At 43.8% G+C, this 72,089-nt stretch overlaps 1 protein-coding gene across 4 annotated transcripts; it reads right to left on the bottom strand.

Annotated features, from left to right (window-relative positions):
* Positions 1 to 16,106: 16,106 nt before the first annotated feature.
* LOC147418685 (uncharacterized) lies at positions 16,107 to 69,420 on the bottom strand. Of its 4 annotated transcripts, none has more exons than XM_086506327.1 (17): positions 69,281 to 69,420; positions 68,903 to 69,209; positions 66,084 to 68,752; positions 65,880 to 66,008; positions 65,587 to 65,778; positions 65,355 to 65,404; positions 63,200 to 64,044; positions 63,032 to 63,100; positions 62,798 to 62,893; positions 62,564 to 62,724; positions 18,046 to 18,261; positions 17,682 to 17,960; positions 17,416 to 17,563; positions 17,195 to 17,328; positions 17,017 to 17,103; positions 16,847 to 16,932; positions 16,107 to 16,756 (listed from the first exon to the last, which is right to left on the bottom strand). In XM_086506327.1, exons 2-17 carry the CDS (start codon positions 69,039 to 69,041, stop codon positions 16,675 to 16,677), a joined length of 5,382 nt encoding a protein of 1,793 aa, XP_086362453.1. In that variant the 5' UTR covers positions 69,042 to 69,209; positions 69,281 to 69,420; the 3' UTR covers positions 16,107 to 16,674. The 4 variants fall into 4 exon arrangements, with proteins under 4 accessions (XP_086362453.1, XP_086362456.1, XP_086362454.1 ...); XM_086506330.1 differs by having other exon boundaries at positions 66,084 to 66,605; positions 66,693 to 68,752; positions 68,903 to 69,382; XM_086506328.1 differs by having other exon boundaries at positions 62,564 to 62,712; positions 68,903 to 69,382.
* Positions 69,421 to 72,089: the final 2,669 nt, after the last annotated feature.

Below are 72,089 nucleotides of genomic sequence, written 5' to 3'. Positions count from 1 at the left end.
TATAAGACAAAAACTTTGTTCATTTTAAACATTTGTACATTTTCTTACTCTAGGGAAGCATTGTAAGCATTGACAAGGTTTAGGTTATCCTTTAATTGTATGCCTTGCATCCATCTAGCATATTCAAAAGGATAACTCTTAAACTTAATAAGATATCGTCAGATAGTCTTATCGCCTCTTAATACCTTGTCTTCATGTTGGAGAATGGACTCGGGCTGCAGCACCTCTTCTTGGTCCTCAATCTCCGGTGGGACTTCAATAGTTGGTTCTTGAGTTGGCTCTCCCTTGTAAGGCTTTAGTAGGCTCACATGAAAAGCATTGTGTATGAGCCAATGGCTGGGCAACTTGAGTTGATAGGCCATCTCATTGATTGGCCTAAGAATCTGGAAGGGACCATAGTACCTTTTTGCTAACTTAGCATAGTACTTTTGGTGTCCCATAGGATTCTTGCCCGTGGTGTGCCTTAATCGAGCCTTGGGAAATTTAAGCAAGACGAAATTATTTTGTTTAAATGCTTGGGCTCTTATGTGCTTATCAGCAGCAACCTTTTGCCTCTGTTGTGAAATAGAGATAGCATCCTTAATCTTTTGGAAATATTCTTGTAGGTCTCGGCTATTCTCATCTGCAAGCGAAGATCTTCCTATGTACCTTAAGCAGCAGAGGACAATCTTGCCTCAATTACCTTGAAAGGTGCTTTTCTCGTGGAAGTATGTATAGTGTTATTGTAGGCATACTCCACTAAGGGTAAGTACTTCTCCCACTGGGACCTTTGATCTACTTTCGTTACATAGGCTTTTAGTAGATCAAGAATTGTTAGGTTAACTATTTCACTTTGGCCATCCGTTTGCAGGTGATAGGCCGAAGAGAAGTTTAGCCGTGTCCCTAAATTCTCAAAGAGACCCTTCCAAAATGGTCATTAGAGGATCTCTATCCGACACTATGGACATTGGCAAGCCATGGTACTTGAAGATTTGTGAAATGAAGAGGTTTTCCATTTGATGAGCTTTGATAGTCTTTTTGACAGGTATAAAATGAGCTTGTTTGCAGAACATGTCTACTATCGTCCATATTCCCGTATTCCCATGGATAGACTTAGGCAATCCAAAGATAAAATCCATGGATATGCTCTCCCATGGTGAATTAGGTATTGGCAAAGGTTGAATCAATCAAGGTTGCTTCCCTCTATCAAACTTTGTCTTTTGGCATACCACACATTCAGAAACATACTCTTGTATGTTTGTTTTCATGGTAGGCCAATAGAAATATGTTTCAATCCCTTTTAAGGGTAGACTGAATCACTCTATGCCCCGCATAAGGAGGAGCATGAGATTCATACATTACTTTCTCACGTAGTGAGTTAGTAACGCATAGTCTATTGCCATAGAGAAGATAATCATCTTGTAAAGTAAATGGTTCCTCTTTCTTCCCTAGTGCAAGGGCTGAAATCACATCTCTAAATTTGGGATCAATAGCATACTCATCTATCATAGAAGATAGATCATTGTGAGTTGCTATGGAAACCACATTCACTCTCGGTCATCTTGAGAGTGCATCTGCTACTTGATTATGCTTGCCAGCAATGTGAGCAATATGAAGATGAAATTGCAAAAGGAAATTTGCCCACCTCATTTGTTTGTCGGAGATCTTGGTCTGCGTCATGAAGTACTTAAGGCTTTGGTGATCCGTCCGTAGAATGAAAGGAGTCCCCAATAGATAGTGCTTCCATGAGTCTAAGGCATGTAGAACTGCGAGGATTTCCTTTTCATATATGCCTAGAGCTTGTTCAACCTGGTCGAGCCTTTGACTTTCATAGGTTATGGCGTGCCCTTCTTGGATCAAAACAGCTCCAAGGCAATCACCACAAGCGTCACATTAGACCTCAAATGGCTTTGAGAGATCCGGCAGTGTAAGCACGGGCTGAAAGATAAGCTTTTCAAAAGCATTGTTCTCCTTGGTAGAATATGTATACCTAACGTTTTTCTTTGTTAGGTCATGTAATGGTCCTGCTATTAGTGAGAACTTTTCTATGAAGCGTCTATAGTATGCACACATACATATAAAGCTTCTTAGCTCATGAAGATTTCTTGGTTTAGGCCATCCTTTTATTACCTCTAACTTTGATGGGTCCATTTGGATACCATCTTGAGAGATAATGTGACCTAAATACTAAATCTCTTGTAAGAAAAATTCACTTTTGTTTTGGTTAATATAAAGTTTATTCTCTCGTAGAACTTGAAATATTACCTGGAGGTGTTGCTTGTGTTCGTCTATTGATTAGAGTAGATGATAATATCATCAAAGAACACTCCAGTAAAGGTTCAGTGAGGCCTGAATAGCTTCTCCATCAAGCGGTTGAATGTGGTTGGTGCATTGCTCAAGCCAAAAGGCATGACAATGTATTCGTAAAGACCAAACGTAGTGCGAATTGCGGCCTTTACAATGTCTTGATCAACTATCCTTATTGGATGGTAGCCACTTTTTAGGTCAATCCTACTCAAGTAGGTGCACCCTTGTAGCTTATCAAATAGGTCTTCTACCCGTGGAACGGGAAACCTATTTTTGATAGTGATCCTATTTAGTGCTCTATAGTCGACACATATGATATGTGTCGTCTTTGTTTTGCACTATAATAACACGGGTGAGCAAAATGGAGATCGGCTAGGCTTAACCATGCCCTTCTCAACTAATTCATGTGCTTGCCGCATAATCTCCTCTTGTTGAGCTTGAAAAACTCTATAAGGAGGTTTTTAAGGCGGTGAACTTCCTGGAAGAAGTTCGATTGCATGGTCATCATTGCCTTGTTTAGGAGGTAGGGATGTCGTCAATAAAAACATCTTGAAACCCCTTGAGAAAATTGGATAACTCTAATTGCTTGTGATTGTTTATATTTTCTTTTGCTAAAGCATTAGGTTTATTTTGAGAATCTTTAACAAAAATCATGTACACGGTAATAGAGCTCTTTATTGACTTATTGAAAGCTTGCGTATGTACAATGGGTTTGGTGTTACCCAACTCCTTAGCATCTATGTACATATCTTTTTTCCTATACTTAAGTAAATTTTCCTTTCAGGGAATTTAACATTGGCAGCCATGAGATCAAACCATGGTGCCCCTAGGATTACATCCTCATGCTTGAGAGGAGAGATAAAGAAGTCCTCTTTGTCTACATAGCTTTGGATATGGAGCCTCAATTTCCCAATTAAGGGAGTGACTGAAGCTTCTTGCCCCTTGAAAGCACCATCTGCGGGTAGGACATCTACCATCTCGTAAGCTTGTATGCCTAGCTTGGTGGCCAACTTTGTGGATATGAAATTGTGAGTAGAACCAGGGTCAAAGAGAATAAAGGCATCATGTTCTCTTAGCTTTTCCCAAGCATGGCAAGAGGAGATCCTTTGTGGTGAGCTTCCTCTTCTTGGATTTCAACCAAGGTAGCTCTACGAGGCTTATGGCAGGTGTTCTTTTGGGGACAAGCGCGGTACGCATGCCCTAGCTTTCCACACTTGAAACAATGGTTATCCTTGCGATAACGCTCAAGCTCTTCAGGAGAAAGTTTGTTTTTGCCTTTGTAAACTCCCTTCTCCATAGCTTTGTGGTTATTGGAATAGCCCTTAAGAGACTTTTGGACATTGTCCTTCCCTTAGGCTCATTAGAACCCTTGTTTCCGTGGGCTTAGGATTTCTCTTAGCCACTGTTTTGAAATTGATTCGTGAAGCCACCATAGTATGGTGTATGACCGCAGATATAGTGTGTGGACATACTCCGCCATTTATTCAATTAAGCCACACAAAATTGTTGTTTTTGCTCTCCAAAATCCATCTTTCTGAAGACAGTGGCTTTGAGATGTAAATCCCAAACCTTGTCTACATATTTGTGAATGGACTCGTAGGGAGAGAGCTTCAAGCTTCGCCATTCGGTGAGTACTTTGTCTTTGGAGTCGGTGGCTAAAAACTGCTTCATAATGTAAGCTCTTAAAGCTTTCCATGTTTGTGGAGCCTCCCCGTTGGCCCGTAGGCTAGACCACCATTGGCTGGCGGACTTTTGAAAGTGCATAGCTACATGGTGTAGCTTAGAGGACTCCATGTAGCCCTCATCTCCAAACGCCGCATCGAATTGTTGGATAAAGGCCAAGACTTTGTTCGTATCACCAAAGGTGCCATCGTAGGTAAGGAAAGAGATGCTCTTTCCTCCCTCTTTGAACTTCTTGAGCTTGGACGACCTCTTCCATGCGGCATAGGATTTCCTATGGCCTCTTCTTTTTGATGGTTCAAAAGTTGCACCATCGCTTTCTTCAAAAGATGAAGAATTTGAGGAAGATGGAGAAGAGAGTGACCTCTTTCTCGCCTTTTTCTTGCCTTGGTTCTCTTTGTCTGCACCATCACTTTCTTTATAAGAGGAAGATGATGAAGAAGATGGAGAAGAGGGTGACCTCTTTCTCGCCTTTGTCTTCTCTTGCTTTTTGTCATCCCTCTTTGAATTATGATGTGGAGAGGTGTGCGATGGTCTTATCCATTTAGGAGGTGATGGAGAGCATCTTTCCCACCGTCTTCGTGGAGCCATCTCCATCGAGGTGGCAGAAGACTCACTTCTTTCTCGTTCCTTTGGTGGGGGCTCTTGAATTCTCCTTTAGGAAGGAGATGCGTCATCAAGAAGCAAATTTTTTAGCCTTCTTATGGATCCTCTTCTTCTTCCCGAATCGGAGAGAGGCCTCTTTTGGAAGTCTCACAAGGAGGCTTCCTAGGTACTCTCTCGTCATGGTGGGGAATTTGGAGAATCCCATGAGCACGAAGCTGTCGTTGCACTTCACTTTGGAGGGATGGATTGCCCATGGCGTGTTGAAGCCCACAAACAAGGTAGTTAACAAGCATAGGGGCATCATTAGTAGCCTGCTCATTAGCAAAATCAAAGCTATCAACATTAATTTCACTCTCTTTACTAGTGTCATCCATTCTAACAATTTTTTTAGGTGTAATATTTTTAGGTGTACTTTGGCACTTCAAGCCCTAGTTGCTACTCCTCTTTACCCCTTTAGAAAAAGCACTCAAGCTAATGTACCCGTGGCTCGAATACCATTAATTGCAAGGAATAGCAGAGAGGGTTTTTCAACACCAAAACGACAGCGGCTCCTGTCAAGCTTCTAATAGCTCAATAGTGGTTAAGCCGTAGGCCGTAGGCAAGCCCCGTAGGACTTCACTATTAAGACCATAGCTCTCGACGGTGATGTCCCGTTATCTGCACAAAGGCAGGCACACTATAAGGCTGACAAATCCCTATTCTACTTACTCAATTGCAATTAATAATACCAACCATTTATAGCTAGCTTGAGGACCTCCCTTCTTGAGCAAGAAAAGAGAAACCTTGTGCTATAATACCAATGTAACATTTAATGGCCTAGTAACTTGTGTGTAGCGGAAAATAGCATGATCATAGTGAGAATTTCATTAGAATAGATTCCTAATGAGCATAACAAGAGTGCTTGGGTGGGGAGAGCAACAAAAATCATAACACCTACTTAGATAGGCATGAACAATACTTGAAAAGAGAGAGAAATTAAGCTATTGACAAAAGTTGAGGACCGGATTTATATGGAGCCGGTCCCCCATCCAAAAGGCTTTGTATTATAGTTTTCCCCCATCAAGGGAGACATTTTACAATAAAATTCTTCGTGTTCCTTCAATAACTAGCTAGTGCAAAGAAGATGGAAGCTTCGAGCACTAGCAAACACTTTAAAACACAACATCGATTCCCTCATGGTCTCAAACCCAACACCTCACACACCTTCAAAGATGGTGAGAGCTAGCGGGGTGTGAGAGTATATTGAGAGGAAGAAAGAGTAGTTACCAGAAAGATGTACATCTCCTCACATAATCACTCATATTAGCATAGCATAGCTTAGTAATTAGCATGGTAGAGGAGATGAGCATGCATTGAAGCTTGGCTCTTGGTGGGATTTGCATCAAAAAGCCAAGAGTTGTTGGTGTAGGCCTCCCTTCTCACAAGCTTGGAGTAGGTGATAAGCTTTCCATTAGAGCTTGAGAAGGGGAGAGAGAGAGTCTTCTTGCTTCACACATGAGCTAGTGTGAGTGTGTGTGCAATAATGCCTTGAGAAATTCAGCCCCCTCTCTCTCTTGGTCGACCCCTCATGCAATTTATTCATGCTGACACCCCATTGGACCTCTCTAGGCTTAGCCAATAGGATTTAAGGAGCATAAGTGATAGACTTCTAACATGTGTCCCCCTTTCCCCTTTTGTGAGAGATTTAGGTAATTAAATAATGCAACAAAACTCTCATTCGACCCTTTTGTCTTCTGGCCAATAGAAATCATGCAAGCCATTGGGCTGCTGACTGCTCATGGGCTGTTGACTACTCATTGAACCCCTTGGGAGACTGTCCAATAGTCTTCTAGAGAGCTTAATTCTTATTTGATCTTTTATTAAGTCTTTTTGAATGAATTAAACTAGATTTACTCTAGCCTGATTCTCATTGGTCCATCTCCATGGCCATCCAATAGGATTTGAGTGCACCTTGTGGGCATCTGGGCTAGGGAGCTAACATGTGTCCCTCGTTCCCTTTGTGTAAAGGGATCTTGTGTGTGTGTGTGTGTGTGTGTGTGTGTGTGTGTGTGTGTGTGTGTGTGTGTGTGTGTGTGTGTGTGTGTGTGTGTGTGTGTGTGTGTGTGTGTGTGTGTGTGTGTAGCAGCTCTAAATCTATATATATACGCAAACAAACACCAACTCTTCACAGAACAACAATTCTAGAAAAGTACAATGGATTTGTACAATAATCTCTTTGCTGTTAAAATAAATTATGTACAAGGTAATGAAGATAACAGAATATAGCTCAAAAATCCTCAAACCCAAAGTCTGGGAAATTTTGCATCATAATAAGAGATCCACCATTTGTTAAGAACAGAACGTTTTAATCAAGGAAGGTAGCCCTCACCTGCACCCATAGCCACAAGAAAACAATTCGTTAGCACGTGATTGTACGCAGGTGATGCTGGGCATCCCGGTTGTTATCCATGTCACCATTAAAAAAACACACAGTTCTTAACTTGTATTTTGTTGTTTTTTTAGAAAAAAAAGTTCCTTGGCTTTTTTGCCAAACTAAAAAAGGAGAGTAAAAAACCCCTTAGAGCAGTTATATATCAGGTTATATATATATAATATATATAAAACTTTCTTTGTCAAACCTAAGATTATAGGAGATTTTTTAGGTAGATTAATGAAAAAAATTTACTTTAATCAGAGTGGAGAAAAAAAATTATAGAGGTAGGCCAGATTTTAGTTAATTAAGGACCACCTCTTCCATATAGTTTGAAGCATATAAAAAAACTATCTTTTGGAACAAATCTTCCTTTAAGAACCCTTATATAAACAAGCTGGGATATTCCAAAAAACTCAGAATTTACCAATTTACAAACCAGAGCTCCCCTATTTTTTTAAAACCATTTTATACTCACTTCCTTTTCTAAAGAAATATCTATGTTATTATGTCAAGTCTAACATACTGTAGCTCAAGCCACTTATACCATGTCTTTTATACCATAATCACCATAGACAACTTAGTACCTAGAGCCAGCTCAGCCCTCGTTTGAGAGTGACAAGACATAAGAGTAACAGCCCGGACCAGCTAAAAAGGAAAAAAAAATTACTTTCCTCATAGTATCGAGAACATTTTACACCAACTAATTAGAAGCTTTTAGTTGTATGTACTGCTAGATGCTAGGAAAAAGACCAGCTCTTATGTACTTTGAGTGATACTAAGAAGCGAGCAGATGATGGCAAGCATAATTCATCAAATATCCGAGGTTCAAGCTAACCAAGGCCATCAAAAATTCGTCACATGTTGAATTAGTGACCATCTACCCGAATCTTTCACTAAACATCCTAGTATGTGATGTAACAAAAAAAATCAAGTAAAAAAGATACCAGCATATTACTACCACAGTCCGATCCGAGATGCAACTCACTTTCTACAGAATATCTAAAGGCAGGGCAACATATCCATAGCCGGTTTTTTTTTACTTCAATATAACAATTTGCCTATACAGTAAGATATGTATCTGCACTAGAAAAAATCTATCTCACTAGTATGTACCTACAATTTTGAGAAATAAAACTATGGAGAATCTTTTGCAGATTCTATGGCCAATTTCAGTTGCAGCTAATACGGTAAGAAAGGTCGAGTCCATTTGCACAAACCAATATTTACTCCCACATTAGGATATGTAATGTCACATACTACATATAGAGTATCAAAAGAGAGGGCACCAATTTTCGAAATCAGTACATAATGACCTCTTTAGCCGATTCAAAAATATGCACCATATCTAGAACCCAAAACAGTCCGGGGTCTTATCCACTTACCCATGGTACCAAGCCCTGTAGTCTTACAGCTGCCCAAACAATTTTCATACCAATCTTATACACCCAATACAGCACACCTTTTTTAAAATTGAATTTCTGATTTTATTTCAAAAGCCAACAGTATCTTTTTCATTACACCTACTGTGTAGCAGTTCCACAAAAGATCGCATCATCAGCCATATACAAACCACTTTGCCTTTAAATTCCACACCATCCAAAAAAATCCATTAAGTAGAGAAAACCTGCTACAGCTAGAACTTTTGGCAATACACCAATTCAAAAAGAGCAGAATAGATTTTAAGTTAACCTGTAGAATAGGAGCCGAGGGAACCTCCACAATCGATTTTTCAGATTTTTTCGGCATGATGCGACCACAGCTTCAGCAGACACTCTCTCACACACAGTAATGACCTCACACACGCAGAGAAGTGAACCGAAAACGATGTTGCTAAGTGAGTATGAGTACTCACCATTATTTATACAAGTTGAGGTCATCTGCAGAAGACGCGGCCCACAGTAGTACCAACCCCTCCCATCGAGGTCACATTATGCAGGCAAGTCTTTAGGGATTAAATCAAGCACGAGATCCGACAGAATCAGGCACCTTACGCGTTAATCCTGCATACACTAATCAGCTGTGGACACCCCCCTCTCAGTACTGGCGGTAGCGTGTAGTAGGAGGCCCGCTCACTCAGAGTACATGTTGTATTTCCCAATTTTACCCTAATACAAGGTAAAGATTTAAGCTACATGCAAGGACTAGCAGTGCCTGCCACATTATGGCCCCCCAAATAAGTAGGCATTTCCATAGTCTCCACCCAGTCGGAGTGATTGCGACCGGCCTCAGGTCTATAATCATATAATTCCCCCAAACCATATGATAGGCTCTTGGTATACTAAAAGGTGAGAGATAAACCACCCTTCAGGTAGTTTTATTTAGCTTTTCCCTTTTGGTCTCGGGGTCGTGCAGTGTGTTTAAAAGAGAAAGTGTTATTTTTTCAAAACAAACAAGTCCAGATTCAATTTTCCAAAGCCACTACAGCTACATTGCATACTTGGTGAAACAAACCATGCTACATAGCATTTTCTGAACAATGATAAGATACTATAAACTTTAAATGCACAGACAGTTCATATTGTACACCAAATACCCAATTTGTAATGGATACCAAACTATTCCATAGTTGATACCTGGTCCTTCAATTAGTTGAGAATTTTATTGTATTTAAGCCTCGGATGATCATACATAGCAGTTTTACACCTACTTCCAAACCCTATATTAAGCTTAATGCAATTCAGCTATCACTAGGGTAAAAAATCCACCTATCATAATGGTGAGAGTATATAAAAAATTCTCTCTGGTCTAGGAGTAAAAACCAGTGGGTCTATATAAGATGGGAGATATATTTACAAAAAACAAAGTCCAGAGTACCGGTACTTTCTGGAGTTTAGCATCTTCGGCCAATCTGCTTACCAATCGTATTTACTAAATTATGGCATACATTCAAGAACAGGTTTTTTCTATATCAATTGCACATCTTTATCTGTCCAGTACATCTACTCGGAGAGCAACCTTACTTCGTTATGAACTTAATTTATTTCCGCAGTTAGGAACCTCAATTTCTCAAACCAAGTGGTGGACTTATCAGGACCGAGTGACTCGAGTGACTCTATGGGGTCGAGAGCATTTCGAAAACAATATCCGATTGGCGATGATTGTTGCGGTATTGGGCCTAGGTCCACAGTATTATTACATAGAATATTCAATAAAGCCAGGTTTTTCAGATCGGTTATACCTGCTAGCCCAGTTTCTACCTTCTCTTGTACCGTAGTTATGGTCATCAATTAAGAGGATATTTTAACATTACTCCACGCACTTGGGAGTATGGGGTCAATGGGATTGCTGCAAATCAATGGGATTGTCAATTCTATTGTCTTGTAGTGTCTTTGTTGAGAGTGTCTTTTTTCAAGTTTTACACTCAGAATGGTCTTCATGTCATGAGCCTAGCAAGCTGGCCATTTAGTTCACTCTCCAATCTTAGCCTTGGTGCATATCAGCCTTGGTGCATCATCCATATTCCAAATTTCAATTTTGCATCATTAAAGCACTAGCACTAAACACATTTGCAATAGAGTAGCGATTAACTTGTTCGAATGCTTGAACAGATACAGTTTTGAATATTTTTTGTGATTGGGTAGGCACTTAGGAGAAAACCAAAGTAGGATTTCATTTTTATTTATTTTTTTAGATTACAAAATTAAGAGGTAGAATAGCACATTAGTTGTGCAATCAACTTACATGTGAGAGAGAGAGAGAGAGAGAGAGAGAGAGAGAGAGAGAGAGAGGGGGGGGGGGGGGGGGGGGGGGGGGGGGGATCCTCTCATGATACTATCAGGTATTTTAGTGAAAATGTGTCAAAAACATTTTGAGATGGGGTTGCCACTAGTAAGCAACCATCCTAATTCTTTCATGGTGCCAAAGATGGTGAGCACAATCTCTTTCTCTTAAATATTTAATATTTATTGCAAGCCAGGGGAAGTGAAACATCCAATCTTGCAACTTGTTGAAGTTGAATGCCCTATCCACTATCACCTAATCAATGTACTTTCTGCCCCCTTTGCCCCATAGGTAGAGCCCTATCCACACCAACACCTATCCACACCAACATTGCCAACCTTAGTGTACCAAGATATCAATATTCTAAGTGCAAAAACACCATGCTTCTTAAAATCATATTTCTCTACCATAGCTAATGTTGTGTGCACCATTATCACAAACTTTATTGCTTCTCTCACAGTGTCCACCTTGCACACACAAATGTGTGCATGTGAAGAGAGAGAGAGAGAGAGAGAGAGAGAGAGAGAGAGAGAGTAGCATTGGCCAGCCCTATCACATAGAAGAGGCTAGTATGAGAACATATGGGAGGGGGGGACTGTACACAAGGATGGTAAGCGCAGAGACTGAGTAGGTCAAGTAAAGAGAGGGCTAGCACAAAACAAAAGATAGAAGACATCATAGAGATTGAGGAGAATATCCAAGCAAAGCACATGATAGTTGTGCGTGCTTTGCTTGGGACAAAGGGTCCCAATTGTTAGAGTGTCTTCTTTCATATTGACCAAGGCCTTCTAAAATGTTTCCTTCACCACCCTACTTCAACTAGCATTTTGAGATGCTACTTGAAAGTGGGTGGTGAGGGGTGTCTCTCACCACACCCTACTTGAACTAGCATTTCCAAATGCTACTTGAAAATGGGGAGTGAGGTAAAATTATCACCACCACATTTCAAGTAGCATCTCAAAATGTTAATTATATTTTAATGAGGTTTCTCATTATGAAAATCCACCCATGTGGCATTTGTAATTCAATAACATGGAGTACCTGTGTTCGTCCATACGACCTTTTCTAGAGCTTGGAAACGTCAACAATGATGACAACGTAGCTCCACCACCCAATGCATAATGAACTCGTGTGGAAAGGAGTGGGAAAATGGGCTTGCTTAATGACCTAGGCACTCCATCAAAGAGGGACCACCTTTTACAACCTCTTTTTAGCATTGGAGCCATTGGTGCCAACACGACTCACACATCTTTGACAATTATCTCATCATGCACAAAGTTTCTTACTTATGCAAATGGAAGAAGAAGAGGAGGGAACTTTTGACCTCTTAGAAATTCCTCATCTCCAAACAAGAGAGTCAACTTAGCTCCTCTTATTTTGTGATCCTCCCTTAGATGCTATGTGCACATTCTTGTGTGTGTGTGTGTGTGTGTGTGTGTGTGTGTGTGTGTGTGTGTGTGTGTGTGTGTGTGTGTGTGTGTGTGTGTGTGTGTGTGTGTGTGTGTGTGTGTGTGTGTGTTGGAAGAGAGAGAGAGAGAGAGAGAGAGAGAGGAAGAAGAAGAAGGAGGAGGAGGAGGATGGAATGATCTGATCGCTTCTAACATATGTTCTAGGTTGGAGACTTGGAGTCAATTTTATCAAATCACATATAGAAACTGGATAAAACTTCAAAACAACACAGAAATCACATAGAAATTGAAATGGAGGTACAAAGACATGAACTGAACAAGAGAGTTGGAATTGATATAATCATATATTGAAAAGGGTAAAACTAGCACCGAGTAAGGGAGCTCAATGATGCTAAGAACAACTACTCAATGATTACAAGGACTTGCTCTAGACTATGGAATGACATCCTTGTAAAATGAAGTAGTGGGTCCTATTTATAGGTACCTAGATTATACTTTTATTGATTTTGTAATGTACAATTACTACGATAATTATAGTCGATAACTATCATATTTGACTAGGTAACTTGACTATGAACTAGTTCTCGATCAAGGCCTATTCCCACCGTCTACATTCCTCCTCCCCTTTCTTTAATTTTTGGCATATTCCAAAATTCTAGAAATCCATCTCTTGTTAATTGGGTCCACAAGGATGGTTTCATAATCATAGTATATGCAAGCATCATGAGCATACCCCAACAAGGAAGATGAAAGCGCAAGGTATGTGCACAGCAAAGAGAGAAAGAGACATGGCATTAGAGAGAACATGAAATTGGATAGAGAGATGAGGAAGAGACATAATTCCCTAAGGGAGGGTCTAATCAAGGAGTGTAGTGGCAAGCGACTTCTAGCACTTGACTAAACATTGGAGCTAGGGAGATCAAGACGCCCAAGACTGAGGAGAGGAGCTTCATAGCATCGATGGAGACTCCATAAGAGGATTCCAACCATACTATCTTGACATCCAGGTATATGAGGATGGATTCATCACCCATTATATCACCCTCTTGTATTGGGCACTCATTGTATCAATGGTCACACATACCCCCACACATTATCAATGGTCACAATAGATACTAAAATGAATCTTGAAGTGCTACAAGATGGGACTGTGTGGGGTATGTGTGACCATTGATAATGTGTGGGGTATGTGTGACCATTGTATCAATGGTCACACATACCCCACACAGATACAATGGTCACACATACCCCACACATTATCAATGGTCACACATACCCCACACAGTCCCATCTTGTAGCACTTCAAGATTCATTTTAGTATCTATTGTTTTGTACCAAGACATGGTATCAGATTCATCAATTTGTAACGGATTGGTCTCATAGGTCATTTTCGCCTTTTGAAGATTTTACTATATCATTTCATTTCATTTTCTCCCTCTCTTAACCTATTTGAACAAAGAAAATCAATCAAAAATTGCAATGTATGGCATTCTCATCATCATTTTGGGAAATGATATGAATTTGTGCTCTTGTATGAGGATAAGACATCATCCTAGAGAGTGAGTTTCCGAGTGTAAGACCATCCTCAAGGCACGAGATGGGAGAAAACGGTTAGAAAAGTGTAATGATGAGTTTTCATAAGTAGAGAGCCAAACTCCATGGTTATCTTACGAAGAAAATTTTGTGGGCACAAAGCAAAGCACCTATCTTGGGACATTGAGAGCTAGACACTACACAAACTAGTGCATTATCTTCCTCTATTGTCGCTTAGTCACCTTTCAAAGATGTGCTAGCCTTAGGACTTCTCTCCATGACAATTACGTGAATTTTATTGTGCAATAGTGCTCATGATGCTTAGACAATCTTCAAGAAGTACTATGGAGCTACATTCAAAAACTATAAAGCCAATCTAAAGAGAAATTGTACAAACTCGCAAGCGAAGGGGGTGAAGGCATTGCCAGTTTGGTGAATTGACTCAAAAACATTTTGACTCGACTCACATTGATCTAGTGTGAAGTTCTCAAAGAAGACAAAGTGGTTGTGCACCTTAATGCTTTGCTTAAAAGCTATGATCTTATTGTGACCATTCTAGAGGAGAACGAGCCCGCGTCAACATTTTTAGATGTCATCAACTCATTGCAAAAAAGCAAAAGAGAAATCAACCTTCAAAGGGAGGAGCATTAGTAGTTGCATATGCATCATCACCTAATAAAGGTATAAAGAAGTGCTACAACTATGTCAAAGTTGGGCATGTTTGTAGATAATTTTTTTAAAAATTGTATGTGCTAGGAAAAGAAGGGGCATCCACCTTTGAAATGCTTGATGAAGGACCATTCCAACATCAACAAGGTCACGAAAGGAGAAGCACATGTTGCAAAGTTGGAAGTTGAGAACAAGCAGGAGGAGTAATAACAACGTGTACTTCCTTGTTTTCTGTGACAATGATGTTTTGTGAAGGAGATGGGAAGTCTGCAATCCCATGCTTTGGAATTATTTGAATGCCTTTGACAACTTCGACCGAGCCGCAACTCCCTAGTTTAAGGGGAGGTATCTGGCAATCTTTGTGACACCGAATCTCAGTGGCATTGTAGTCTATGTGACATACAACTTTGTACAAGTTCTTTTTATGATCGTACTGCTACATCGAGTGATTGGTCCAAATCTCAATGGCCTTGGGCATGTCTGTTTTAATCCATGACATCATCAACTCTGTGTGAAACACTACCTTGTATGTCCTTTCATAAACCACCTCCAATCCAATCAATCCTATGTAACAATGGGCAATGTGACATGCCATGCACTTGTTCTAGTTGAATGAGTTGTACATCATGTAATAAGTGTCCCCATACTCCTAGGGTCAACCTCCTTTTAAAGGGCTGCTATGGGGTGGTCTTGACCTCGATAATAGAGTACTACAACAATTGTGCTAGCCCTTGATGTCAAATGAGCTCTTACATGAGAGCACGTCTTGTATCCATTTTCATTTTGATGCAATTAATGCAATACTAGTTTGTTCTGATTATCACGTGTAATAGTGTACTTGTCAAAATGAATGCCTCTTTGCTCTTTCCACATTGACTAACAGAAAATGACATTACTTCTAAGCTTATTGGTGAGATTTTTATCATTAAAAAGAATAAACTATGTAAAAATTGGAGCATTTTACCCAAAGTTGTACAAGGTTACATCCAGGATTTTGCAACTTCAAGGAATTTCTGTGAAATACAAGGGCGTTTTTCTAGAAGATATACGGGTACACCACGTGGATTACTAGGCAAAGAAGCAAGCTACTACATCAAAATGAGCCAAAGTTCAGAAAAAAAAACCCTATAACCGGCCAAACAGATCAAAAACAGTTCCCAGCCCAACACGCATCATCACAATCAACAAGCAATCTACAACAAAAACTCTTCCATTTTTTGTGTGCAATTCCTTCACCCTCTGCAACACAAAAACAAACCTTTCAACTAAATGCTAAATTCCATCAAAGCCCTTTCCATCTTGTGTAAATGAATCATCTAAATGCCTCTCTCAAATTTCAGCAACAAAGGGCCATCGATCCTGAACAAGGCCCATGATATCCTCGTCCAGCCATTTCAACTGTTCTCTCACCTTAAGGTGATAGATAGATTCTCATGAAAGCACTCTGTAAATCAAAATTAACTGCTTGAGTCATTAAAGACTTCATGTTATAACATTACTTCTTTTCCATGTCTCAAAGAACCTACAAACATATTTCTAAGAGTTCGAGAGCAGCCAACAAATCAGATACCAGTACAAAGAATATAGGACTTGGAAGAGAAAACACACAAAATACTATCCATATTTTTCACTGCAGTTATCAAAATGACCTTGTGACAACAAACACTACGAACTATGTTGAAATTCTTGAAACCAGAATGAGAACCTGCGGAGCAGAGTGCATGAAACTTTCTTTCAAACGCTTACAATCATATGGACACCACTGTTAGCTACTTCCCTTACACCCATCATTAGTTCATGCTACCAAAATACTCTACATTAACACTGAGTTTGGAGATGCAGGTACAGCTAGCGTATTCCTCTTACACAGTGAATCTACAACACATGGGAAAGGGAGGACAAGTTATCCTCAAAACCTTCTCTCCATGTTGGCTTCAATAAAAAATGTCTGATCCTCCGAGGGAGAAAAGTGTCTATTTAGGAGTGAGTAGCTGTAATCTTCTCGTCTTATTTAACTTGCTTACTTTCATCCATCAACTCTCCTTGGGTGAAATATACATTGACAAAGCCAGCCACAACATTTAATATGTAAGGTTGGCCTGCAGATGACATTGATGAACTAGACTCCATAGGTTTACAGCACGCTGCTAAGCGTGACCATCAAAAATAATGCTTTACCACCCACGCAAATACCATATCGTATGCTTGGGGTTGAAAAGCTGTATACTTCAAAAATGGTGTGCTCTTTTACACAGAGGGATGGGCAATTTCATGAACTTCATATTCCCATTGGCCTCAATTCAGCGGAGGATCTGTCACTCATCCAAAACTACATTACCAACAACAGCATCATCATGCTCAGAGAAGGTTCTCGTGACTATTGTCATCAAAACAACCAATCTCCTCCAGGATGCATGAGCAGAGCGGTACAGGCTGCATTCTGGAGAGGATGTCATCATCATCAGACTATGCCAGACCCTAAAAAGCTTGCAAGGTCTACTCTCGTCAGGTATACCACTGTCATCCATACCTAGAAAGAGCCTCATAAAACAATACTTGCGGCTGCAGATGACCCCTCCGGCAAGTGTCCACGACATCCTCATAGGTGCCAATAATCTGATCACACGTTTACTACATGTCAAAGACAAGAAAAAGGCCTGCAAACTATAAAAAACTGACAAGATTAAGCATACTGCATACCTTTACTGTCGTATCATCAAACATCACCCATCTTCCAATGTCGTGATTGAAAGCAAAACAATGATAATGTTGACCATAGTAACAGATCTGTGGATGCAAATTGTCAAAATAACTCAAACCAGAACATGTTTAGAGAGCATAAACCTAAAACAGCATGAAATGAAAATGTAAGACAAACCACAGAAATAAGCCGATGTTTAAAACCCTTATCAAGACCACGGTAGACCACACCGACATCCATATCCACAGCAATTGCGTCCATGGTAGCTGAGATGTCTTCTAAGCTCTCTCTGCTATTTTGCCAGCCCAAAACTGTGAATATATAACCATACAAGGGTTCAGCCAACCTCAATCCTCACATCTCTGTCATTGTCCAAGAAACCTTACATGTAAACGCACCTATTATAAAAACATGAGGTGCTGAACGCAGTAAGTGGTGAATGTAATTTTGTTGACCACATCCACCCACCTCCACATCACAACCCAAAAATTGATTCATGTCTACAAGCCTGAGTAGCTCATCAAGAGAACTTTCTTGATAAAGAATCTGCAGTCAAGAATACCAATTTCAATTTCAGGACAAAACTGCAATGTGCCTTACAAAATAGGTGACTTCAAAATTACTAGGCCTACAAGACACAGAGCGCTCTGTGCGTCATACATACCCTTGCAGTACGCAGTGAGTTAGCATTGATGTTGTGGAAGAAAGACGTGTACTTTAGATGCCTCGACTCCAGGCCACATCTTGTACAATTCATTTGCATGGCAATATCAAGGGCAAAAAGACTGTGAGCAATACAGGGCGTACAATCCTGACATTCCCAAAGGCCAATTCCACTACTCGTGTCAGAATCTCCATCCGAAAGCACAGAGTTCACCGTGAATGCCTTGTGAAGACAGTCAAAAATCACTGCCAGTACCTCTGAGGCATCATTCATCTGAGCCTGAAGTCAAATCACAAAGTAGTTCATTGAATACTATGTTGCAAAACATTCTATGCAGCTTCTATCTTTAGCAAGAAAAATTTACCTCCTGAAAGAAATCCTTCTGTGAGTACAAATTGCTAAGAGCAAGTCTTAACATAGTTGGTGCAATAGCATCCTTGCTCATATCTGACACTGGAGAGTTCAGCCCAACAAAGATATCTCTCAGCGCACAAACTACACAAGGATCGCCCATGTGCATGTGATGAATACTTGATATAGCAAGAATCTCCTCTCGAAATCTTCCCAGATGCCATAGTGACTATTGCAATAGAAAAAAAGAGTCATCAAGTTGATTCCTAGAGCTTTTTATAGGCTGCAGTTCTCTCTCTCTCTCTCTCTCTCTCTCTCTCTCTCTCTCTCTCTGAGGGCAGCCTACCTTCCGAGATATCATGCACTCTCGAGATCAGAGACAGCTGGGGCGCTACTTGCTAGAGATACAGAGGCACAGGGACACACTTCTGCAGCCACCTACAGAGACTCCGGGGGGCGGCGGTCACAGCTTACAGATTTCTTTCAGAGAGCTGCACCCCTTCCGTTCCCAGACCCACCGAGGGGGTGACCCTTCGGCAGGCTGAGGCGAGCCGGGCCCGCGACGCCTACGGGCTACCTGAGGCCAGGCCATAGTTACCGGGGAACGCCCCCTAGCCCCGTTCTGGCGTTCCGGGGGGGCAGTTCCCTTCCCGAACGTTCCGAAACGTCCCAAAACGTTTGACGTTCCGGGTGGCCAGTGCAAACCGGAACGGCCGTTCCGGAACGTTCCGAACGCCCCCAGAACGTTCCGGAATGCCCCTGGAACGGCCAACGGCTACAAACAAATTTGGCAAAAATTGAAAAAATTGAAGTAAATTTTTGGGCTTCTTTTTGAAGTGTGCAAGGCCTCAAGGACTCCTAAAATGCACCCCCCTCTCCCTTTCTCTCCACAAGCTAATCCTCAAGGCTCAAGCTCTCTCCCTCTCACACTCTCAAGATCTCTCCCTCTCAAGACTCACTCTCTCAAGGCTCAAGGCTTTAAGCCTTCAAGCTCTCTTCCTCTCCCTCCCACTCTCTCAAATCTCTCCCTCTCCCTCTCACTCTCTCGAGTCTCTCCCTCTCTCTCTCTCTCTCTCTCTCTCTCTCTCTCTCATCATCTAGTCATAGCAAGATTGAATGGTCTTCAAAACGAGTTTTTTGTGAGTATTAGAGTCAAAGCACTCTAATACTCCTTGTATTTAAACACAAGGAGCTAAAAAATGCACTATTTGGGTGTTTTTTATACCTCCTGTTCCGCGCCGTTCCCGTTCCGAACCCCTAGCCGTTCCCCCGTTCCGCGGGGATCCCGTCGCCGTTCTTGTTCCGCGTTCCGGGTAACTATGGCAATTACACATGTACCCTTGACAAACTGACAAGAAATACTCACTTCTATAGCACTAACCAAACTTTTGGACATTCCATAAGAGCAATTGCCAAACTGACAATCTGTACAGCTCTAACATTCATGTAACATGTATTTGATTTGAGCTCACTTTAAATACCATTTACATCATTTCTTTCAAAAGCCATTGTCACACTGACAATCCATGTAGCTTTGAAACTCAAGGGGTCAAGGTAGGTTGCAAATCGAAGAATTCAAGGTAAAGTGATAACACAGTTGGTGACTGTGCAAGTTCACCTTCTTCCATCCACTTAGCATCCATTGGTGGATAGTTTCTGAACTTTACCAAGTAACACCTAACAACCTTGCCTTTCACTTTTCTTTCTTTATGTGCCAAAATCTGTTCCGGGACCAAGATCTCGTCAAGTTCCTCGACTTCCGACTGATCTTCAGATGGCATATCCTCTGGCACATCACCCACATAGGGTCTGAGAAGACTCACATGAAACGTATTGTGAATCTTCCAACTGTCAGGCAATTTCAGCCTATATGCAACATCACTGATTATGTCGCACACTTGAAAAGGCCCATAGTAACGCATGCTGAGCTTTGGAAACAGTCTTTCCTTGCCCTTCATCTTCTTTAACCTTCCCTTTTCAAAGCGTAAAAGCACCCAATCACCAAGTGAATATACCACTTCACGACGGTGACGATCAGCTGCTTTCTTTTGCTTTGCCTGAGTCTTTTCTAAGGCCACTTTGACCTTCTTGTACATTTCATCCATGTCTTGAACATACTTATCTACTTCAAATATCTTGTCCTTTGTATGCAGTATGGGAGGAACTTTCTTGCCACCTTCAACTATCTCAAAAGGTGCCTTGCCAATTGATGAATGCATTGTATTATTGTATGCATACTCCACCAATGGCAAATATTGCTCCCACTTTCCTTTATGCTCTGACACATAGCACTTCAGCAGATCTAGGACAATAGAATTTGCCTCTTCTGACTGCCCATCTATTTGAGGATGAAATGACAAAGAGAATTTGAGCGTTGTGCCCATATTCTCAAACAAGCCTCTCTAGAACAAACTTGTCATGCGTGGATCACGGTCGCTAACAATCGACTGTGGCATGCCATGATACTTGAAAACAAGCGTGCCATCTGATCTGGCTTTATCTTCTTCCTGACAGGAATTAAATGAGCCTGCTTGCTGAATCTACAAATGATGGTCCAAATACCATCGTTTCCTGTCTGCGTTCTCGAAAGATCAAAGATAAAATCCATAGCAATACTTTCCCATGGTTTAAACATCTGGAATAGGTAGTGGTTGCAATAACCCTAGTGCCTTTTGCCTGTCAAACTTGACCTCCTAGCATATTAGGCATTCTCGCACAAAGGCATCCACATCTCTTCTCAATGTAGGCCAGTAAAAGAATGTCTCGACCGCTTTAAGAGTAGCATCGATACCACGATGCCCTGCATACGGTGGGACATGACTCTCTTCCATAACTTTGCGTCGCAATGGCTTTGTGACACACAATCTGCCATGCATCATCATGAACCCATCTTTGAGAAGATAGTGTTCATGACGTTGTCCATCCATTAGCTGCTCAAAGACCCTTGCAAAATCTTCATCAGTTACATACTGTTCCCTCATATCATCAAGTTCATGATGATAAGGAATTGACACAGCTGAAATTTGTGGCTTCCTTGACAAGGCATCAGCCACAACGTTCTTCTTGCCTTCCACATGCACAATCTGAAAGTGGAACATAGACAAGATATTTGCCCATCGCATATGCTTCTCAGATAACTTTGCTTGTGTCAAGAAGTATCGCAAGTTCTGATGGTCCGTTTGGACAACAAAGTCTGCACCTAGCAGATAGTGTTTCCAACTTAAGAGCGCATGAATCACAGCCTGCAGTTCTTTTTCATAGACTTGCATAGTCTTTTCTGGCCCTTGCAAGATACTACTCTCATAGGCTACTACCCTGCCATCTTGCATTAGCACTGCACCAATGCTACTACCGCAGGCGTCGCACTAGACCACAAATGACTTCCTAAGATCTGGCAACACAATGACTGGATCTGAAGTCATCTTTTCCTTTAAGAGATTAAAAGCTGAAATCTCTTTCTGTGTCCATCTAAAGGTGACTGCCTTCTTTTGAAGAGCATGTAAAGGTGAAGCAATCTCAGCGAAATTTCGGATAAACCTTCTGTAATAGGAGCATAGTCCCAAGAAACTTCGGACATCATGCACCATCTTCAAATCTGGCCCCAGTTTCAGCGTCAGCGGAGCCGACTGCGTCAGGAGCTTCAACGCTACCTTGTGGGAGGAGAGATTGATCTCCTTATGCTACAAGAGCACCATTTGTGTGAGAGCCGCATTAGACGTTGTGGTTAGCTCTTGCGTGGTCGATATGATACTTTTTGGTCAGCTGCTTTTGGACCTGGAGGCATCCAAGGTGGGGTATGTATGACTATTGCGGATTCTGTGCAACAGGCCATTGTGAGCAGAGGGATTATTGTGCCAGGCAGGGCTCAATGGATCACTATGCAAGTTCAGGGTTGCCTTGTGGGCTTCCTGAACATCTATGCGCCCAATGTGGTGAGTGCACGAGTAGAGTTTTGGTCACAGATAGTTGAGTCTCTACCACAGGCAGAACACTGGTGCATAGAGGGGATTTCAACATGTTGGAGGACCCTTCTAACACGATTGGTGGTAGCCATGCTACTATACATGGAGTTGAGCTGGCAACTTGGGAGAGGTTTTGTATGACTCTGAGGGTCTTCGATGCGTGGCAGTACTCTAGTTTTGTGAGGCCTCCAGACAGCCTAGCCTTCTCTCGTTCGGACCGTAGAGTGGAAGAAGTGAATCTATCGCGGATAGATCGCTTCTACACTAGTGACCATTTCAGTGACTTGGTGGAACAGTTGGCATTCTGGCAGGGACGTCCTTCTCGGACCATGCGCTAGTGATCCTCACAGCGGCAGACAGGCAGAGGAGGGGGAGCACGATGCTTCGCATCCCTGAGAGGGTCTTGCTGGACGCTGCACACAGAGAGCGAGTAGAGGCTCTCTGGACAGAGAGCTTGGACATGCAAGTTTCCCTTGCTGACAGAGTGGCCTCAGAACTAGCTCAGATTAGTCGTTTCTTTCTCCGGGAGTCTTTGGCTCGCTGGGCTACAGCGAGAGAGGAGGATTAGCGTCTCAGAAGGGGCGTTGCTTCCTTGCAGAGGATGCAAGAGCAGCATCTAGACAGTCCTTGGTTGGGGGAGTAGCTGTAGCAGGCTCGCCAGGAGCTTGTTAGCACAGAGGAGCGGCGCCATGAGTTTGCTTTCCATCGACAGGCATCTCAATGGACACATGTGGGTGACAGAGTGACTGGTGCTTTCTTCGGGGCAGTGGGACCTCGGCATGCGCATGCCAAGGTCCGTGAGTAGAGGAGGCCCGATGGGTCAGTTGCTTCTGAGCCAGAGGACATGCGTGCAGTTGCTACAGACTTTTACCGTGAGTTACTGTCAGCAGAGCCTCAGTCAGAGCGTTAGGATGCATGCAGGGAGCAGGTGTGGGCACAGCTGCATTGCCTTGTGACTGAGGAGATGCGTCAGAGGCTTGAGCTGCCACTTCAGCTTGAGGAGTTGCACACGGCTCTTAGTGCACTTCCCCGTGGTAGCTGTCCAGGTGAGGATGGCTTCACTTTCAGTTTTTTCTTGGAGTACTAGGACTTGCTTGGCCCAGATCTCGGAAGTGCTTTCCAGTACATCTTGCAGACAGGAGAGATGCCTGACAGCTTGAGTGAGGGTCTGATCTACCTCATTCCCAAGGAGGGTAGCTCCTTGGATGAGATTCGACCGTGGCGCCCCATCACCATCCTCAACTCAGCCTACAAAATTCTTGCCAAGGCTCTGAGTTTGAGGATCTATGTAACAGACTTGGACACTCCAAGTCAAGAATCAACCGCGACAGCACCAAATAACCACTTCAAGACAATTCAGAGATCACAATAGATTTGCACTGGCCCGGCGGAGTTCCATGCCTAGAGATATTGGCCCCAAGACTGGCGCCCCTTTCGGTATTTCTTTTATATTAATCAATCATCAAAGTACAAGAGAGCGGTAGGGTTTCACTCTCAGACTCTGCGTCCAAATGCTCTGAGAAGTGAGGCCCTCACCACTAATTTAAAGGTTACAAGGGATGCCCAAAAGCTTCAAATCAAAAGCAATTGCTCTCTCTCTCTCACAGAGAGTCAAAACATGAAAGCAAAAGCATTCTCTCTCTCTTTCTCATTTAAGTAGAGAAAAAGCGAAATTTGTGTCGCTCATCATTTTCCAAAAAAATAAATAAATAAATAAATAATCCGCCTCCGTGATTTTCGGAAATTAGGGTTTTTGGCAAAAATTAGGGTTTGCAGGAATTTTAGGGTTTTTGGCAAAAATTAGGGTTTCTGTTGTCCGCAACGTCATCACTTTGTGACATACCCCCCTCTTGAAAGCATTGTAATCGACCGCGATTACGCCTGCAAAACCAACAAAAGCCATAAACCGTCTTAGCAGACACTGACTGTTAGTACCTACGTACTAGGAACACACATCTAGCACATGTACAAAATCGACAGTCACATCACACGACATCACAGGACATCACATGACATTCAACATTCATTCGGATCTTAGACCATGATTTATCGGCAATGTAGCTAGCAATCACATCTAGGTCCAATCGGGACCTCATCGATGTCCGATTGACTAACCCCTATTGCAACCATGTCTATTCGAGATCAATCAGACCAAAATGCTGCAGTCATTTCGGCTATCAGTTCCTGCACTCACAAGAAGTCAAGAACAAATCAGTATCATAATCACGAATTCCATTTCATAAAGTCATCCAGCAAAATACTGTCAGCTCTCAGTATCCCTGAAGCTCAAAGAGACATCGGTGACTTTAGTATCAAAATCGAGGCATCTGTTGACAAAGGAGTGGAGTGACTCCCCTCTTGTGCATCCCACTGCACCAGATCTTCGGCCAAGCTGAATTCTGGGTTCCGGGTGGAGTAGACTATGCTAAACCAAAACATCGAGGTAAAGTTTCACAATCCGAGGAGTATCTGCTAGGTCCTCCTCCTCCATCCACTTCGCATCAAATGCACAAAAGTTCTTGAACTTAACCAAGAACCGCCTTCGGACTTTACCTTTCTTCGTATCATTATGTGCCAAAATCTGTTCAGGAACAAGGATCTCCTCGTTTTCTTCCACTTTGGGTTGCTCATCAGGCTCCCCATCATCAGGCACATCATGTAACAAACTTGGACACTCCAAGTCAAGAATCAACCGCGACAGCACAAAATAACCACTTCAAAACACTTCACAGATCACAATAGATTTGCACTGGCCCGGCGGAGTTCCGTGCCTAGAGATATTGGCCCCAAAGACTGGCGCCCCTTTCGGTATTTCTTTTTGTATTAATCAATCATCAAAGTACAAGAGAGCGGTTAGGGTTTCACTCTCAGACTCTGCGTCCAGATGCTCTGAGAAGTGAGGCCCTCACCACTAATTTAAAGGTTACAAGGGATGCCCAAAAGCCGAGCCCCAAAAGCTTTTAAAATCAAAAGCATCAGTTCTCTCTCTCTCTTAGAGAGTCTTTTCTCTTTTTTTTTTAATAAAAAAAAAGCAAAAGCAAAATTCGCGTCGCTCATCATTTTCCAAAAAAAAAAAAAAAATTAATAATCCGCCTCCGCGATTTCCGGAATTTAGGGTTTTTGGCAAAAATTAGGGTTTGCAGGAATTTTAGGGTTTCTGCTGTCCGCCACGTCATCACTTTGTGACATACCCCCCTCTTGAAAGCATTGTAATCGACCGCGATTACGCCTGCAAAACTGACAAAAGCCATAAACCGTCTTAGCAGACACTGACTGTTAGTACCTACGTACTAGGAACACACATCTAGCACATGTACAAAATCGACAGTCACATCACATGACATCACAGGACATCACACGACATCACAGGACATCACATGACATTCAACATTCATTCGGATCTTAGACCATGATTTATCGGCAATGTAGCTAGCAATCACATCTAGGTCCAATCGGGACCTCATCGATGTCCGATTGACTAACCCCTATTGCAACCATGTCTATTCGAGATCAATCAGACCAAAATGCTGCAGTCATTTCGTCTATCAGTTCCTGTACTCACAAGAAGTCAAGAACAAATCAGTATCATAATCAGGAATTCCATTTCATAAAGTCATCCAACAGAATACTGTCAGCTCTCAGTATCCCTGAAGCTCAAAGAGACATCAGTGACTTTAGTATCAAAATCGAGGCATCTGTTGACAAAGGAGTGGAGTGACTCCCCTCTTGTGCATCCCACTGCACCAGATCTTCGGCCAAGCTGAGTTTCTGGGTTCCGTTTGGAGTAGACTATGCTAAACCAAAACATCGAGGTAAAGTTTCACAATCCGAGGAGTATCTGCTAGGTCCTCCTCCTCCATCCACTTCGCATCAAATGCAGGAAAGTTCTTGAACTTAACCAAGAACCGCCTTCGGACTTTACCTTTCTTCGTATCATTATGTGCCAAAATCTGTTCAGGAACAAGGATCTCCTCGTTTTCTTCCACTTCGGGTTGCTCATCAGGCTCCCCATCATCAGGCACATCACCCTTAACAGGGTTCAAGAGACTCACATGCAATGCATTATGAATCCTCCAAGTATCTGGCAGGTCCAATCGGAAGGAGACATCATTTATCTTGTCAGTAATCTGGAAAGGTCCGTAGTATCACATACTAAGCTTTGGAAAAAGCCTCTCCTTTCCCTTTTTTTTTCTTAGGCGTGCCTTCTCAAAAGTAAGAGCACCCAATCATCCTCCTTCAGTTTCCAGTCGCGACGATGGCGATCCGCTGCCTTTTTCTGTCGTTCTTGAGACTTCTGTAAAGTCTCGTGAACCTTGGCAAAAGCCGTATCCAAATCTCGCGAATATTCATCCGCTTCAAATTTCTAATCTTTCGTGCTCAGGAAGGATGGAACCTTCGCAGCAATTTCAACAATCTCTCATGGCGTCTTCCCCGTCGAAGAGTGTATCGTGTTATTGTAGGCAAATTCCACCAAAGGTAAGTTCTTTTCCCATTGAGTCTTCTGATGCGAGATACAAGACTTCAATAAATCTAAAATCACTGAATTGGCAATCTCAAATTGCCCGTCAGTCTGCAAGTGGAACGATGACGAGAACTGCAACCGCGTCCCAATGTTCTCCCAAATTGCCTTCCAAAACAAACTCATAAATCTGGGGTCTCTGTCGGAGACAATCGTCTCAGGCGTGCCATGTAATCGGAAAATCATCGTGATCATTCTGTATTCTCGGGAGATAAAAAAAAATGAAATCCATTTCAATATTTTCCCAGGGGCGGGTGGGTGGGTATGGGTAAAGGCTGTAACAATCCCTGTGCCTTATGCCTGTCAAACTTGACCTTCTAGCATACCAAGCAACTGCGCACAAACTCTTCCACATCCTTCTTCAGTCTCCGCCAAAAGAAATCTCTCTCTACCCCTTTCATGGTGGTAGCAAAGCTGCGGTGACCCGTAAAAGGTGGACAGTGGCAATCAGTCATAACCTTTTCCCTGAACGGCTGTGTAACGCACAACATAGTCTTTTTCATCAAGTAGCCTTCCCGAAGGGAGTATCCAGCTACTGTCTCCCCATCCCGTATCCGTGTGAAAATATCTGCAAAATCTGTATCTGTGACACACTGATCGACCATATCCTCGAAGCTCCTATGATGTATCGCGGAAATAGCCAGAACCAACGGTTTCCGAGACAAAGCATCTGCCACCACATTCTTCTGTCCCTGCACATGGACAATCTGGAAGTGAAACTGTGACAAGATGTTCGCCCACCGCATCTGCTTTTCCGAAAGCTGCTTCTGTGACAAGAAGTAGCGCAAACTCTGATGGTCTGTAAAGACAGTAAAATCCGCTCCGAGTAGGTAATGCCGCCACTGAGTAAGAGCATGGATAACCGCCAAAAGCTCTTTCTCATAAATCTGTGCCGTCATCTCCGGCCTAGAGAACAAACGGCTCTCGTAAGCTATGACATGGCCTTCTTGCATCAAGACCGCACCCAGACTACGACCACAAGCATCACAATATACTTCGAATGACTTCTGCAAGTCCGTCAAAGTCAAAATAGGTCCCGTAGTCAATTTCTCTTTCAATGTCTGAAAGGCAGTCACCTCTGTGGGTCCCCACGAAAAAGGTACTCCTTTCTGTGTCAAGATATGCAAAGGGGAAGCAACCTCTGCAAACTTTCGTATGAACCGCCTGTAGTAAGAACATAGTCCCAAGAAGCTTCTAACTTCATGGACATTCCTCAAATCGGGCCAATCACGGATAGTCTCTATCTTGGCCGGGTCCATTTGCACTCCTGCTGCTGACACAATGTGTCCCAAAAAGTGTATCTTTGGTAGGAAAAATTCACTTTTCTTTGCATTAATCACTAGCGTGTGATCTCGTAATGCCTAAAAGACTTGAAGCAGATGATCTCTGTGTTCTGCCTCATTCTTGGAGAAAACAATGATGTCGTCAAAGAAAGCGCCAACAAATAGCCTGTACTCTCGAAAAATCCTATCCATCATCCGGTTAAATGTCGCAGGAGCATTGGTTAAGCCAAAAGGCATCACCAAAAAAATAACCCAAAAGTCGTCCGAAAAGCTGTCTTGTAGACATCTCCTGGTGCTATCCTGATCTGATGATATCCACTCTTCAAGTCAATCCTGCTAAAGCACGAGGATCCCTGTAACCTGTCGAGTATATCATCGATCCTAGGAATCGGAAATCTGTTCTTGATGGTGATTTCGTTGAGAGTGCTATAATCGATGCACATTCTCCAAGATCTGTCTTTCTTCAAAACCAACAACACTGGAGAGCAATACGGTGAAGTACTAGGCTGGACAAGACCCTTTTCCAAGAGGTCTTTCACTGAGTTCATAATCTTTTCATTCTGTACTCGGCTCACACGATAAGGTGGCCGATTCGGTGGCGTGCTTCCAGATATCAGATCAATGGTATGATCTTCAGGCCCTCTCAAAAGCAATCGGCATGAGCGTGGAGAAAAAAATCTTGGCGTTCTTTTCTTCAGGTCAAAACATATTCAACTTTTATCCATCGTTCAGTTCTCCCAAAAGAATGAGTAAGAAAACTGAAGTTCATCAAGTACAATCTCTAAGCCCTTCATTTATCAAAGTCGCTTTCTCGGCCCGGTAGTCAACCACGGCGTAGTTCTTGTGGTACCAAGGGATCCCGAGTAGAACGTCACTCACGTGCCCTGAACACCCCTGTCATTGCAAACGCAGTTTGCCAATGCTCGGTGTAATGGCAACATCCCATCCGGGTGCCAGTCGAACTACCTCCGCCTGTGGCGTCAGTCTGTCGGGCGTAGTTCCAAATCGAGCCGCCAATTCCAAGTGAAAAGAAGTTGGCCTTGTCTCCTTCAAAAGAGCTTCCTGATCCTTCACTTTGCCCAAAAAAAAAACGGCAAAGTTTGTACTTTCATTCATTTGATTCGGTTCAAGTCCCACGCCATGTGGTACCAGTTCTGCTTTTCTATCTGCCTTTTCTGCCACATTCCTCAGCTGCTCTCGACCTCTCAGACCTGTCGTCGTCTTTATCATTCTGTTCTTTCTGTGCCTTATCAGGGCACTTTGCGGAAATATGTCCATGTTTCCCGCATCCAAAGCACTTCCCCTCTCTGATGAAGCGAGCTCTCTCCTCAGGAGTAAGCTTGGGTCGTGCATCCTTTTTTTTTTCTGGGTTGCTCTTTTTCATTCTACTTTCATTCCCAGAAGTCTGTTCGGCTCGTTGTGTCATGGCCTCATCTGTGGGGTAGGTCAGACTGCCAGAGTGAATGGCAAAGCCCCGCTTCGCATGACTCATCAACTCCTGAATAGAAGCTGACTTCTGTTCCAAGCAGTGATCTCGGATCTCTGTAGGTAGACCCAAGGTAAACGGCTCAATTTGTTCTCTGAACGAGATCTTCTTGAATGAAGAGGCGGGTAGAAAAGAGCTCCAGAATCTTTCACAATAAGAATTCACTGTATCGCTCTTGGTCATCCGGAGATGGTTCCAAGCAGCTCGTATATCTCGCTCAAACACTTGAGTCAACCAAGAAGAAATAAAAAGCCTCTTGAATTTCAGCCATGTAACTGGCACAGTCTTGCTTAATAGAAGCGTGGACCACCAAGTACGAGCATTCCCCTCAGAGTAAGAGGCAGCTCTCCGAATCTTGGAGTGCTCTGAATAGCGTCCTCCCGCGAAAGCGATGTCAAACTGCTGTATAAAAGACAAAGCCTTCGAAGCATCTGAGTATCCTGAAAAGTATCAAACTTGATCGAGTGGCCACCTTCCTTAAACTCTCGGACTTTCTTGCTATTATCTTCGAGAAAGTCATACTGGTTGGCTTTGTAAAAATTCTTCTTGTTCGCATAAAACTTTCCGTCATCGGAATCTGAGCTGTCTGTAGACGAGTCCTCAGTAGAACTGTCAGTCTCTGGGCGAGATGTAGCCTTCTTTGCCTTTTTCTTGCCCGTTCCGAAGCTTTGTGTCTTGCTTCGCTTTTTGCTTTTTTTTTTCTGTCTTCTTCGCTCTAATCCGAGGAGCTAGAAGAACTGTCAGAAGAAGAAGAAGAAGAACTGGGTACTCCTTCAAATCGAACACGCTTCTTCCGTTTCTTTGCTTTGTCGAATGTCGACTGACGACCCAAATATCCCGGGAAGTCAGTACCTTTGTTCTGCTTTTTGCCGTGTTTTTTGCCTTTCTTTTGCACGTCGAAAAGCTGAGCAATCCGTGCATCAACCACGTTCTCCAGTTCCTTCTCCGTATATTTCTTGGAGGCAGAAGGTTTCTTGAGAGCGGGTTTCGGGAGTGGTGTTGTGGTTCTCTGCCACTCTGTCTGTACCTCTTCCAAAGAGGTCTGATTCATATATTTTGCCATCTTCGGGTCCTTGGCAAAATTGAGCATCATCTTTGTTGCATCGCCAATCAATTGACGACGCTCCATCTCTGTTTGCTCCGCCTGAGTAGGCCGAGGCGGGCCATACTCTCTGTCTGAATCTTCGTTGTGATCCCAGCCCGCATCTCCAGATGCAGAGGGAGTCGACTGATCATTGCCTGAAGCCATAGGTGCCGCGGAAAAAAAAAATTCGGGGATCGGATTTCCCGTAGAAGAGAAATCGGCCGTGCTCTGATACCACTGTAACAAACTTGGACACTCCAAGTCAAGAATCAACCGCGACAGCACCAAATAACCACTTCAAAACACTTCACAGATCACAATAGATTTGCACTGGCCCGGCGGAGTTCCGTGCCTAGAGATATTGGCCCCAAAGACTGGCGCCCCTTTCGGTATTTCTTTTTGTATTAATCAATCATCAAAGTACAAGAGAGCGGTTAGGGTTTCACTCTCAGACTCTGCGTCCAGATGCTCTGAGAAGTGAGGCCCTCACCACTAATTTAAAGGTTACAAGGGATGCCCAAAAGCAGAGCCCCAAAAGCTTTTAAAATCAAAAGCATCAGTTCTCTCTCTCTCTTAGAGAGTCTTTTCTCTTTTTTTTTTTAATAAAAAAAAAGCAAAAGCAAAATTCGCGTCGCTCATCATTTTCCAAAAAAAAAAAATTAATAATCCGCCTCCGCGATTTCCGGAATTTAGGGTTTTTGGCAAAAATTAGGGTTTGCAGGAATTTTAGGGTTTCTGGCAGAAATTAGGGTTTCTGCTGTCCGCCACGTCATCACTTTGTGACACATCACCCTTAACAGGTTTCAAGAGACTCACATGCAATGCATTGTGAATCCTCCAAGTATCTGGCAGTTTCAATCGGAAGGAGACATCATTTATCTTGTCAGAATAGCACCGGGAGACGTCTACAAGACAGCTTTTCGGACGACTTTTGGGTTATTTGAGTTTTTGGTGATGCCTTTTGGCTTAACCAATGCTTCTGCGACATTTAACCGGATGATGGATAGGATTTTTCCAGAGTACAGGCTATTTGTTGGCACTTTCTTTGACGACATCATTGTTTTCTCCAAGAATGAGGCAGAACACAGAGATCATCTGCTTCAAGTCTTTTAGGCATTACGAGATCACACGTTAGTGATTAATGCAAAGAAAAGTGAATTTTTCCTACCAGAGATACACTTTTTGGGACACATTGTGTCAGCCGCAGGAGTGCAAATGGATCCGGCCAAGATAGAGACTATCCGTAATTGGCCCGACTTGAAGAATGTCCATGAAGTTAAAAGCTTCTTGGGACTGTGTTCGTACTACAAGCGGTTCATACGAAAGTTTGCAGAGGTTGCTTCCGCTTTGCATATCTTGACACAAAAAGGAGTACCTTTTTCGTGGGGACCCCCAGAGGTGACTGCCTTTCACACATTGAAAGAGAAATTGACTACGGGACCTATTTTGACTTTGCCGGACTTGCAGAAGTCATTTGAAGTATTTTGTGATGCTTGTGGTCGTAGTCTGGGTGCGGTCTTGATGCAAGAAGGCCATGTCATAGCTTACGAGAGCCGTTTGTTCTCTAGGCCGGAGATGACAGCACAGATCTATGGGAAAGAGCTTTTGGCGGTTATCCACGCTCTTACTCAGTGGCGGCATTACCTACTCGGAGCGGATTTTATTGTCTTTACAGACCATCAGAGTTTGCGCTACTTCTTGTCACAGAAGCAGCTTTCGGAAAAACAGATGCGGTGGGCGAACATCTTGTCACAGTTCCACTTCCAGATTGTCCATGTGCAAGGACAGAAGAATGTGGTGGCAGATGCTTTGTCTCGAAAACCGTTGGTTCTGGCTATTTCCGCGATACATCATAGGAGCTTCGAGGATATGGTTGATCAGTATGCCACAGATACAGATTTTGCAGATATTTTCACACGGATACGGGATGGGGAGACAGTAGCTGGATACTCCCTTCGGGAAGGCTACTTGATGAAAAAGACTGTTGTGCGTTACACAGCCGTTGAGGGAAAAGGTTATGACTGAATGCCACTGTCCACCTTTTACGGGTCACCGCGGCATTGCTACCACCATGAAAGGGGTAGAGAGATACTTCTTTGGGCCGAGACTCAAAAAGGATGTGGAAGAGTTTGTGCGCAGTTGCTCAGTATGCCAGAAGGTCAAGTTTGACAGGCATAAGGCACAGGGATTGTTATAGCCTTTACCCATACCCACCCGCCCCTGGGAAAATATTGAAATGGATTTCATTTTTTTTTCTCTCCCGAGAATAGAGAATGCTCACGATGATTTTCCGATTACATGGCACGTATGAGACGATTGTCTCCGACAGAGACCCCAGATTTATGAGTTTGTTTTGGAAGGCAATTTGGGAGAACATTGGCACGCGGTTGCAGTTCTCGTCATCGTTCCACTTGCAGACTGACGGGCAATCTGAGATTGCCAATTCAGTGATTTTAGATTTATTGAAGTCTTGTATCTCGCATCAGAAGACTCAATGGGAAAAGAACTTACCTTTGGTGGAATTTGCCTACAATAACACGATACACTCTTCGACGGGAAAGACGCCATGTGAGATTGTTGAAGGTGCTGCGAAGGTTCCATCCTTCCTGAGCACGAAAGATTAGATATTGGAAGCGGATGAATATTCGTGCGACTTGGATACGGCTTTTGCCAAGGTTCGCGAGACTTTGCAGAAGTCTCAAGAACGACAGAAAAAGGCAACGGATCGCCATCGTCGCGACATGAAATTGAAGGAGGATGATTGGGTGCTCTTACGTTTTGAGAAGGCACGCCTACGAAAGAACAAGGGAAAGGAGAGGCTTTTTCCAAAGCTTAGTATGCGATACTACAGCCCTTTCCAGATTACTGAAAAGATAAATGAAGTCTCCTTCCGACTGAAACTGCCAGATACTTGGAGGATTCACAATGCATTTCATGTGAATCTCTTGAAACCTTTTAAAGATGATGTGCCTGATGATGGGGAGCCTGATGAGCAACCCGAAGTGGAAGAAAACGAGGAGATCCTTGTTCCTGAACAGATTTTGGCACATAAGGATACGAAGAATAAGGGTAAAGTCCGAAGGCGGTTCTTGGTTAAGTTCAAGAATTATCCTGCACTTGATGCGAAGTGGATGGAGGAGGAGGACCTAGCAGATACTCCTCGGATTGTGAAACTTTACCTCGATGTTTTGGTTTAGCATAGTCTACTCCAAACGGAACCCAGAATTCAGCTTGGCCGGAGATCTGGTGCAGTGGGATGCACAAGAGGGGAGTCACTCCACTCCTTTGTCAACAGATGCCTCGATTTTGATACTGAAGTCACTGATGTCTCTTTGAGCTTCAGGGATACTGAGAGCTGACAGTATTCTGCTGGATGACTTTATGAAATGGAATTCCTGATTATGATACTGATTTGTTCTTGACTTCTTGTGAGTGCAGGAACTGATAGCCGAAATGACTGCAGCATTTTGGTCTGATTGATCTCGAATAGACATGGTTGCAATAGGGGTTAGTCAATCGGACATCGATGAGGTCCCGATTGGACCTAGATGTGATTGCTACCTACATTGCCGATAAATCATGGTCTAAGATCCGAATGAATGTTGAATGTCATGTGATGTCCTGTGATGTCGTGTGATGTGACTGTCGATTTTGTACATGTGCTAGATGTGTGTTCCTAGTACGTAGGTACTAACAGTCAGTGTCTGCTAAGACGGTTTATGGCTTTTGTCGGTTTTGCAGGCGTAATCGCGGTCGATTACAATGCTTTCAAGAGGGGGGTATGTCACAAAGTGATGACGTGGCGGACAGCAGAAACCCTAATTTCTGCCAGAAACCCTAAAATTCCTGCAAACCCTAATTTTTGCCAAAAACCCTAATTTCTGGAAATCGCGGAGGCGGAATTTTTTTATTTATTTTTTTTTTTTAAAAAAAATTTGGGAAAATGATGAGCGACGCAAATTTCGCTTTTTCTCTACTTAAATGAGAAAGAGAGAGAATGCTTTTGCTTTCATGTTTTGACTCTCTGTGAGAGAGAGAGAGAGCAATTGCTTTTGATTTGAAGCTGTTGGGGCTCTACTTTTGGGCATCCCTTGTAACCTTTAAATTAGTGGTGAGGGCCTCACTTCTTAGAGCATCTGGACGCAGAGTCTGAGAGTAAAACCCTACCGCTCTCTTGTACTTTGATGATTGATTAATATAAAAAGAAATACCGAAAGGGGCGCCAGTCTTTGGGGCCAATATCTCTAGGCACGGAACTCCGCCGGGCCAGTGCAAATCTATTGTGATCTGTGTATTGTTTTGAAGTGGTTATTTGGTGCTGTCGCGGTTGATTCTTGACTTGGAGTGTCCAAGTCTGTTACAGTGATGTCACAAAGTGATGACGTGGCGGACAACAGAAACCCTAAAATTCTTGCAAACCCTAAAATCTGCCAGAAACCCAATTTGCAGCAAACCCTAATTTCTGGAAACCCTAACTGCTAGCTGAAACCCTAATTTCTGGCGCCAGTGCCACGTGGCATGGTTGTACGGATTTTCCGAAAATTGCGCCGCAATTTGCGCTGGCAGCTTTTGGGCGTTGCTTTTTGCATGAAAGAGAGAACTTGCTTTTTTTTTAATTAAAAAAAGAGACTCTCTCTAAGAGAGAGAACTGATGCTTTTGATTTTGAAAGCTTTTGGGGCTCTGCTTTTGGGCATCCCTTGTACCTTTAAATATGTGGAGAGGGCTTCACTTCTCAGAGCATCTGGACGCAGAGTCTGAGAGTGAAACCCTACCGATCTCTTGTACTTTGATGATTGATTAATATAAAAAGAAATACCGAAAGGGGCACCAGTCTTTGGGGCCAATATCTCTAGGCACGGAACTCCGCCGGGCCAGTGCAAATCTATTGTGATCTGTGAATTGTTTTGAAGTGGTTATTTGGTGTTGTCGCGGTTGATTCTTGACTTGGAGTGTCCAAGTCTGTTACAGTGGTATCAGAGCCACTTCCAAACAATTCACAGATCACAATAGATTTGCACTGTCCCAACGGAGTTCCGTGCCTAGAGATATTGGCGCCAAAAACTGGCGCCCCTTTCGGTATTTCTTTTTGTATTAATCAATCATCAAAGTACAAGAGAGCGGTTAGGGTTTCACTCTCAGACTCTGCGTCCAGATGCTCTGAGAAGTGAGGCCCTCACCACTAATTTAAAGGTTACAAGGGATGCCCAAAAGCAAAGCCCCAAAAGCTTTCAAAATCAAAAGCATCAGTTCTCTCTCTTAGAGAGAGTCTCTCTTTTTTTTTTAATTTGAAAAAAAGCAAGTTCTCTCTCTTTCATGCAAAAAGCAACGCCCAAAAGCTGCCAACGCAAATTGCGGCGCAATTTCCGGAAAATCCGTACAACCCTGACTCGTGGCACTGGCGCCAGAAATTAGGGTTTCAGCCAGAAATTTCCGGAAAATCCGTACAACCCTGCCACGTGGCACTGGCGCCAGAAATTAGGGTTTCAGCAGCAGTTAAAGTTTCCAGAAATTAGGGTTTGCTGCGAATTAGGGTTTTTGGCAGTTTTTAGGGTTTGCAGGAATTTTAGGGTTTCTGGCAGAAATTAGGGTTGCTGCTGTCCGCCACGTCATCACTTTGTGACATACCCCCCTCTTGAAAACATTGTAATCGGCCGCGATTACGCCTGCAAAACCGACAAAAGCCATAAACCGTCTTAGGAGACACTGACTGTTAGTACCTACGTACTAGGAACACACATCTAGCACATGTACAAAATCGACAGTCACATCACACGACATCACAGGACATCACTAGACATCACAGGACATCACATGACATTCAACATTCATTCGGATCTTAGACCATGATTTATCGGCAATGTAGCTAGCAATCACATCTAGGTCCAATCGGGACCTCATCGATGTCCGATTGACTAACCCCTATTGCAGCCATGTCTATTCGAGATCAATCAGACCAAAATGCTGCAGTCATTTCGGCTATCAGTTCCTGCACTCACAAGAAGTCAAGAACAAATCAGTATCATAATCAGGAATTCCATTTCATAAAGTCATCCAGCAGAATACTGTCAGCTCTCAGTATCCCTGAAGTTCAAAGAGACATCAGTGACTTTAGTATCAAAATCGAGGCATCTGTTGACAAAGGAGTGGAGTGACTCCCCTCTTGTGCATCCCACTGCACCAGATCTCCGGCCAAGCTGAATTCTCGGTTCTGTTTGGAGTAGACTATGCTAAGAGATTCTTGACTTGGAGTGTCCAAGTCTGTTACAGTGGTATCAGAGCACGGCCGATTTCTCTTCTACGGGAAATCCGATCCCCGAAATTTTTTTCCGCGGCACCTATTGCTTCAGGCAATGATCAGTCGACTCCCTCTGCATCTGGAGATGCGGGTTGGGATCACAACGAAGATTCAGACAGAGTATGGCCCGCCTCGGCCTACTCAGGCGGAGCAAAGAGAGATGGAGCGTCGTCAATTGATTGGCGATGCAACAAAGATGATGCTCAATTTTGCCAAGGACCCGAAGATGGCAAAATATATGAACCAGACCTCTTTGGAAGAGGTATAGATGGAGTGGCAGAGAACCACAACACCACTCCCGAAACCCGCTCTCAAGAAACCTTCTGCCTCCAAGAAATATACGGAGAAAGAACTGGAGAACGTGGTTGATGCACGGATTGCTCAGATTTTTGACACGCAAAGGAAAGCCAAAAAGCACGGCAAAAAGCAGAAGAAAGGCACTGACTTCCCGGGATATTTGGGTCGTCGGTCGACATTTGACAAGGCAAAGAAATTGAAGAAGCGCGTCAAGTTTGAAGGCCTACCCAGTTCTTCTTCCTCTTCTTCTGACAGTTCTTCTAGCTCCTCGGATTCGAGCGAAGAAGACAGAAAAGGTAAAAAGCGAAGCAAGAAGCAACGCTTTGGAAAGGGCAAGAGAAAGGCAAAGAAGGCTAAATCTCGCCCAGAGACTGACAGTTCTATTGAGGACTCGTCTACAGACAGCTCAGATTCCGATGACGGAAAGTTTTATGCGAACAAGAAGAATTTTTACAAAGCCAACCAGTATGACTTTCTCGAAGATAAAAGCAAGAAAGTCCGAGAGTTTAAGGAAGGTGGCCACTTGATCAAGTTTGATACTTTTTCAGGATACTCGGATGCTTCGAAGGCTGTGTCTTTTTTCAGCAGTTTGACATCGCTTTCGCGGGAGGACGCTATTCAGAGCACTCCAAGATTCGGAGAGCTGCCTCAAGGGGAATGCTCGTACTTGGTGGTCCACGCTTCTATTAAGCAAGACTGTGCCAGTTACATGGCTGAAATTCAAGAGGCTTTTTATTTCTTCTTGGTTGACTCAAGTGTTTGAGCGAGATATACGAGCTGCTTGGAACCATCTCCGGATGACCAAGAGCGATACAGTGAATTCTTATTGTGAAAGATTCTGGAGCTCTTTTCTACCCGCCTCTTCATTCAAGAAGATCTCGTTCAGAGAACAGATTGAGCGGTTTACCTTGGGTCTACCTACAGAAATCCGAAATCACTGCTTGGAACAGAAGTCAGCTTCTGTTCAGGAGTTGATGAGTCATGCGAAGCGGGGCTTTGCCATTCACTCTGGCAGTCTGACCTACCCCACAGATGAGGCCATGACACAACGAGCCGAACAGACTTCTGGGAATGAAAGTAGAATGAAAAAGGGGAACCCAGAGAAAAAAAAGTATGCTCGACCCAAGCTTACTCCTGAGGAGAGAGCTCGCTTCATCAGAGAGGGGAAGTGCTTTGGATGCGGGGAACATGGACATATTTCCGCAAAGTGCCCTGATAAGGCACAGAAAGAACAAAATGATAAAAACGACGACAGGTCTGAGAGTTCGAGAGCAGCTGAGGAATGTGGCAGAAAAGGCAGATAGAAAAGCAGAACTAGTACCACATGGCGTGGGACCTACACCAAATCTAAGGAATGAAAGTACAAACTTTGCCGCTTTCGGGGCAAAGTGAAGGATCAGGAAGCTCTTTTGAAGGAGACAAGGCCAACTTCTTTTCACTTGGAATTGGCGGCTCGATTTGGAACTACGCCCGACAGACTGACGCCATAGGCAAAGGTAGTTCGACTGGCACCCGGATGGGATGTTGCCATTACACCGAGCATTGGCAAACTTTGTTTGCAATGACAGGGGTGTTCAGGGCACGCGAGTGACGTTCTACTCGGGATCCCTTGGTACCACAAGAACTACGCCGTGGTTGACTACCGGGCCGAGAAAGCGACTTTGATAAATGAAGGGCTTAGAGATTGTACTTGATGAACTTCAGTTTTCTTACTCATTCTTTTGGGAGAACTGAACGATGGATAAAGGTTGAATGTGTTTTGACATGAAGAAAAGAACGCCAAGATTTTTTTTCTCCACGCTCATGCCGATTGCTTTTGAGAGGGCCTGAAGATCATACCATTGATCTGATATCTGAAAGCACGCCACCTTCGGCCACCTTATCGTGTGAGCCGAGTACAGAATGAAAAGATTATGAACTCAGTGAAAGACCTCTTGGAAAACGGTCTTGTCCAGCCTAGTACTTCACCGTATTGCTCTCCAGTGTTGTTGGTTTTGAAGAAAGACGGATCTTGGAGAATGTGCATCGATTATAGCACTCTCAACGAAATCACCATCAAGAACAGATTTCCGATTCCTAGGATCGTTGATATACTCGACAGGTTACAGGGATCCTCGTGCTTTAGCAGGATTGACTTGAAGAGAGGATATCATCAGATCAGGATAGCGCCAAGAGATGTCTACAAGACAGCTTTTCGGACGACTCTTGGGTTATTTGAGTTTTTGGTGATGCCTTTTGGCTTAACCAATGCTCCTGCGACATTTAACCGGATGATGGATAGGATTTTTCGAGAGTACAGGCTATTTGTTGGCACTTTCTTTGACGACATCATTGTTTTCTCCAAGAATGAGGCAGAACACAGAGATCATCTGCTTCAAGTCTTTCAGGCATTACGAGATCACATGCTAGTGATTAATGCAAAAAAAAAAAAGTGAATTTTTTCCTACCAGAGATACACTTTTTGGGACACATTGTGTCAACAGCAGGAGTATGTTCGTACTACAGGCGGTTCATACGAAAGTTTGCAGAGGTTGCTTCCCCTTTGCATACCTTGACACAGAAAGGAGTACCTTTTTCGTGGGGACCCACAGAGGTGACTGCCTTTCGGACATTGAAAGAGAAATTGACTACAGGACCTATTTTGACTTTGCCGGACTTGCAGAAGTCATTTGAAGTATATTGTGATGCTTGTGGTCGTAGTCTGGGTACGGTCTTGATGCAAGAAGGCCATGTCATAGCTTACGAGAGCCGTTTGTTCTCTAGGCCGGAGATGACAGCACAGATCTATGGGAAAGAGCTTTTGGCGGTTATCCACGCTCTTACTCAGTGGCAGCATTACCTACTCGGAGCGGATTTTACTGTCTTTACAGACCATCAGAGTTTGCGCTACTTCTTGTCACAGAAGCAGCTTTCGGAAAAGCAGATGCGGTGGGTGAACATCTTGTCACAGTTCCACTTCCAGATTGTCCATGTGCAGGGACAGAAGAATGTGGTGGCAGATGCTTTGTCTCGAAAACCGTTGGTTCTAGCTATTTCCGCGATACATCATAGGAGCTTCGAGGATATGGTCGATCAGTATGCCACAGATACAGATTTTGCAGATAATTTCACACGGATAAGAGATGGGGAGACAATAGCGGGATACTCCCTTCGGGAAGGCTACTTGATGAAAAAGACATGTTGTGCGGTACACAGCCGTTGAGGGAAAAGGTTATGACTGATTGCCACTGTCCACCTTTTACAGGTCACCGCGGTATTACTACCACCATGAAAGGGGTAGAGAGAGATTTCTTTTGGCGGAGACTGAAGAAGGATGTGGAAGAGTTTGTGCGCAGTTGCTTGGTATGCCAGAAGGTCAAGTTTGACAGGCATAAGGCACACGGATTGTTACAGCCTTTACCCATACCCACCCGCCCCTGGGAAAATATTGAAATGGATTTCATTTTTTTTTATCTCCCGAGAATACAGAATGATCACGATGATTTTCCGATTGCATGGCACGCCTGAGACGATTGTCTCCGACAGAGACCCCAGATTTATGAGTTTGTTTTGGAAGGCAATTTGAGAGAACATTGGCACGCGGTTGCAGTTCTCGTCATCGTTCCACTTGCAGACTGACGGGCAATCTGAGATTGCCAATTCATTGATTTTAGATTTATTGAAGTCTTGTATCTCGCATCAGAAGACTCAATGGGAAAAGAACTTACCTTTGGTGGAATTTGCCTACAATAACACGATACACTCTTCGACGGGGAAGATGCCATGTGAGATTGTTGAAATTGCTACGAAGGTTCCATCCTTCCTGAGCACGAAAGATTAGAAATTTGAAGCCCGGCTTCAGGGATACTGAGAGTTGACAGTATTCTGCTGGATGACTTTATGAAATGGAATTCCTGATTATGATACTGATTTGTTCTTGACTTCTTGTGAGTGCAGGAACTGATAGCCGAAATGACTGCAGCATTTTGGTCTGATTGATCTCGTATAGACATGGTTGCAATAGGGGTTAGTCAATCGGACATCGTTGAGGTCCCGATTGGATCTAGATGTGATTGCTACCTACATTGCCGATAAATCATGGTCTAAGATCCGAATGAATGTTGAATGTCATGTGATGTCCTGTGATGTCTGGTGATGTCCTGTGATGTCGTGTGATGTGACTGTCGATTTTGTACATGTGCTAGATGTGCGTTCCTAGTACGTAGGTACTAACAGTCAGTGTCTGCTAAGACGGTTTATGGCTTTTGTCGGTTTTGCAGGCGTAATCGCGGTCGATTACAATGCTTTCAAGAGGGGGGGTATGTCACAAAGTGATGACGTGGCGGACAGCAGAAACCCTAATTTCCGAAAATCGCGGAGGCTGAATTTTTTTATTTTTATTTTTTTTTTTTTTTGGGAAAATGATGAGCGACGCAAATTTCGCTTTTTCTCTACTTAAATGAGAAAGAGAGAGAGAATGCTTTTGCTTTCATGTTTTGACTCTCTGTGAGAGAGAGAGAGAGAGAGAGAGCAATTGCTTTTGATTTGAAGCTTTTAGGGCTCTGCTTTTGGGCATCCCTTGTAACCTTTAAATTAGTGGTGAGGGCCTCACTTCTCAGAGCATCTGGACGCAGAGTCTGAGAGTGAAACCCTAACCGCTCTCTTGTACTTTGATGATTGATTAATATAAAAAGAAATATCGAAAGGGGCGCCAGTCTTTGGGGCCAATATCTCTAGGCATGGAACTCTGCCGGGCCAGTGCAAATCTATTGTGATCTATGAATTGTTTTGAAGTGGTTATTTGGTGCTGTCGCGGTTGATTCTTGACTTGGAGTGTCCAAGTCTGTTACAGTAAAAAAAAAAAAAAAATTGGAAAATGATGAGCGACGCAAATTTCGCTTTTTCTCTACTTAAATGAGAAAGAGAGAGAGAATGCTTTTGCTTTCATGTTTTGACTCTCTGTGAGAGAGAGAGAGAGCAATTGCTTTTGATTTGAAGCTTTTGGGGCTCTGCTTTTGGGCATTCCTTGTAACCTTTAAATTAGTGGTGAGGGCCTCACTTCTCAGAGCATCTGGACGCAGAGTCTGAGAGTGAAACCCTACCGCTCTCTTGTACTTTGATGATTGATTAATATAAAAGAAATACCGAAAGGGGCGCCAGTCTTTGGGGCCAATATGTCTAGGCACGGAACTCCGCCGGGCCAGTGCAAATCTATTGTGATCTGTGAATTGTTTTGAAGTGGTTATTTGGTGCTGTCGCGGTTGATTCTTGACTTGGAGTGTCCAAGTCTGTTACAATCTAGCCACTTCCAGAGAGCCTTATACATGGGACTCGAACAGGTTTTCTCAAGGAGCACAATATCCTTGACAACATCTTTACTTTTTGGGAGGCTTCTGCCTTAGCACGGCTCCGTGGTGAGGATCTGGTGATTCTTCTTCTCGATTTTGAGAAGGCCTACGACAGAGTTGACTGGGACTTTCTGGAGGGCACTCTACGCAGGATGGGCTTCTCAGATGCTTGGATCATAGGGGTGTCAGCTTCGTACAGACGGGCACACAATCAAGTCCTTTTGTCAGGAGGTAGAGGTGATCGTTTCATGCTCACACGTTCGATCAGACGGGGCTGCCCTCTTGCCCCCTTCTTCTTTCTATTTTATGCTGAGGCGATGAGCAGGTTTTTGGTATCGCAACAGGTTGGTTTACAAGGCTTAGCACTCCCTATTCGGGGGGATGAGCTACTGTACACTGAGTTTGCTGACGACTCATCCTTGTACTTGGATGGCCAGGAGGCCAACCTCCACAGCTGTGAGCAGGCTCTTGAGACCTTCTCTTGTGCATTTGGCACACTGATCAACTGGAGAAAGACAGTGGCTTTCTCAGTTGGTAGTGCTCCTGTGCCCAATTGGATGCTAGGTGTGGGTTTCAGGTGGATTCCCCCAGGGACTGCAGTTCGGTACTTGGGCTGTCAGGTTGGTTTGGACTTGTCTCCCGAGCAGCAGATTGCTCCCCTCCTCCTGTCTATCAGGAGGAAGTTGCTACATTGGAGCTCCGCAAGACTTTCTTTGTGTCACAAGACGGGCACCACGTGCCAATAGAAAAGAACAGACTGAACAGACTTTTAACACTTCAATAACAACTGAACTGAAAGAGAGAGAGAGAGAGAGAGAAAGACGACACGCGACACAGAGTGGCGGAATTCCACCCCAGAGAGTAATGCCCCCAAACCTTGGCGCCCCTTTCGGTGTTTCTTTATATTGCATCATCAAAGTACAAGCCGGTACTCCAGACTCTGCACCTTCTTCAGGAAGCATGTCAGAGAATGAGCCCTAGCCTCATATTTAAAGGCCCTTGGCCTAGAAAGCAGCTTACATGAAAAGCTTTCAAAATCAAAAGCTTCTGGTCCAAAAAGCAGTTTACATGAAAAGCTTTCAAACTCAAAAGCTTCTGGTCCAAAAAGCAATGCCAAAAGCTGCCAGCGTAAATCACGGAAATCCATACAGCTTGCCACATCATCATGCCAGCGCAATTTTCGAAAATCAGCCACGCTGTTAAAGTTTTAGGATTAGGTTTTCCAGAATTAGGGTTTGCAGGTTTTAGGGTTAGGGTTTCCAAAATTAGGGTTTCAGCAATTAGGGTTTCTGGCAAAAATTAGGGTTAGGCTTTTCTACACTCGAGCAACCACGTCATCACATGGTGACACTTCTTCTGTAGCTTGTTCTTCTTAGGGTTTAAGCTCCTCGGCCACATCTGTAAGTTGGCTCCATTCTTTAGGCTTTGACACGTCAGCAGTTTGTTACATCTCCCCTTCTTGAAAGAGAGTAATCGTCCTCGATTATAGCATATCTACAAAACAACTCAAGTTAGCTCAAAAATTTCCGAGGGACATTCCGAGGGACAATCGGTTTGCTCTTTTTATTAAGGAGTTAGCTTCTCCTCTCTGCTCTTTTGATCAAGGAGTTAGCTTCTCCTTTCTGCTCTTTTGATCAAGGAGTTAGCTTCTCCTTTCGTCCAAATCGGAACTCTTGATATTCCGGCGTAGTAAAATTAGCCATCACACCCAGACCGTACTGATCTTCCACGGGTGTCGTGATGCACTAAAATTACATACCCAGGTAATCTCATCCAATTAGGAATATGCAGTAATTGGCACATCACAATGCAACACAAATGCTTACATATGCATGTTACAAGACACAACAAACAGAGCCGCTGAGCACTCCCCCGAGACAAACGGTCTGCGGTATGAAGCTACTCAACAACTACCTCGTCACTCCCCCCGCAAATAACCTAAAAAGGTCCGGGCCATGAGCTCAGAGGACTGTACAACCAAACGCTCCCCAGACCGCAGTCTGCGTCGCTCGGAGGTTCAAGCATTTTCTAGCATACAACGAAACGCTCCCCAGGCATTGGCTTGCGTCGTTCCGAGGTTCAAACAATATCAAGACAGTATTCCTCACTCCTCCACTCGGGAGTAAAAATCACCAATCAATGAAACCAGTATTGAAACCAGAGTCAAACATTTCAAATCGGCACCAAAACAGGTTCAAAACAGATACCAACCATTTCAAACAGATTCCAAACAAGATCAAACAGAACTCAAACTTAAAAAGCAATCTCAACATCAGTCGAGCTCGAAAAGTCGATTGACTTTCCATCTTGAAACCTGCACCAAAAATTAGGGTTAGGTTCCTTCCATGAGGTCATAGCCGAGCACAGCATGGTCCGTCAGCTCTTGGACAAACAGAGTTGCTTTGGCAGCGATGGTAATCCCAAGATAGCAATCGCACTAAACCTCCAAGGTCATCTGCTCGTGAGGAGACATCTACTGAGAGATGTCGAGAAATTTCAAGATATAATCTGCTAGGGTTTCCATGGCAAGCATTTCAAGATACCCCACTCTACCAGAAGTTGCACTCCGAAGGAAGATGTCAGAAACCATATAACTTCGGGCAAAAATTTTCTTGAAAGCTTGCCAAATACTTGGAGTATGCTGCTTGGTAGCTGTACACATCAACATCTGCATGGCACTGCTTCTGAGAAAAAAAACAGTGTCTTGAAACAAATCTGGATCCTTCTCTTGCAAGTGATCTTAATTGGCTTATGCCCTGTAAGACACTGCGGTGAAGACGGGAGCGCGCCCGATGCGCGATGAAGTAAGGGTGGGAGTGGCTAATAAGTCCGGGGGTTGGAGGGCGAAGATACCTCGAATCAAATTCCAATAGCTCTGTCTGCTCTTTTGTAGGACCGGTATGCTTTTAGAAAAGCACACGCCTGATGCTCTGATACCATTGCCACAAGACGGGCACCACGTGCCAATAGAAAAGAACAGACTGAACAGACTTTTAACACTTCAATAACAACTGAACTGAAAGAGAGAGAAAGAGACGACACGCGACACGAAGTGGCGGAATTCCACCCCAGAGAGTATTGCCCCCAAACCTTGGCGCCCCTTTCGATATTTCTTTATATTGCATCATCAAAGTACAAGCCAGTACTCCAGACTCTGCACCTTCTCCAGGAAGCATGCCAGAGAATGAGCCCTAGCCTCATATTTAAAGGCCCTTGGCCTAAAAAGCAGCTTACATGAAAAGCTTTCAAAATCAAAAGCTTCTGGTCCAAAAAGCAGTTTACATGAAAAGCTTTCAAACTCAAAAGCTTCTGGTCCAAAAAGCAATGCCAAAAGCTGCCAGCGTAAATCACGGAAATCCGTACAACTTGCCACGTCATCATGCCAGCGCAATTATCAGAAATCAGCCACGCTGTTGCAGTTTTAGGGTTAGGGTTTGCAGGTTTTAGGGTTAGGGTTTTAAAAATTAGGGTTTCCAGAATTAGGGTTTCAGCAATTAGGGTTTTTGGCAGAAATTAGGGTTAGGGTTTTCTGCACTCGAGCAACCACGTCATCACTTTGTGACACTTCTTCTGTTGCTTGTTCTTCTTAGGGTTTAGGCTCCTCGGCCACATCTGTAAGTTGGCTCCATTCTTTAGGCTTTGACACATCAGCAGTTTGTTACACTTTGGCTGGCAGAGTTGTAGTGGCCAACCAGGTGTTGTTGGCTACTATGTGGTACATCACTTCTTGCTGGATCTTCTCGAGTTCTTGTATCAGCCAGGTAAAGAGGCTGATCAAGAACTTCCTTTGGTCAGGGCGAGACACACTGACAGCCCAGGCCAAAGTGGCTTGGCAGGTCATCACTCTTCCTTGTTCACAGGGAGGTGTAGGGATCATAGACCCAGCACAGCAGAGCAAAGCCCTTCTGGGAAAGTTCATCGTCCGAGGTCTTCTTCCAAGTGAGGAGCCCCAGCCAGGTAAAGCGGCTGATCAAGAACTTCCTTTGGTCAGGGCGAGACACACTGACAGCCCGAGCCAAAGTGGCTTGGCAGGTCATCACTCTTCCTTGTTCACAGGGAGGTGTAGGGATCATAGACCCAGCACAGCAGAGCAGAGCCCTTCTGGGAAAGTTCATCGTCCGAGGTCTTCTTCCAGGTGAGGAGCCCTGGAAGGAGTTCTTTTCTTGTTACAGCGGCTGCGTGCTAGGGTGCCTCAGGCAGGAGGCCCCTGGCAACCTTCCACCAAATGGATCTTCATAGAGATGCGCAAAGTTGGTTTGAGCAGGAGACTGGAGGATCGCTTCGTTGTGGGGTTGCTTCCATCTTGGGAGCACCTACGGCGAGGTCTGGAGCAACGTCAACCTACTTGCACGGAGGAGCGTCTTCAACAGCCCCTTGTTTGGAACCCCATGGTTTGCACTCAGAGAGGTCACTTGGTTGGTAGTCGGCCTCATGTTTCCTGGGGTGCCATGGTAGCGGGTCCAGCACTCTCTTTAGGTGACTGGTTACAGTTTTCAGGCCTGTCAGAGGAGCTACAGGGCCTTCACTACAGGGCGTGCGAGGGGTGCAAAGCATGTGCCACGACATCTCAGAGGTAGTACCAGTTGAGTGGCTCACGCCTCTCGAGTCAGCAACGCCCAGATGGGTGGGAGCCTTCACGCGACAAGAGGTCCTCATCTCTGTTCGGGCTTGCTCAGAGACTATTCCTTCCCTGTTTTTCGAGCTACAGGGTGAGGAACGCTTACAGCGAGTTGCAGTAGAGGCCCGGCAGGTGGCAGAGTGCTGTTTTTAGAGGATCCGAGTGGTGGGTATCTCTGGGAGGACTTGTGTCATCGATCCCGACCCAGCAGCTCTTGAGACTGGACATTGGAGACTGGGCTTGGGAGTGTTGTCCACTGGCACGAGTACAGTGGGATCCTGGAGAGTGGCCTTGGAGGGACCCCATCTCTTCTACATACCACCCAAGCGTCCCTTTCTTTCAGTACACTGTTCGACTGGGACGTCACATACTGGCAGCACAGAGAGAGGCTCGCCTTGCTGCAGCACCTCATTGGCAGGAGGAGGGTCTCACAGCTGAGTTCTTGGCAGCTTTTTGCGAGAGGTTATGGCCCATGGGACTCCAGACTGCCAAGGCGAGTCACCTTGTTTTAGCGGCTGGTCGCACACACAGCTCCAGCAGTTGGGAGTTGGCTTGTGCATAGTGGTCTCTCGTCCGCATGCACAGCTTGTGACCATCTTGTGGAGAGTCAACGTCACTGTCTTTGGGACTGTCCCTTGGCACAGCAAGTGTGGTTGCATGTTCTTCGGCTGATGCCCGCTCTTTCCACGTCTCGGCAGTACACTTGGGGGGCAGCTGCTTGGTCCACTCTCACGGGCCCGGCACTTCAGTTTGAGCTATCATCCACCAGCAGGATAATAGTGATGCAGGGGGGGCGACCTACACTCCAGCCTGCCACAGGAGTGGTGCAGTGAGAGAGAGGTGTGTTGGGAGCTCATCACTGGCCTGACACTTTGGTTCATCTGGCGGGCCCGTTGCTTCCGCATCTTCGAGGCTCGCCCTGTACCACCAGCAAAGACTGTTCGGGACCTTTGGCTTGAGCTGGTCCATACTCTCAAAGGACGGTTTGAGAGACTCCAAGGCAGCTCCGACCGCATGAGGGAGCGCAGAGAGGATTTCCTTGGACTTTGGCGCCCTAGGCCATTTTTCACCAAGGATCAAGGTGTGCTTAGATGGCACTACCGTCCACCTGTGTGGCTCTTCCCTCCTCCCATCCCCTGATATAGCCTCATTGTACATATGTTGTTTTTTCATTGGGAGAGTCTCCCCATCATGATTGTTGTAGTCCTCTCTTGTAGAGGAGGTTGTAGCCCTATCGGCAGTCTCATTAACTAATAGAAGGATCTTTTTCTCGGAAAAAAAAAAAGATGTTTGGGTCTATTCTTGCTTGAGTTGCGGAGACATAGAGAGTGCTTGTTACGGCCACCAGAGAGACACTCAACGGCAGGTTACGGACTATTTCATGCCAGCCATTACCACTAGACAGCTAGACAGACAGGTCTAAAGTAGAGTTCGGATCCCACCTCCACTAGAGGCACATTGATTGACCATGTGATGGACCTAGGGAGATCCAAGTGAAACCGGCCTGTTCAATCCAAAAAGGGCGGTAGACTTTACTTTAAACCTTGATTTAGCTTTCACCCATTATTAGTCGTCTATTTTACCTGTACTTTCAAGACACAACAAAGGGGAGAGGGATACAGGCTGCTAGATTGCACCTGTATGAGTGGACAGACACCAGATTGGCCCCTAACTTAGGCGCCCCTTTCGGTATTTCTTTATTATTCAAAAGAGGGAATAAACGCTGTGGTTCCTACAAGCTGCCCCGCACAAACTCGGCTGAATTTCCACTGTTCCAGCCCGATTTCGGCAGCATAACTGTACTAGAACCCTTCACGGTCAGTATTCCCACGCATTGACTGACTTTCCCGACGCATACGGGCACTTTCCAAAACCTGGCGAGAATCTGCAGCACGCTGAATTCTCTGTTTTCAGCCCTGAAAATGCTCCAGATCGCCTGTACAGCGGTCCCCTTGCGTCCCCGAACCTCCTGGGGGTATTAGGGTCCGTTTAGGGCCAAAACCCTAAACCTGCAAAAATACACAGCAGGCTGTAATTCACTGTTTCGGGCTCCGTTTCGCGTGCCGGTCGCATCCCTAGCAAGTCCTCGAGCTCCCGCACCTGTAGGGCTACTTGCCCTTTGAATCGGACGAGATTTCTGGCGTGAAACCTCTCCGAATTCACCTGTACCTGCGGGGGGATTAGCCGCTAGCTAATCCAGTACCTGTGCAAGAGGCTCTTGCCTCGGCAATCGCGCATGAACCCACACAACTGTACATTGGTCAAATGAAAAGCCCACTAGAGGGGCATAACATACTGCCAAAGGGGAGAGAGAGGGCAGTGCGTAGCGTGCAGGGCATCACTCCTGGCACCGCACTGTGCATAAGAGGGAAAGCAAGCACTCCATAGCTCTTAACCTGTGACAGACACTTGCAAAATGAGCCTCCCAGCTATAAATCACGTTTTTGCCTTCTCTATAAGTAGTAAACTGGCCTCAGAGTGCCAAGTGTCACTCATTTGTGCATTTTCCCGCTTTAGACCCTCGGGTCTAAAAATATCTCACCTGCAGCCTCTGTTGACTTGGCCACAGAGTAACAAAATGATCCCCATGTCAAACTGCACGTAATGACGCGAAGACATTTTCAGGTCCCAAAATAGCAGTTCCCTAAATTTTAGGAGATGCTGCCATTATATCTTTCTAGGTCATCTGACCCTCTTTGTACACTGTGGCCACATCCAAAACTGAAATGTAGCCTCTGTAGCAAAGGATTCCACTTTGGCTAGTCAATGACCCCACTTGGCTAACCATAGTCCTTGTCCAACCTTAGTGCTCTCTTGCCCTCAGGCCTGGACTCCCTCTGGACAGTTCCACACTAGCTATGCAATGCAGGGCAGTTAGATTTCCCGAGGGGTGTTTCCAAAAAGTGAAAGTAAATAGATAATAAGAAAGAAATCAACAAAAAGGATAGATAGTAGTCACACGCTGGTGACATACCCCCCTCTTGAAATCTCAAACGTCCTCGTTTGCATCTATGTCGTACATGCTTACTGTCAACACTGATGTATTCAACACATGTCGACACATATACGACACATACATGCTCATTGTCAACCCTGGTGTATTCAACACCTCGTCGACTCATGTATTGCCTGCGTGTGAACCCTGTCCCAATGACATAGTGGTAGCTTCGCACTCTGCCATTGCTTTGAGTCACTAACTTTCCAATGACAAAATGGTAGCTGCACATTTTGCCACTGTCTTATCGTACACGTTGGATCCCGTAACACTTTCGAGCATACCCAAACCGACAGTTTAAGAATGCAGTTACACATGTACTCTTCAATAGAAGCAATCACTGTATCCTTGACAAACTGACAAGAAATACTCACTTCTATAGCACTAACCAAACTTTTGGACATTCCATAAGAGCAATTGCCAAACTGACAATCTGTACAGCTCTAACATTCATGTAACAGGTATTTCATTTGAGCTCACTTTAAATACCATGTACATCATTTGTTTCAGAAGCCATTGTCACACTGACAATCCATGTAGCTTTGAAACTCAAGGGGTCAAGGTAGGTTGCAAATCGAAGGCTTCCAGGTAGAGTGATAACACAGTTGGTGACTCTGCAAGTTCACCTTCTTCCATCCACTTAGCATCCATTGTTGGATAGTTTCTGAACTTTACCAAGTAACGCCTCGCAACCTTGCCTTTCACTTTCCTTTCTTTGTGTGCCAAAATCTGTTCAGGGAGCAAGATCTCGTCAAGTTCCTCGACTTCCGGCTGATCTTCAGCTGGAATAGCTTCTGGCACATCACCCACATAGGGTCTAAGAAGACTCACATGAAACGCATTGTGAATCTTCCAACTGTCAGGCAATTTCAGCCTATATGCAACATCACTGATTATGTCGCACACTTGAAAAGGCCCATAGTAACGCATGCTGAGCTTTGGAAACAGTCTTTCCTTGCCCTTCATCTTCTTTAACCTTGCCTTTTCAAACCGTAGAAGCACCCAATCACCAAGTGAATATACCACTTCACGACGGTGACGATCAGCTGCTTTCTTTTGCTTTGCCTGAGTCCTTTCTAAGGCCACTTTGACCTTCTTGTACATTTCATCCATGTCCTGAACATACTTATCTGCTTCAAATATCTTGTCCTTTGTATGCAGTATGGGAGGAACTTTCTTGCCACCTTCAACTATCTCAAAGGGTGCCTTGCCAGTTGATGAATGCACTGTATTATTGTATGCATACTCCACCAATGGCAAATACTGCTCCCACTTTCCTTTATGCTCTGACACATAGCACTTGAGCAGATCTAGGACAGTAGAATTTGCCTCTTCCGACTGCCCATCTGTTTGAGGATGAAATGACGAAGAGAATTTGAGCGTGGTGCCCATATTCTCAAACAAACCTCTCCAGAACAAACTTGTCATGCGTGGATCACGGTCGCTAACAATCGACTGTGGCATGCCATGATACTTGAAAATATTGCTCATAAACAAGCGTGCCATCTGATCTGGCTTTATCTTCTTCCTGACAGGAATAAAATGAGCCTGTTTGCTGAATCTGCAAATAATGGTCCAAATACCATCATTTCCTGTCTGCATTCTTGGAAGATCAAAGATAAAATCCATAGCAATACTTTCCCATGGTTTATCTGGAATAGGTAGTGGTTGCAATAACCCTGGTGCCTTTTGCCTGTCAAACTTGACCTTTTGGCATATTAGGCATTCTCGCACAAAGGCATCCACATCCCTTCTCAATGTAGGCCAATAGAAGAATGTCTCAACCGCTTTCACTGTAGCATCGATACCACGATGCCCTGCATACGGTGGGACATGACTCTCTTCCATAACTTTGCGTCGCAATGGCTTTGTGACACACAATCTGCCATGCATCATCATGAACCCATCTTTAAGAAGATAGTGTTCATGATGTTGTCCATCCATTAGTTGCTCGAAGACCCTTGCAAAATCTTCATCATTTGCATACTGTTCTCTCATATCATCAAGTTCATGATGATAAGGAATCGACACAGCTGAAATTTGTGGCTTTCTTGACAAGGCATCAGCCACAACGTTCTTCTTGCCTTCCACATGCACAATCTGAAAATGGAACATGGACAAGATATTTGCCCATCGCATATGCTTCTCAGATAACTTTGTCTGTGTCAAGAAGTATCGCAAGGTCTGATGATCCGTTTGGACAACGAAATCTGCACCTAGCAGGTAGTGTTTCCAACTTAAGAGCGCATGAATCACAGCCAGTAACTCTTTCTCATAGACCTGCATGGTCATCTCTGGCCCTTGCAAAATTCTGCTCTCATAGGCTACTACCCTGCCATCTTGCATTAGCACAGCACCAATGCTACTACCGCAGGCATCACACTGGACAACAAATGACTTCCTAAGATCTGGCAACACAATGACTGGATCTGAAGTCATCTTTTCCTTTAAGAGATTAAAAGCTGAAATCTCTTTCTGTGTCCATCTAAAGGTGACTGCCTTCTTTTGAAGAGCATGTAAAGGTGAAGCAATCTCAGCGAAATTTCGGATAAACCTTCTGTAATAGGAGCATAGTCCCAAAAAGCTTCGGACATCATGCACCGTCTTCAAATTTGGCCATGACTTGATCGCTTCGACTTTTGCAGGATCCATTCTGACACCGTCCTTTGAGACAATGTGTCCCAGAAAGTGAATCTCTTCCAGAAAAAACTCACTTTTCTTTGCATTGATGAGCAACCTATGACTGCGTAGCTCTTTGAACACAATGGCCAAGTGATGCCTATGCTCCTCTTCATTCTTTGAATAGACTATCATGTCATCAAAGAACGTACCAACAAACTGCTGGTGTGGACGGAAAATTCTGTCCATCATCCTATTAAACGTAGCAGGAGCATTTGTGAGACCAAAGGGCATCACTAAAAATTCGTAAAGGCCAAACGTTGTTCTAAAAGCAGTCTTGTGCACATCCTCTGATCTAATGCGGATCTGATGATACCCACTCTTTAGATCTATCCTGCTAAACATAGCTGCTCCTTCTAATTTGTCCATAATATCATCAATTCTAGGTATAGGGAACCTATTCTTGATGGTATTCTTGTTCAGTGCACGGTAGTCGATGCACATACGCCATGAGCCATCTTTTTTCTGCACCAACAATACTGGAGAACAGAATGGAGATGAACTGGGCTGAATCAGCCCTTTTTCTAACAGCTCCTGTACTTGGCCCATTATCTCTTTCTGCTGAGCCGCACTAACCCTGTACGGAGGCTTATTTGGTGGGCTACAGCCTGGCACCAAATCTATCGCATGGTCCTCGGGTCTCTCTGGCGGTAATTGAGACGGTAATGAATCGGAAAAACAGTCACTATACTGTTGTAAAAACATTGACCTTTCTTTATCTAGCACAGATAAATTTGATTCATCACAATCTGACACTTCACGTGCAAAAACCAAGTACGCAGAAAGATGCTTTTTCATTACAGAAGTAATAGCAGAAGCTGATACAGTAGGAATAGACTCCCCTTTAAGCTTTACATCCAGAATGTGAGTCTTTCCCCTGCTCTGTACAGTGATCTTTTTGTTGTAGGCATCCATGATTCCCTGTACACGAAACAACCAAGGAATACCTAACAACACATCACATCCGTCCAGTGGCATGATGTAAAATTCTTCAGCATCTACATAGGACTGGATATGTAGACGCAACTTTCCAATGATGGGTGTCACAGCCTCTGTATGGCCAGGACATGCCAAACCTGCCTCTGCTGTATACCCCATCTCTTCAGGTCTGATTCCCAACTTTGAAGCCAATTCTGGGGAAATAAAGTTGGCTTTGGCACCTGGATCAAAGAAGATAAGCACTGTTTGATCCCTAACCTTTCCCCATGCTCTGCAAAGCTCACTTGCATCTGAATTTGGCTTGTCGCCCACCATATCTGGCACTAGACCAGCCATGGGCTTCTTTCCTTTCTTGTCTTCCTTGTCTTCAGAATCAGCTGGCCTTTTCTTTGTAGGACAGTTGTAAGCAATGTGGCCAGGCTGCTCACATATAAAGCATTTGTTCTCTGTCCTCAGGACCTTCTTTTGCTCTTCTGACTTGCGAGGAAAACGTCTTTTCCATTTCTTTGCTGGTCCTTTTTCTGATTCAGCCGTAGCTTTGTCTTTCCCTGCGTTGGCTGACTCCTGAGTCCCTTTAGGAGCCTCATTGGGAACGTGCTTCTTGGCTGAATTTTTCTTGCCTGATCCTGCCTTGACGCCAATGTTAAATTCACAATCTTCTCCCTTGAGCAAACCATTGCCAGTGTTTGCTACCTCGATGAGCTGCGTCAAAGTAGTGACTTTGGTCTTTGTGCAGTATTTTCTCAATCCTTTGGGTAGGCCACAACAGTATTTTTCAATCTGTTCTGTCAATGGCACAAACCTATAGGAAGTTACTGGAAGTAGAGCTTTCCAAAACTTCCGATTGTAATCATCCAGATTTCTGCAAGTGGCAGCATTTAGCTGGTGCCATTCTGTCATGACATCTGCTTCGAAATCATCAGATAACCATGCTGCTGCAAAAATCTGCTTGAAGTAAATCCATGTGGACGGAGCTTGCCCTTGAAGCAATAAAGTTGTCCACCATTGTCCCGCATTCCCTGTCAAGAAAGTGGCTGCCTTGCGGACCTTTGAAGCCTCTGTAAAGTTTCCCCCTGCATAGGCCTTATCAAACTGCTGGAGGAATGAAAGAGCCTTCTTCCTGTCATCAAACCCTGTAAAGGTCGTGAATGACACACCTTTGCCACCTTCTTTGTACGGAGTTGGCCTCTCCAGCGGCGTTAAATTGTCATATGGAAGTGACTGAAACATGGGAACACTATTAGGGTTCATCTGTGTTCCTTGGCCGCTATTAACTTGACCTGGAAATGCCATATTTGGCTGCTGATTTGTAATTCCAGCCATGCCAAAATTTGCTTGTGGCATCCCAAATTGTCCCTGAGTGCTTTGAAACCCTGGTTGCATACCCATGACACTGTACATGGGGTTAGGCATCATCGTTTGAGCACCCGCAAACACTGTTCCTGGCGTATAAAACTGATTTCCAGGTGCATGACCAGCCATGCTCTGGAATACCGATCCACCTCCAAAATAGCCAGGGTGTACTGAAGGTGGTGGGAAGACCTGTTGCATAGCCTGTAGGTTGCTTCCCTGCCCATTAGAACCAGCTATAGGCTGCTGAAAGATGGCGGGCTGAATTGGTACAGCTTGAAAAACTGGCATCTCAGCCACCTGTTCTTGCACCTTAGGCATACGTTGTGGAGACTGCATGTTCTCCGTCAAGTGTACAGGTGTTTCCATTGACTGTGCGGTATGAATCACCTGTGCTCGAGCCTTAACAGGCTTTTGAATATGATCCAGTGACCCAACTTGCTGAGACGGAACCGGAGGTTGCAGAAAGGCTAAAAACCTCGGATTCTGCATTACTTGTGTGAACATAGCCACAGCAGTAACCAACTGGGTCCTGAATATATCATCATCAGTCTGTGGTGGTCTTGAGGACTCACCCACTTCATGTGTCTGTTGACCCTGTGAAGAGGAAACCTCTTCAGTCACATCATCTGGTCTGTCAGCCATAATTACAATTCCCTGTGTCTCGTCTATGATCCCCTGTGTCTTCAAGCCGAAAACTGCCCAAGGCTCACTTCTATGGGAAAAAGTGATTTAATCCCGTCGATGGAACCATGAAACCGGCCTGTTCAATCCAAAAAGGGCGGTAGACTTTACTTTAAACCTTGATTTAGCTTTCACCCATTATTAGTCGTCTATTTTACCTGTACTTTCAAGACACAACAAAGGGGAGAGGGATACAGGCTGCTAGATTGCACCTGTATGAGTGGACAGACACCAGATTGGCCCCTAACTTAGGCGCCCCTTTCGGTATTTCTTTATTATTCAAAAGAGGGAATAAACGCTGTGGTTCCTACAAGCTGCCCCGCACAAACTCGGCTGAATTTCCACTGTTCCAGCCCGATTTCGGCAGCATAACTGTACTAGAACCCTTCACGGTCAGTATTCCCACGCATTGACTGACTTTCCCGACGCATACGGGCACTTTCCAAAACCTGGCGAGAATCTGCAGCACGCTGAATTCTCTGTTTTCAGCCCTGAAAATGCTCCAGATCGCCTGTACAGCGGTCCCCTTGCGTCCCCGAACCTCCTGGGGGTATTAGGGTCCGTTTAGGGCCAAAACCCTAAACCTGCAAAAATACACAGCAGGCTGTAATTCACTGTTTCGGGCTCCGTTTCGCGTGCCGGTCGCATCCCTAGCAAGTCCTCGAGCTCCCGCACCTGTAGGGCTACTTGCCCTTTGAATCGGACGAGATTTCTGGCGTGAAACCTCTCCGAATTCACCTGTACCTGCGGGGGGATTAGCCGCTAGCTAATCCAGTACCTGTGCAAGAGGCTCTTGCCTCGGCAATCGCGCATGAACCCACACAACTGTACATTGGTCAAATGAAAAGCCCACTAGAGGGGCATAACATACTGCCAAAGGGGAGAGAGAGGGCAGTGCGTAGCGTGCAGGGCATCACTCCTGGCACCGCACTGTGCATAAGAGGGAAAGCAAGCACTCCATAGCTCTTAACCTGTGACAGACACTTGCAAAATGAGCCTCCCAGCTATAAATCACGTTTTTGCCTTCTCTATAAGTAGTAAACTGGCCTCAGAGTGCCAAGTGTCACTCATTTGTGCATTTTCCCGCTTTAGACCCTCGGGTCTAAAAATATCTCACCTGCAGCCTCTGTTGACTTGGCCACAGAGTAACAAAATGATCCCCATGTCAAACTGCACGTAATGACGCGAAGACATTTTCAGGTCCCAAAATAGCAGTTCCCTAAATTTTAGGAGATGCTGCCATTATATCTTTCTAGGTCATCTGACCCTCTTTGTACACTGTGGCCACATCCAAAACTGAAATGTAGCCTCTGTAGCAAAGGATTCCACTTTGGCTAGTCAATGACCCCACTTGGCTAACCATAGTCCTTGTCCAACCTTAGTGCTCTCTTGCCCTCAGGCCTGGACTCCCTCTGGACAGTTCCACACTAGCTATGCAATGCAGGGCAGTTAGATTTCCCGAGGGGTGTTTCCAAAAAGTGAAAGTAAATAGATAATAAGAAAGAAATCAACAAAAAGGATAGATAGTAGTCACACGCTGGTGACACCAAGCGTCCACGATTACATGGGAGGGCATCCCAGCATGGACGGAGATTACACAGGAGGATTCATATTATTTTGGCGTGCCACGCATGATGCCCAGTCAAGTTTTTGACCATGGAGGACATCGAGGAGATCCGACATCGGCCGATGCTGGATTTACTCTAAGCTGGAGGATTATCCCCTTCTTCGTAGCTTAAGTTTCTTGCACCCCTCGTTATTTTGTACCTTTGTATTGACTAGAGAGTCTCTAGTCTTCCTCCACTTTCACTTTCACTACAACATTTTGTTTAGGATATTAGTCTTTCTTTCAACACACAGACTTTGTATTAGTATTTCACAATAGGACCCAAACCAGTGGGTATAGCAGTGGATCATGCTCTCTTGACACTTTTTGTCTCCTTTCAATACAGTACATCCAAGGTGTCAGGAGGGAGGACACATACCCGCTATACATTTGGATCAAAGACCGACTCTGTTTATACAGAGGAGATCTATAGTCGTCCATGTACAACAACCAAGCCAAGACTCTCTATGGAGGAGACCACCACTTTACAAACTGAGACACTGCATGATGCAACAGCAGAGGCATACCCACACACTCAGCTTGATCAGAGATGTCGTTCAGGGAGCATGCCTCAGAACAGTTGGTATGACAAGGAGTGTAGAGATCTTCTAAGGGATCTTCTCCTAGGGGTCATCAATCACAGACAATCTCGGATAGCCTTCTGACGCTTGGTGCGACAGAAAGAGAGCGTTCCTAGCTCGGATGGAGCAAGACTTATACCAATTGTCCTTGAGTAGAGACTCAAGAGAGGCATGGGGTTTCTTTCATGAGCACTTCCCTCCCCCAGTGAAAACTTCTCCTGATGTGTGGGGTCAATATGCAACATCCTTATATACGGTCCCTAAACAGACACCCCTTCCAAATCCTCCTAAGCCATGCCCATAACTTCTCCTGATGTGGGGGGTCAGTATGCAACATCCTTATATACGGTCCCTGAACCGACACCCCTTCCAAATCCTCCTAAGCCATGCCCATAACTTCTCCTGATGTGTGGGGTCAGTATGCAACATCCTTATATACGGTCCCTGAACAGACACCCCTTCCAAATCCTCCTAAGCCATCCCCATCTACAAGCACCTTCTTTACCACTAAGATGGTAAAGACGGCCATTGACAGGATAAGGACTAGGAGGGCATATGATCATGATGGTCTAGTAGTAGAGCACTTTATACATGCTAGAGATATGTTGGAAGAGGTTCTTGCAGTTCTGTTCGATCGTGTCATGTGTGAGGGTCTACCTGAGAATTGGAGACTGTCTACTATTGTGCGTATCTTCAAGGCAGGTGATCCTATACAGCCTGGAAACTGCAGTACTATTATGATTGGACACGCACAAGCACGGTTGTATACATCTATCCTTGAGCAGCACTTGAGCAGATGGGCAATGAGTGAGGACATACGGGCAGCGGGATAAGCCGGCTTCAGCAAAGGCTTTTCTTATTCCGACACTCAGAGCCATCATTGAAGAGGGTAGGGCACATGGGAAACGGATTTATTGCAGCTTTGTGTGTAAGGTGGAGCGGAATGAATGTTGAACTTTTCTCAAGATGAGTGCTCGAACTGTGCTCAAGGGTCCTTTTACTTACGGAAGGGAGAGCCTTCCGTTCCTTTAGTGAGAGAGTGCAATGGACACAAACAAAGTGGTAAACGCTGTGAATGAAGGTGCTGAGATTGAGAGATAGAGAGAGAAGAGAATACGACACCGGGAAGTTGTCAAACCCTCCTCCGAAGGCCCCACTCTCTATGGCGAGAGCGGTCTACTTATGATTGCACAAATCTCTACAATGCTTGGACTGGCCGACGATGTCGACGACGATGAGGACGACAACAAGACTGGCTGAAATCTGAAAATGCTAAAGGGCTGAAATCTGCAAATCTTTATCAGCTGAATTCTGACTCTATGTTGGTGACGATGTCGATGACGACGATGCGACGACAACGCGCTGAAAACGCAGATGCTGAAATCTGCGTTTTCCAGGCTGAAACTGCAAACTACGAGGGATCTGACCGTGCGGCGAGGATCGGCTGCGGCAAGGTGAGATCTGCGAGGTTCGGGACTTCTTCTGCGATGTCTGACTGCTGAAAACTGAAAACGCTGGTTCTAGGGCTGAATCTGTCGCGAAGATCTGCAAAAACGCTGAGGTTGATCTGTAAACCAAAAACGCTAGGGCTGAAAACTGACCTTGCGGGGAAATCTGCTAAAGCTAGGAAATCTGCCGTGTTGCTGTGGGAATCTGCTAACGCTAGGGCTGATCTGCTGTCTACTGTGGCCGAAATCTGCAAGTGCAAAAACGCTGGCTGATCTGGTGCAAAAACGCTAGGCCTTCTGTTGAGAGAAAACACCGGAGTAGTCGCGGGGGTTGGTCTTGCTGAGAAGTTGTCTGTTGAGCAAGGTGCTCCTGTTGCCTCTTCTGCCAGAAAGTGCTAGCTCTAGGTTGCTTATATATTATCTTAGCAAAATTGCCCTACCTACTTTCCAACAAAAGTCACTTAAAAATAATAAGTGAAAAATGTCAAAAATAGGGAAAATAGGCTAAATGCGCTGGAAAATTCCCCTGATGAATTATGATGGATTCTGATGGGAATGCTGATGATCATGCTGTGTGCAACCATAGGATATGCATCTACTCTAAGTGACTGGACATGCACGGTCTACGAACAGACTCACAAAAGTGCCAGATCACTTCCTATTCTAGACTGACTTGACTGAATTGAACCCTGGTCATGCTATAGCTTGTCTACGGACACATAGGGTTGGATGTGTCACCTGACATTGTGGATTTCCGCAAAGCATTTAACATGGTGCCCAAAGCCAAATTGATGCACAGACTACAGGAGATGGGAGTGCCCATTGAATTGATTTGGGTATCATGGCTCGCCGCTCTATACAGATTGGTGGTTGGACGTGTACTCACTCCAAAGGGGAAATCTGATTTAGTTCACTCCACTATTGGAGTGAAACAAGGTTGTCCATTGTCTCCTACTCTATTTGGTATGTATATAGATGAGGTTTTTGAGTACATTGACAGAGAGGGTGACAGAGGTTCCCAGCTTGTAGGGACAGATTCCATTGTTGTTATATGCTGATGATATTGTGTCGGAAACTGGATACATTACATCACTTTGCGGAGGATAGTGGATTGTCTATAAACCTTGGTTTTACAGAGGTTATGGTGTTTAACACCACACCGTCGTGGATCAGGAGATCAGCACCTACATTCACTTCTCGTCAAGAGATTGTGGAGTACACAGATGTATACACTTATCTTGGGGTAGCCTTCACTGCACCAAGGTTTTCTTTGAAGAGAGCAACAGAGGCTAGATTGACCAAAGCGTATGCCACCTTGGGAGGATTGGAGAGGATGTGTTCGCACGTTTAGTTCCAAGATCCCCAAACAAAGCTCTAGCTCTTTGATACCTTTGTAGCTTCACTTATGCTCTATGGAGTTCAGGTTTGGGGACCCTCTGTGTCACGTGCACATATATGTGCATGTGGACAAGCTACTTCATAACAAGGGTTCAGTTAGCCTAGCTAGGAAGTGTTCTGACACTTTTGTGAGTCTGTTCGCAGACCGTGCATGACTAGGCACTTAGAGTAGATGCATATCCTCTAGTTGCACACAGCATGATCATCAGCATTACCATCAGATTCCATCAGGAGCATTTTACAATGTAGAAAACCTATTTTCCCTATTTTAGCCATTTTTCACTTATTATTTTTTGTTTTGGGGTTGTTACGTTGCCAAAATTTGGTCAAAACAGGTGGTATCTAGCTGGATACAAGTAAAGAATTCCCGGGACTCTACTTTGTAATTTATCCTCTCAAAGTATAAAGAAATACCGAAAGAGGCGCCAATTTTGGGACCTACACGTTGTCGGCGTCTGCTCGGAGCATTCTAGCTTCCGAGCCGTGTGTGCATAAGTGTTAATTCCCGTCGCAGGTTCCCTTTGCAAAGTGCTCTCTGTGTATGTCTAAAGTAAAGAATTTCCGGTGAAAGCCAAAGCCTACCGCCCCACGGGCCGGTTTCAGAATGTGTTTGGGACAATGCAAACAGACTTATATATGGGAACATAAGTGTCCAACCAGGTTTTCAGGGTGCGTATGGTCAATTTCGAATACTTGAAACACACTTTGGTATGGTAGGTTTTCACAGCCATATGTCCAAAATGCAAATATGACTTGTAAAACAAGTGATGCAACTGCCGGAATGGTCAATCCTAGAGCACCGCTTTTACGGGCACCTGTTTATGATAATTTGACTCCTTTGAGTCAACCTAAGGATTACAAGGAAGGTGGGCAAGGGGTGAAGTTTGAGACTTTCAAGGGAGCTGAGGATCGACTGAAGGCTTTGACCTTCATACAACAGTTCGATGCAGCTTATGCTGAAGGAAATTTCACAGAGTCTTCGAAGATACGCAAGGCTGCCACGTTCTTGAAAGGGAATGCGCTTCAATGGTGGAACCGCATTGTTGAATCAAGGTCAAGCAAGCCCCTACAATGTGGGTCCAGTTCAAACAGCTTTTTGCACTTGTATGGCTTACAAACACTTTTGAAGTAGATGTGATGACAAAACGGCACGAATTGAATGCTAAACAATGTGCGAATCCTGAAGAGTACAATAAATAGTTCTGGGCCGCGCTGTTGCCAATAACCTCCTATAGGTTTGTGCCATTGTCAGAACAGATTGAGAAGTATTGTTGCGGATTGCCCAAGAAAATCAGGGACTATTGCACAAAGACTACTGTCATGAATATGGCGCAGTTGATTGAGAATGCAAGTGGCCAATAATCTGTCGAAGGGAGATTCCAATGGATTAAATAGCAACAAGAAGAGAGGGTCCCAGGGCAAATAGTTTTTAGCCAAGGGCAATGCTGCAACAAAGCCTTATGTGCCTCCCACAAAGAAAACCTCAACTGATGCAATTGACACGTCCAAGAAGCAGTCTAAATCTTCTTATGGGCGGGGACAAGGACAGAAAAGGCATTTTTTTGGCAAAACTTTTGAAGAAAGGAAAGCTCTGAGAGAGGCCAAGAAATGCTACATTTGTGAAGAGGAGGGACACTTTGCGAATGAATGCCCACAAAAGAAGTCACAAGATAAGGATGACAAGTCAAAGCATAAAGGAAAGAAGCCAAAGCCCAACAGAAAGAGATCATGAGTCAGGGCAAGGTGAAGACTTACGGGCACTTGCAATGGAGAATGACATGATAAGGGTTTTGGTGTCTGGAAGAGATTATGCACCTTGATGGAGGTTCCCTCTTGGCAGAACTACATTTGCTTGAGAACATTAAAACATGTTTGCCAGAGTTAAAAACATCAGGCCGCTGCATGCTTAAATTAAAGAAGGAAAATGCATAACCATAAATCAGAACCAAAGGAGCTGGAGGCAAAATTTGGAAGCTTACCTGTATTACTACATTTAAGAAACAATTGTATTGACCAATTTCATTCTGTAAGCCTTTGCCAACCTCCTCAGGCATGCTCCCTCTGTTCCCTTGTGACATCAGAGAGTCATTTCTCATGGGTTCTAAGTGAAACGCCTCAGGTGGTACATCTGCAACAGTGGCTAATTAAACCATGATGATGTAAGAAAGGGGATTGAAATAAAATTGATTTAAAAAACCATTTAAATCATTCACCTAAACTTTGTTGCATAGCTTGCTCCAGGTCTGCTTGAAAACGATCTTCAGCATCTTGCTCAGCTTTTAGCTCCCGTAATGTTTTGTTCGAGGATTCTGCCAGTTGCAAAACATGTCAGGTCAAAAACACAATGCCCCTGCCACAAATAAACTGAACCTTACTGCTTCCTCTCAAGTTGAGCAAAATTGTGCCAAAAGCCATCATAGACTACTAGAGCAATTAGAAAAGCTTACGACTAATTCCTCCTAGGATCTTTGGAGTTCCATTTTCACCGCCAATCTGCTTTTTTTTCCAAGCTAAACCTGCAGAACACAACCCACAAGCATTCAGAAAAAGAAACTATGTATAGCTTCAACTTGAAAAGCAAAGAAACGGTTACGCTGCTTGTTTCCATACACCACCTGCCTCAAAAGACTTCACCCCATTTTCTGGAACATCGCATAGTAATCTCTCATTGTTCACTAAGGATCTCTTAGCTTGCTCAAAATCCTGGCCCCCACCTATGCTGTGCTCGTCACTTGCATTTCTTGTAGTGTTATCCTCTTGCAAAGGACGGTTTGCTTTTCTTCTCCTACTCTTCCCACCTCTTTTTGGTCTGGAGAAATTTGAATCTAGCATTTCAGCATCCTGTGTACCATGACTGTTTGTGGGGTTCATGAGATTATCTGCTGGCAGAATCCCAGTGCACACAATATCAATACAAACCTGTCCATTTGAACCAACCGATAACTGTCCTGTAGATTCTTCCGTGGGCATACCCAAAGAATCATGCACCAAGGTTTCATGGACTCTGTTGTCTGTAGGTGAGGTGCTTCTACAAGAATGGTAGGGCACTGAATCGTCTGTTGCTATAGAATCCAAAATCGGTGTGTGCTGTAATTTCTGGGCAAGTATATCTCCTTCGTTTGAAAGGGTTGGACAAAGATCCACACAGCATGCACTTCCATTTCCATCACAGAAGGCTTCATTGAGTTTATTGCAAATACTTCTGCTACTTTGACTGTATCCTTTAGCTTCCCTCTCAGCTTGCTTCTTTTTCAACTCAGCAAGGTGCCTTTCTTTTGCTTCCTCTTCTACTCTGCGTTGCAATTCTAGAGTCTCAGCCAGCTTTCGCTCTTCATCTTCAACTTCAGCTTGCCTTCGTAGCTCCGCCTCCAATAGTAGTTGCTGTGGCTCCTCGACTGCGACCACCTCTATGCCGTCTTCATCATCTTCATCAACTCCTCCCAGACCTTCGACTACCGCTCTGGCATAGAAGGCAAATAGAAAGAATTTTATGTCTGTAGATAAGTTTAATTCTCTTAAAAGCAAAACATTCCTTTGAGCAGATCCTCTCCCTCCCTAACAAATTTAACCTCTATAATAAAAGCCACTAGGGAACCGCAAGAAACCCCACACATTTTTCAACCCTACACAACGTCCTCAAGTGCTTGTGATCTCTAGCTCCCTCACTCAAGATAACATATTGTAATAACAACCAAGTCTAGCTGGCAACAGCGAGTAAAGAACACTAAGCATGACTCCTGCATACTCTCCATCAGCCTTTTCATCAGTGATTCTTACCCTGGATATAAAGTACTAGAGAATCGATCAAGTCACTTTACCTCATAAACCTTTTTCTGCTACAGCAAGAGGACAGCCTGAGCCACAAACCTTAAACTCTACAACATGATGCAAGAAACTTCATTTTTTGGCCTTCTCAAAGTAGACTTCAAACCCAGCTCAAACGCCAACAAGAGGCCACAAGAATGTTTTTTAGCCAGTTCCAGGTGATAGCTTGGCATGCCACCTTTCAGCAAAATAAGTCAAGCAAAAGTTTCTAAGAACTAGCTTGGCCAGATAGACATGCACAGAGCTTTGAACTGGCACATTCAGGTTCGCCTTCATGGCAAGCATGCTAAAGCTTCTGGATGGATTTAAGTGCGAGCTAGCTATTAACAGATCTAAAAGGCTTCTCCTGTTTCTGGTCTTTTTGACAGTGCACTACCTCCTCCCCTGTGGAGGGTTTATTCTGCCAAGCAGTGATGCATTCATATGGACATCGTGTAAAGCAGTATATGTGTTTAGGTGTATATGCGCATGTGAAGGGAGGGGGAGGGAGAGAGAGTGCGTGTTAAGAGTAGGGTAAAACTTCCTGCTGTATAGGCACATAAACAGGAGTCAAATGAAATACCTTGAATTTTGATCGGTGGTTAAAGACTATCTGAAGGCAAAGGATTTGTTCCATCACAAAAGAAAGATGTGATTTTATAGGAAGTTTAATTGTAAAGTCAACAGGTAACTACAAAAGGCATAACTCTTTTTAAAAAAACAGGCAACTACAAGTTTATAGGAAGTTTAATTGTAAAGTCAACAGGCAACTACAAAAGGCCTAAATCTTGTAAAAAAACCATTCCAATTTCACTTTGTACAAAAACCAATAAGCCACACACATCGTCTAGAAAGTGCAACTAGCTTGATGATATTAAAAGAGGAAATCGCTCGTTCCAGCATGCTCAAACAGGATACACTGAGTTCTAGCGATAAACTTGCAACAATTAAAGAGCCTGGACTTACCCATTCCCAGAAGCTTTCCATGTGGAAAGAACAGCAGAACCCAAAGAACGCTGCAGTGTTGAAAAAGAAAAGAAGCTGTGAGCTCTTAGCTAAAAAGTAGCAGGACAAAAGCACTCTGCAGCACTTCAACCATGAGTTTAAGAGAATTTTCACCTAGCACTAATACGTGCCAACTTCGCTTCAACAAGGCGTAAGAACACTTTACTTTAGCCGTCACTCATAAGTACCTTACCTTGCCATCTTTGAGCTTTTTATGTTCCTTGTTCTTTTTTTTGTCCTTAGTCTTTTCTTTAGAATGACGCCCAGGGTCAAAAAGCCTCTCGCTCGCACTCTTTTCATTTCGCGAAAGCTCTGCTAGGAAGGCATCCCGAGCAGCATCTGACTTCTGTAAGGCATCTTTCTCAGCTGCATCTTCTAGCTGTGCCTGTCATAGTTCATGATAAACTAGAGATTCATCAACATCAAGAAATGGCAGGCAAATGCTACACTTCACTATATACAATAGCCTGAGTATAATCTCAAAACCTTTAAAAAAGCCTTCACGAGTGGAATCACAACTGCCCGGTAATCCAAAACAGAGACAGATCCAAGCTTAAGCTCCAGCTTTTGTACACCGTCCATGGACCTAAGAATTCTTGCATCTAGCTTGTTCACCTGCAAGAATTTACCCTGTGACGTAGCCAACCAAAATATACTTGTAAACAATACATGAAATACATTGTAGCAGACCTCAGATGTACAGCGTTCCTTCTGTCGTTGAATAGCAACCTCAATGCATGGATCTAATTGAGGAACAAAATCAGGGACTCTCCAAGAATCTTCTTCCTCGTCATCTGAATCGCTCAGTCTGCTTGCAGTCACAGAAATAGCACCATCATATGAAAACTGGGGCAAATTTATCGTTTGAGCCTCCCTAAGGATGCTCCTTATAACTTCTAGCTCTAGTTTTTGCTGAGGTGATAAACCAGTTGCACGGTTTTCCAAAAGTTCCTGTTGATATTTGCGCAATACTGCCTCATGACCTAGAAAGCTTCCATCCACCTTCAATTCTCTTTTCTTCAGTTCTTCAATACACAAAGTTTCTGCCATAATGATAGCTTCTTCATACTGAAGGTGTTCACGTTTCCTGTCACAAAAGCTTTGGAGGGAGAGAAATTCCTTTTCAAGGGCCCGTAGTATGTCTCTGCCTTGCTGCATACGAGCCTCTCTATACTGCCTCCAGCTTGCTGATTCAAATTCATAATCAGCTTTCTGATAAACCCACGACAATTGCAGGTCAGTTTGAGATACAACCTCCCCATCTTTTGCAGTGTTTAAGGAGAGAGGGTGAGGATCCACCTCGTGGCTGGAAGAGAGAAGTTTTGGAGCATGATCGGTGGACGTTCCCTTTAACAGCCTTTCATCAAGGGTGAGTGATGTGAAATCCCCATTTAAGAAAAGCCGGTCTAAAATAACATCCTCCTCCTCGTTTGGAGAAACTGATGATGGCACAGAGTCCAAAGGCTGATCCAACCCACACGCATTCGCAAGTTCCCGTAGGTAGTTAAAAACCCGACGAAGCTGTGGAGCTGGTAGAAACCTAACATAAATAGGTGAATGGTTGAATTCATACTGTACAGATGAGTCTGGTATGAAGCTCTGAAGCTCGTCTAAAGCATACTGCACAATCTTCTCCATGTGATCTGAAGCCAGACATTTGTTTCTTATCAAAATGCCAAAAAGATTGAATATCTTCTGCAAAAGTTTCACTCGTTCCTCATCATCAGCAAGGGGCAATTCGTGCCTTTTGAAATCTCTGCCAATCCGTAGTATCTTCTTTGATCTTTGACATTTTCCATCACATGCCTTCATAGGAGCTTCAAGCTCTGTTTTCTCATTGTCTGGACTGAACAAAGGCCCTCTTACAGCAGAGCCATCAGATGAATCCCCAAACACCCTGTCTAAAGAACCCACTGAAATATCCAAATTGGTCTCTTTAGATGGAGCATTTGCCTCAACCAGGCAATGAAACCCATTTGACTCCACCGAAGGGCACAAATGACCAATGATGGATGCCTCTTCAACACCGACTTGGCAAGACTCTATCAGCAGCTTGATTGCAGCAGGGCCATCATAAGGTTGGCAATCCTCAGCCATAATTTGATCCACTATATCCTGGTCAATCTCATGTGGTAAAAGCCTTCTCAGCTTTGGCGAAAGACTGTCAATATGTTTATGCATGACATGCTCAGCATGCTCATGGCCGTCAATAAATCTCTCTTCACAGCTGCAACAAACCCAAAATCTCCAAGTTTTCTTCTCCTGTGCAAACTCCAATGCCTCACTTAGTAGCTCTAACGTAAAACTCGTCTTTGGCGAGCTGTATTGCTGTTTCAAAGCATCCAAATCAACTTCCAACATTTTCTCCCTTTCCGTAGACCCCAAACTATTCCAGAATGGTTTTAAGCGTTCCACCCTTTCTTCAAGATTCTGTGCCTGGTTTAATTTCCTAGAATTCAAGCCACCTGACTTTCTGCGTTCAAGTCGTGTAGCACCTCTCGTAGGCTTGACATCCCCATCATCTGAATGAGGAGGAGAGCAATCCCTTTTCTGCTGGAGAAGCCGAGCAGCTGCAACTCGAACTTCAATGTCCTTCCGTTTCTCTTCAGGAGTTTTAACACTTTTCTTGACTTCATGCGGCCTCTTTGGCTGAGAGATTCGCTGCTCCATTGGATCATCTACAAGCTTCCTCATGTGGATGAACCGAAGCTTCTCTTCACTGCCACCGTTCCCTAGTGCCTTCATCCAGTTTGAAATGGAGGCAATATTGGCTTTCTGTATAAGGTTTTGAAGCTCCTGCTGCACCTGTGCAATTCTTGCTTCAGCAGTTGGTAGCTTATGCTGACCTTCCTCATGAAGACTCTCTTTCGCTGGGTCAATGGGATCGTCAATTTCAAGAGCTCTTTTACACTCTTGCACAACTTCCTCGAAACCCTTGCTGTCTGTAGCCACTTCAAAAAGAAGCTGTGCATGGAACTGTGAATATTCAACAGACCGCGGTGACAATATGACTGCCTTATGTGCAGCCTCAATGGCCTCTTTGAGATGTCTTTGCTTAGTTGTTGAGTCCTCGATCATAGATGCAAGGCGCATGCAGATATGTCCCTGAACCCTTCGAACCAAGGCACTGCTCTCGTGACGACTGCGTGCATCTCTGATCAATTTAAGAGCTTTTGTGGAGTTCCCTCTTCTCAATGCTACAAGAGCCTTCTCACATTCACTCCTGACACTGGAAACCTCTTCTGGAGAAATTTTACTTGTGTCCAACCCTCCAGGAGCTTTGACTAATTCCAGATTTTCCTGAGCAAGCATATGCTCTCCGCTCATGAATAAGTTTCCATTTGTACTGCATGTACTCTCTGAAAATCAAGATCAAGAACCTTAGACTCTTGAAATGATAAGTGATTTCTGTGCATATTCAGCTGTAAACAAAATGAAAATTTGCCGCATAATAAATATCAGAGAATAACAGAGCAATCAGCAGAGACTGATGAGATTCAATCCCTAACCTGAGCCATTGGAGCATGGTTCTATATCATTTATTGGAGGTGAAATCGCAATTTCCTGCGTGCTTGTAGCAGCAGCAGCAAAGGGGCCATCGGTGGGCGTAATGGGACGAGCAGAACCTGAACGTTTCTTCTGCCCCATCCACTACAGTTTGTGTCTGCAGCTCGCTTCCCATCGATCAGTGAAAAGGTTTCCGCAAAGCCAAAAATGCACGTACAGGGGATTTCATGACGGGGAAACAGAACTTCACAAAGCAGTAGCTCGATCGCCTTAACACCAGCAATTCATCACTGGAGATTCGCAGAGACCCTGCTTAACACCAAGCCGTCAGCTTTCTGCACAAGCAAATGGGTAAACAAGACAAAGCGCAGACAATTTGCCTTCGACTTATTAGCTGACACTCCCGATCTTCAACCCAACCACCGTTAATCTAACCCCCATAAACAGCACGCCTTTCAAAAATCCGAATCTCAATGGCGCAGTAAGCAAAGCTCTTTAAAGCTCCTTTCTTGGCCTTTCATCTTCAGGCTCAAGGAGATTAATTAAAGGGAAAATTACCAAAATACCCCTCTAATTTGTGGAAATTCCCAATATACCCCTCAAATTTCGAAAATTCCCAAAATAACCCTGTATCTATTTTCGTTGGATCTTCAAGATTTTCTAATCTTTATTCTTGTTTGACAATTGAGATCGATTTGTAAGTGCTTAGCATGTAATTTTTTGCAAATTACCTCCCAAGAAAAGGCAATTATGTCTAAAAATAATGAAGGAATTCATCTCGAAAGCCTACATAAGCAACTCAAAATTTAGTTTTAGCATCCTGTATCGTAGACAATCACTCTTCTTATGAAAAGCTACAAATTTTTTTGTTTTTGGAGAAATTTACTCTCACAACCAGGGGTATTTTGGGAATTTTAAAAAAATATGAAGGGCATTTTGGGAATTTATGACAAATTATGGGGATACTTTGGGAATTTTTGAAATTTAAGGGGTATTTTGGGAATTTTCACAAATTAGAGGGGTATTTTGGTAATTTTCCCTTAATTAAACCAAGGAGGTTATTGTTGTCTTAGGTGAAAAAGGTTGGCTCATAAACAAAAGGTTACCATTCCTCGTTAGGACTAGGATTCCGAGTTTCAACCTTTATTTGTGTTAAATGCTTGCACGTAAAAATTGACAAAGGTCTTCAAAACATCAATAACTCCCTCCATTTTGTATTTTGAAAGTTTACCTTTGATGCATTCTCTGTATTGCAATCAAAACTCGTTCTTTAAAACCAGATCATTCAACATTACAATAGTAAAGCACTGCCTAAAACAAGTGTTACCGAATGAATGAGCACTACTGAGTCACTGACATTGGCTCTAATTCACTAATTTTCAGTTAGATTGGTGTATGTTAAAGGTTGGCCATAAACGCACTGGTTACGGTTAGGAAGACAGCACGATGATTTGGGCTAGGAGGAGATACAAAGAAACAAAAAGTCAATGTTGACAGATTATCAGAAAGAGAATAGTTGTAATGCAAGGTAGCTTGGATTGTGTTAGTGTGAGCATGTGTGCATCGTAGAATCAGGTGTGGAAAGTTACATTTATAGAAATAAAAAGGTGAACAATTGATATTCAATAGTGTCATCAATTTTTTTTCTTTTGCTCTCTGTACCACGCGAATTGAAGGGCAATGTGGTTAATCCTTGACTATATTGGGCACCCTTGTCTATAGGTCAAGGCGTCAATGCCCCAAATTCTTATATAGGTTTACTATATATAATCTCAGGTGTCCTTCTTCTTGGTAGCTTTTGGCCATTCATTCTTGAGGACAATTATCTATAGGTCATCCTTGATAATCACGATTGCTTGTTTGCCATATGTCATGGTACCTATTGTGTGGCTCTTATCTCAGATTTTTTTCTCTTGGATGCTACCTCTACCTCGTCATTAGATTGCACCATTTGGTTTAATGTTGTTGGGGATGGGCTATGGCATATGTCTCTTTTGTATGTAAACTTCCACTTGGAGCATGAGTGTTAGTCATGCATGTGTGGCGTATATGCATCCCTTATGCCATGTGCTAGAAGAGTCTAAAGGAAATCCCTACAAAGAGATGGTGACCTCTACCACTTGCAGACAGGTGTCATGATGTGGCTCAACCCTAGATGTCCTTCCTTTCCTATATACGGAGCCCATTGGACTTTCTTTTCATAATCCAAGTTATGTTTTTCTTTTTATACGGAGCCCATTGTACTTTCTTTTCATAATCCAAGTTATTTGTTTCTTTTTACATTATGAATGGCCCTTTCTCTCATCATTCGAACTCATATTAGAGCTAATTGCTTTAAATCCCATTGAGCCTATCATTAAGCCATTAGGTTGATTAAGCATAAAGCTAGATTATTACTAAATGTAGAAGGAATTACTCATGTATGTTCATGTTCATGGTTATTCCATTGAACCACTATGTTGATGAGTGAAATTAACATAGATGGGAGAAGGTATGTGTACTTACAGTTACAATTTATGACTCTAATTGAGATTCATGGGTCATTCTCAAAAATCCCAACACTAATCGCTCTTTCAATTATCATTTGCGAGAATATATTGGATCATGTTCTCGGTTAAGTCTTGGGTTTGGCCATTTTCTCATAAATTGCAATTGCATTTGTCTCTCCCAAGACCACATTCTATAGCATCAAGTCTGTGTGTGTTGCTATTCAAGATAATAAATACACACAAAGAAACACCATGTTCAAAAGACAATGAGATTTAGATATTTCGAAAATATTTGCACAAATAACTCTTTTGTATATGAATCATTTTGGTACAATATAGTTAGAATACTAATTATTTGAGTGATCCTATACATTATTAGGATATACAAAAAGACCAGGGATGAAATATGACTTCATCATCAGAGGTGGACTATAGATACTCTAAACATTTTTAAGCAAAGATATTCTCAAAGTGTCATAGCAAAAAGAGATATTCTATGATTATGGTTCCATTCTCAGAATAACATCAAGCTTTTTTTCCTAGGACTCCTTTTAGTATAAAGATCCTCATAGACCCCAAGCGAGTCAACAATTTTCGTTTACATGTGAGGATCATTTACTGGAAACAAGTATATGTCTTTCTGAAATATTGCTAGTATGTAACACATGATAGTGAATCAAATTTTTACAATTACTACCAA

This window comes from Adiantum capillus-veneris, chromosome 29 (genome assembly GCF_014529385.1).
Source record: "Adiantum capillus-veneris isolate H3 chromosome 29, ASM1452938v2, whole genome shotgun sequence".
In the NCBI taxonomy this organism is placed as follows: Eukaryota; Viridiplantae; Streptophyta; class Polypodiopsida; order Polypodiales; family Pteridaceae; genus Adiantum; species Adiantum capillus-veneris.
The sequence above is the reverse complement of the archived record's forward strand: the minus strand, read 5'-3'. Positions and strand labels throughout refer to the sequence as shown.

Coding starts and splice junctions, on each gene's coding strand:
- LOC147418685 (XM_086506327.1), bottom strand. CDS start 69,041: ATGGGGCAGAAGAAACGTTCAGGTTCTGCTCGTCCCATTACGCCCACC. Junction 18,262..62,563: donor TCTTAAATGTAGTAATACAG/GTAAGCTTCCAA, acceptor CTATTGCAATAG/TCACTATGGCATCTGGGAAG. Junction 16,757..16,846: donor TTTTATGAGGCTCTTTCTAG/GTATGGATGACA, acceptor CATCCTCTCCAG/AATGCAGCCTGTACCGCTCT.